This window comes from Petromyzon marinus, chromosome 25 (genome assembly GCF_048934315.1).
Source record: "Petromyzon marinus isolate PM22_M1 ecotype Great Lakes invasive population chromosome 25, UKy_Petmar_22M1.pri1.0, whole genome shotgun sequence".
NCBI classification, from domain to species: Eukaryota; Metazoa; Chordata; class Hyperoartia; order Petromyzontiformes; family Petromyzontidae; genus Petromyzon; species Petromyzon marinus.
Genome location: NC_133691.1, coordinates 20,159,078 through 20,231,166, shown reverse-complemented (window position 1 = coordinate 20,231,166; position 72,089 = coordinate 20,159,078). Strand labels below are relative to the sequence as shown.

At 41.8% G+C, this 72,089-nt stretch overlaps 1 protein-coding gene across 1 annotated transcript; it reads left to right on the top strand.

Annotated features, from left to right (window-relative positions):
• The first annotated feature begins 24,775 nt into the window (after window positions 1-24,775).
• Window positions 24,776-68,323, top strand: LOC142929097 (uncharacterized). Its single transcript, XM_076069549.1, has 3 exons — window positions 24,776-24,850; window positions 29,386-29,536; window positions 66,443-68,323. The coding sequence occupies exons 1-3, from the start codon at window positions 24,776-24,778 to the stop codon at window positions 68,215-68,217; spliced, it is 2,001 nt and encodes a 666-aa protein (XP_075925664.1). The 3' UTR covers window positions 68,218-68,323.
• The last annotated feature ends 3,766 nt before the right edge of the window (window positions 68,324-72,089 follow it).

Genomic DNA, 72,089 nt, shown 5'->3' with positions numbered 1-72,089 from the left:
TGGGACATATGTGAAACTATTGGGACATCTGTGAAACTATGGGGACATCTGTGAAACTAATGGGACATATGTGAAACTATTGGGACATCTGTAAAACTACTGGGACATATGTGAAGCTATTGGGAAATGTGTATAACTATTGGGACATCTGTGAAACTATTGGGACATCTGTTAAACTACTGGTACATCTGTGAAACTATGGGGACATCTGTTAACCTACTGGGATATCTGTAAAACTACTGGGACATCTGTTAAACTATTGGGACATCTGTGAAACTATGGGGACATCTGTTGAACTATTGGGACATCTGTGAATCTACTGGGACATCTGTAAAACTACTGGGACATATGTGAACCTATTGGGACATCTGTGAAACTATTTGGGACATCTGTTAAACTATTGGGACATCTGTGAAACTACTGGTACATCTGTTAAATTATTGGGACATCTGTGAAACTATGGGGACATCTGTGAAACTAATGGGACATATGTGAAACTATTGGGGCATCTGTGAAACGACTGGGTGATCTGTGAAGCTATTGGGACATCTGTGAAACTATTGGGACATCTGTGAAACTATGGGGACATCTGTGAAACTAAGGGGACATATGTGAAACTATTGGGGCATCTGTGAAACTACTGGGATCATCTGTGAAACTAGCGGGACATCTGTAAAACTACTGGGACATCTGTGAAACTATTGGGACATCTGTGAAACTATTGAGACATCTGTGAAACAACTGGGACATCTGTTGAACTATTGGGACATCTGTTAAACTCCTGGGACATCTGGGAAACTATTGGGACATCTGTGAAACTATTTGGGGCATCTGTTAAACTATTGGGACATCTGTGAAACTACTGGTACATCAGTGAAATTATTGGGACATCTGTGAAACTATGGGGACATCTGTGAAACTAATGGGACATATGTGAAACTATTGGGGCATCTGTGAAACTACGGGTGATCTGTGAATCTACTGGGACATATGTGAACCTATTGAGACATCTGTGAAACTATTGGGACATCTGTGAAACTATTGGGACATCTGTGAAACTATGGGGACATCTGTGAAACTATGGGGACATCTGTGAAACTAATGGGACATATGTGAAACTATTGGGACATCTGTGAAACTATGGGGACATCTGTGAAACTAATGGGACATATGTGAAACTATTGGGACATCTGTAAAACTACTGGGACATATGTGAAACTATTGGGAAATGTGTGAAACTATTGGGACATCTGTGAAACTATTGGGACATCTGTGAAACTACTGGTACATCTGTGAAACTATGGGGACATCTGTTAACCTACTGGGATATCTGTAAAACTACTGGGACATCTGTGAAACTATTGGGACATCTGTGAAACTATGGGGACATCCGTTAACCTACTGGGACATCTGTGAAACTACTGGGACATCTGTTAAACTACTGGGACATCTGTAAAACTATGGGGACATCTGTGAAACTAATGGGACATATGTGAAACTATTGGGGCATCTGTGAAACGACTGGGTGATCTGTGACACTAGTGGGACATGTGAACTTATTGGGACATCTGTGAAACTATTGGGACATCTGTGAAACTATTGGGACATCTGTGAAACTATGGGGACATCTGTGCAACTAATGGGACATATGTGAAACTATTGGGGCATCTGTGAAACTACTGGGATCATCTGTGAAACTACTGGGACATCTGTAAAACTACTGGGACATCTTTGAAACTATTGGGACATCTGTGAAACTATGGGGACATCTGTTAACCTACTGGAATATCTGTAATACTTCTGGGACATCTGTGAAACTATTGAGACATCTGTGAAACTATTGGGACATCTGTGAAACTACTGGTACATCTGTGAAATTATTGGGACATCTGTGAAACTATGGGGACATCTGTGAAACTAATGGGACATATGTGAAAATATTGGGGCATCTGTGAAACTACTGGGACATATGTGAACCTATTGGGACATCTGTGAAACTATTGGGACATCTGTGAAACTATGGGAATATCTGTTAACCTACTGGGACATCTGTGAAACTACTGGGACATCTGTTAAACTACTGGGACATCTGTTGAACTATTGGGACATCTGTGAATCTACTGGGACATCTGTAAAACTACTGGAACATATGTGAATCTATTGGGACATCTGTGAAACTATTGGGACATCTGTGAAACTATTGAGACATCTGTGAAACAACTGGGACATCTGTTAAACTATTGGGACATCTGTTAAACTCCTGGGACATCTGTGAAACTATTGAGACATCTGTGAAACTATTTGGGACATCTGTTAAACTATGGGGACATCTGTGAAACTATTGGGACATCTGTGAAACTATTTGGGACATCTGTGAAATTATTGGGACATCTGTGAAACTATGGGGACATCTGTGAAACTAATGGGACATATGTGAAACTATTGGGACATCTGTAAAACTACTGGGACATATGTGAAACTAATGGGACATATGTGAAACTATTGGGACATCTGTAAAACTACTGGGACATATGTGAAACTATTGGGAAATGTGTGAAACTATTGGGACATCTGTGAAACTATTGAGACATCTGTGAAACAACTGGGACATCTGTTGAACTATTGGGACATCTGTTAAACTCCTGGGACATCTGGGAAACTATTGGGACATCTGTGAAACTATTTGGGGCATCTGTTAAACTATTGGGACATCTGTGAAACTACTGGTACATCTGTGAAATTATTGGGACATCTGTGAAACTAATGGGACATATGTGAAACTATTGGGGCATCTGTGAAACTACGGGTGATCTGTGAATCTACTGGGACATATGTGAACCTATTGAGACATCTGTGAAACTATTGGGACATCTGTGAAACTATTGGGACATCTGTGAAACTATGGGGACATCTGTGAAACTATGGGGACATCTGTGAAACTAATGGGACATATGTGAAACTATTGGGACATCTGTGAAACTATGGGGACATCTGTGAAACTAATGGGACATATGTGAAACTATTGGGACATCTGTAAAACTACTGGGACATATGTGAAACTATTGGGAAATGTGTGAAACTATTGGGACATCTGTGAAACTATTGGGACATCTGTGAAACTACTGGTACATCTGTGAAACTATGGGGACATCTGTTAACCTACTGGGATATCTGTAAAACTACTGGGACATCTGTGAAACTATTGGGACATCTGTGAAACTATGGGGACATCCGTTAACCTACTGGGACATCTGTGAAACTACTGGGACATCTGTTAAACTACTGGGACATCTGTAAAACTATGGGGACATCTGTGAAACTAATGGGACATATGTGAAACTATTGGGGCATCTGTGAAACGACTGGGTGATCTGTGACACTAGTGGGACATGTGAACTTATTGGGACATCTGTGAAACTATTGGGACATCTGTGAAACTATTGGGACATCTGTGAAACTATGGGGACATCTGTGCAACTAATGGGACATATGTGAAACTATTGGGGCATCTGTGAAACTACTGGGATCATCTGTGAAACTACTGGGACATCTGTAAAACTACTGGGACATCTTTGAAACTATTGGGACATCTGTGAAACTATGGGGACATCTGTTAACCTACTGGAATATCTGTAAAACTTCTGGGACATCTGTGAAACTATTGGGACATCTGTGAAACTATTGGGACATCTGTGAAACTACTGGTACATCTGTGAAATTATTGGGACATCTGTGAAACCATGGGGACATCTGTGAAACTAATGGGACATATGTGAAAATATTGGGGCATCTGTGAAACTACTGGGACATATGTGAACCTATTGGGACATCTGTGAAACTATTGGGACATCTGTGAAACTATGGGAATATCTGTTAACCTACTGGGACATCTGTGAAACTACTGGGACATCTGTTAAACTACTGGGACATCTGTTGAACTATTGGGACATCTGTGAATCTACTGGGACATCTGTAAAACTACTAGAACATATGTGAATCTATCGGGACATCTGTGAAACTATTGGGACATCTGTGAAACTATTGAGACATCTGTGAAACAACTGGGACATCTGTTAAACTATTGGGACATCTGTTAAACTCCTGGGACATCTGTGAAACTATTGAGACATCTGTGAAACTATTTGGGACATCTGTTAAACTATGGGGACATCTGTGAAACTATTGGGACATCTGTGAAACTATTTGGGACATCTGTGAAATTATTGGGACATCTGTGAAACTATGGGGACATCTGTGAAACTAATGGGACATATGTGAAACTATTGGGGCATCTGTGAAACTACGGGTGATCTGTGAATCTACTGGGACATATGTGAACTTATTGAGACATCTGTGAAACTATTGGGACATCTGTGAAACTATTGGGACATCTGTGAAACTATGGGGACATCTGTGAAACTAATGGGACATATGTGAAACTATTGGGACATCTGTGAAACTATGGGGACATCTGTGAAACTAATGGGACATATGTGAAACTATTGGGACATCTGTAAAACTACTGGGACATATGTGAAACTATTGGGAAATGTGTGAAACTATTGGGACATCTGTGAAACTATTGGGACATCTGTTAAACTACTGGTACATCTGTGAAACTATGGGGACATCTGTTAACCTACTGGGATATCTGTAAAACTACTGGGACATCTGTTAAACTATTGGGACATCTGTGAAACTATGGGGACATCTGTTGAACTATTGGGACATCTGTGAATCTACTGGGACATCTGTAAAACTACTGGGACATATGTGAACCTATTGGGACATCTGTGAAACTATTTGGGACATCTGTTAAACTATTGGGACATCTGTGAAACTACTGGTACATCTGTGAAATTATTGGGACATCTGTGAAACTATGGGGACATCTGTGAAACTAATGGGACATATGTGAAACTATTGGGGCATCTGTGAAACGACTGGGTGATCTGTGAAACTATTGGGACATCTGTGAAACTATTGGGACATCTGTGAAACTATGGGGACATCTGTGAAACTAAGGGGACATATGTGAAACTATTGGGGCATCTGTGAAACTACTGGGATCATCTGTGAAACTAGCGGGACATCTGTAAAACTACTGGGACATCTGTGAAACTATTGGGACATCTGTGAAACTATTGAGACATCTGTGAAACAACTGGGACATCTGTTGAACTATTGGGACATCTGTTAAACTCCTGGGACATCTGGGAAACTATTGGGACATCTGTGAAACTATTTGGGGCATCTGTTAAACTATTGGGACATCTGTGAAACTACTGTAACATCTGTGAAATTATTGGGACATCTGTGAAACTATGGGGACATCTGTGAAACTAATGGGACATATGTGAAACTATTGGGGCATCTGTGAAACTACGGGTGATCTGTGAATCTACTGGGACATATGTGAACCTATTGAGACATCTGTGAAACTATTGGGACATCTGTGAAACTATTGGGACATCTGTGAAACTATGGGGATATCTGTGAAACTATGGGGACATCTGTGAAACTAATGGGACATATGTGAAACTATTGGGACATCTGTGAAACTATGGGGACATCTGTGAAACTAATGGGACATATGTGAAACTATTGGGACATCTGTAAAACTACTGGGACATATGTGAAACTATTGGGAAATGTGTGAAACTATTGGGACATCTGTGAAACTATTGGGACATCTGTGAAACTACTGGTACATCTGTGAAACTATGGGGACATCTGTTAACCTACTGGGATATCTGTAAAACTACTGGGACATCTGTGAAACTATTGGGACATCTGTGAAACTATGGGGACATCCGTTAACCTACTGGGACATCTGTGAAACTACTGGGACATCTGTTAAACTACTGGGACATCTGTAAAACTATGGGGACATCTGTGAAACTAATGGGACATATGTGAAACTATTGGGGCATCTGTGAAACGACTGGGTGATCTGTGACACTAGTGGGACATGTGAACTTATTGGGACATCTGTGAAACTATTGGGACATCTGTGAAACTATTGGGATATCTGTGAAACTATGGGGACATCTGTGCAACTAATGGGACATATGTGAAACTATTGGGGCATCTGTGAAACTACTGGGATCATCTGTGAAACTACTGGGACATCTGTAAAACTACTGGGACATCTTTGAAACTATTGGGACATCTGTGAAACTATGGGGACATCTGTTAACCTACTGGAATATCTGTAAAACTTCTGGGACATCTGTGAAACTATTGGGACATCTGTGAAACTATTGGGACATCTGTGAAACTACTGGTACATCTGTGAAATTATTGGGACATCTGTGAAACTATGGGGACATCTGTGAAACTAATGGGACATATGTGAAAATATTGGGGCATCTGTGAAACTACTGGGACATATGTGAACCTATTGGGACATCTGTGAAACTATTTGGACATCTGTGAAACTATGGGAATATCTGTTAACCTACTGGGACATCTGTGAAACTACTGGGACATCTGTTAAACTACTGCGACATCTGTTGAACTATTGGGACATCTGTGAATCTACTGGGACATCTGTAAAACTACTGGAACATATGTGAATCTATTGGGACATCTGTGAAACTATTGGGACATCTGTGAAACTATTGAGACATCTGTGAAACAACTGGGACATCTGTTAAACTATTGGGACATCTGTTAAACTCCTGGGACATCTGGAAAACTATTGAGACATCTGTGAAACTATTTGGGACATCTGTTAAACTATGGGGACATCTGTGAAACTATTGGGACATCTGTGAAACTATTTGGGACATCTGTGAAATTATTGGGACATCTGTGAAACTATGGGGACATCTGTGAAACTAATGGGACATAGGTGAAACTATTGGGGCATCTGTGAAACTACGGGTGATCTGTGAATCTACTGGGACATATGTGAACCTATTGAGACATCTGTGAAACTATTGGAACATCTGTGAAACTATTGGGACATCTGTGAAACTATGGGGACATCTGTGAAACTAATGGGACATATGTGAAACTATTGGGACATCTGTGAAACTATGGGGACATCTGTGAAACTAATGGGACATATGTGAAACTATTGGGACATCTGTAAAACTACTGGGACATATGTGAAACTATTGGGAAATGTGTGAAACTATTGGGACATCTGTGAAACTATTGGGACATCTGTTAAACTACTGGTACATCTGTGAAACTATGGGGACATCTGTTAACCTACTGGGATATCTGTAAAACTACTGGGACATCTGTTAAACTATTGGGACATTTGTGAAACTATGGGGACATCTGTTGAACTATTGGGATATCTGTGAATCTACTGGGACATCTGTAAAACTACTGGGACAAATGTGAACCTATTGGGACATCTGTGAAACTATTTGGGACATCTGTTAAACTATTGGGACATCTGTGAAACTACTGGTACATCTGTTAAATTATTGGGACATCTGTGAAACTATGGGGACATCTGTGAAACTAATGGGACATATGTGAAACTATTGGGGCATCTGTGAAACGACTGGGTGATCTGTGAAACTATTGGGACATCTGTGAAACTATTGGGACATCTGTGAAACTATGGGGACATCTGTGAAACTAAGGGGACATATGTGAAACTATTGGGGCATCTGTGAAACTACTGGGATCATCTGTGAAACTAGCGGGACATCTGTAAAACTACTGGGACATCTTTGAAACTATTGGGACATCTGTGAAACTATGGGGACATCTGTTAACCTACTGGGACATCTGTGAAACTACTGGGACATCTGTTAAACTACTGCGACATCTGTAAAACTATGGGGACATCTGTGAAACTAATGGGACATATGTGAAACTATTGGGGCATCTGTGAAACGACTGGGTGATCTGTGACACTAGTGGGACATGTGAACTTATTGGGACATCTGTGAAACTATTGGGACATCTGTGAAACTATTGGGACATCTGTGAAACTATGGGGACATCTGTGCAACTAATGGGACATATGTGAAACTATTGGGGCATCTGTGAAACTACTGGGATCATCAGTGAAACTACTGGGACATCTGTAAAACTACTGGGACATCTTTGAAACTATTGGGACATCTGTGAAACTATGGGGACATCTGTTAACCTACTGGAATATCTGTAAAACTTCTGGGACATCTGTGAAACTATTGGGACATCTGTGAAACTATTGGGACATCTGTGAAACTACTGGTACATCTGTGAAATTATTGGGACATCTGTGAAACTATGGGGACATCTGTGAAACTAATGGGACATATGTGAAAATATTGGGGCATCTGTGAAACTACTGGGACATATGTGAACCTATTGGGACATCTGTGAAACTATTGGGACATCTGTGAAACTATGGAAATATCTGTTAACCTACTGGGACATCTGTGAAACTACTGGGACATCTGTTAAACTACTGCGACATCTGTTGAACTATTGGGACATCTGTGAATCTACTGGGACATCTGTAAAACTACTGGAACATATGTGAATCTATTGGGACATCTGTGAAACTATTGGGACATCTGTGAAACTATTGAGACATCTGTGAAACAACTGGGACATCTGTTAAACTATTGGGACATCTGTTAAACTCCTGGGACATCTGTGAAACTATTGAGACATCTGTGAAACTATTTGGGACATCTGTTAAACTATGGGGACATCTGTGAAACTATTGGGACATCTGTGAAACTATTTGGGACATCTGTGAAATTATTGGGACATCTGTGAAACTATGGGGACATCTGTGAAACTAATGGGACATATGTGAAACTATTGGGGCATCTGTGAAACTACGGGTGATCTGTGAATCTACTGGGACATATGTGAACCTATTGAGACATCTGTGAAACTATTGGAACATCTGTGAAACTATTGGGACATCTGTGAAACTATGGGGACATCTGTGAAACTAATGGGACATATGTGAAACTATTGGGACATCTGTGAAACTATGGGGACATCTGTGAAACTAATGGGACATATGTGAAACTATTGGGACATCTGTAAAACTACTGGGACATATGTGAAACTATTGGGAAATGTGTGAAACTATTGGGACATCTGTGAAACTATTGGGACATCTGTTAAACTACTGGTACATCTGTGAAACTATGGGGACATCTGTTAACCTACTGGGATATCTGTAAAACTACTGGGACATCTGTTAAACTATTGGGACATTTGTGAAACTATGGGGACATCTGTTGAACTATTGGGACATCTGTGAATCTACTGGGACATCTGTAAAACTACTGGGACATATGTGAACCTATTGGGACATCTGTGAAACTATTTGGGACATCTGTTAAACTATTGGGACATCTGTGAAACTACTGGTACATCTGTTAAATTATTGGGACATCTGTGAAACTATAGGGACATCTGTGAAACTAATGGGACATATGTGAAACTATTGGGGCATCTGTGAAACGACTGGGTGATCTGTGAAACTATTGGGACATCTGTGAAACTATTGGGACATCTGTGAAACTATGGGGACATCTGTGAAACTAAGGGGACATATGTGAAACTATTGGGGCATCTGTGAAACTACTGGGATCATCTGTGAAAATAGCGGGACATCTGTAAAACTACTGGGACATCTTTGAAACTATTGGGACATCTGTGAAACTATGGGGACATCTGTTAACCTACTGGGACATCTGTGAAACTACTGGGACATCTGTTAAACTACTGCGACATCTGTTGAACTATTGGGACATCTGTGAATCTACTGGGACATCTGTAAAACTACTGGGACATATGTGAACCTATTGGGACATCTGTGAAACTATTGGGACATCTGTGAAGCTATTGGGACATCTGTGAAACTATGGGGACATCTGTGAAACTAATGGGACATATGTGAAACTATTGGGACATCTGTGAAACTATGGGGACATCTGTGAAACTAATGGGACATATGTGAAACTCTTGGGACATCTGTAAAACTACTGGGACATATGTGAAACTATTGGGAAATGTGTGAATCTATTGGGACATCTGTGAAACTACTGGTACATCTGGGTAACTATGGGGACATCTGTTAACCTACTGGGATATCTGTAAAACTACTGGTACATCTGTAAAACTATTGGGACATCTGTGAAACTATGGGGACATCTGTTAACCTACTGGGACATCTGTGAAACTACTGGGACATCTGTTAAACTACTGGGACATCTGTTGAACTACTGGGACATCTGTGAATCTACTGGGACATCTGTAAAACTACTGGGACATATGTGAACCTATTGGGACATCTGTGAAACTATTGGGACATCTGTGAAACTATTGAGACATCTATGAAACAACTGGGACATCTGTTAAACTATTGGGACATCTGTTAAACTTCTGGGACATCTGTGCAACTATTGGGACATCTGTGAAACTATTTGGGACATCTGTTAAAGTATTGGGACATCTGTGAAACTACTGGTACATCTGTTAAATTATTGGGACATCTGTGAAACTATGGGGACATCTGTGAAACTAATGGGACATATGTGAAACTATTGGGACATCTGTGAAACTATGGGGACATCTGTGAAACTAATGGGACATATGTGAAACTATTGGGACATCTGTAAAACTACTGGGACATATGTGAAACTATTGGGAAATGTGTGAAACTATTGGGACATCTGTGAAACTATTGGGACATCTGTTAAACTACTGGTACATCTGTGAAACTATGGGGACATCTGTTAAACTATTGGGACATTTGTGAAACTATGGGGACATCTGTTGAACTATTGGGACATCTGTGAATCTACTGGGACATCTGTAAAACTACTGGGACATATGTGAACCTATTGGGACATCTGTGAAACTATTTGGGACATCTGTTAAACTATTGGGACATCTGTGAAACTACTGGTACATCTGTTAAATTATTGGGACATCTGTGAAACTATGGGGACATCTGTGAAACTAATGGGACATATGTGAAACTATTGGGGCATCTGTGAAACGACTGGGTGATCTGTGAAACTATTGGGACATCTGTGAAACTATTGGGACATCTGTGAAACTATGGGGACATCTGTGAAACTAAGGGGACATATGTGAAACTATTGGGGCATCTGTGAAACTACTGGGATCATCTGTGAAACTAGCGGGACATCTGTAAAACTACTGGGACATCTTTGAAACTATTGGGACATCTGTGAAACTATGGGGACATCTGTTAACCTACTGGGACATCTGTGAAACTACTGGGACATCTGTTAAACTACTGCGACATCTGTTGAACTATTGGGACATCTGTGAATCTACTGGGACATCTGTAAAACTACTGGGACATATGTGAACCTATTGGGACATCTGTGAAACTATTGGGACATCTGTGAAGCTATTGGGACATCTGTGAAACTATGGGGACATCTGTGAAACTAATGGGACATATGTGAAACTATTGGGACATCTGTGAAACTATGGGGACATCTGTGAAACTAATGGGACATATGTGAAACTATTGGGACATCTGTAAAACTACTGGGACATATGTGAAACTATTGGGAAATGTGTGAAACTATTGGGACATCTGTGAAACTACTGGTACATCTGGGTAACTATGGGGACATCTGTTAACCTACTGGGATATCTGTAAAACTACTGGTACATCTGTAAAACTATTGGGACATCTTTGAAACTATGGGGACATCTGTTAACCTACTGGGACATCTGTGAAACTACTGGGACATCTGTTAAACTACTGGGACATCTGTTGAACTACTGGGACATCTGTGAATCTACTGGGACATCTGTAAAACTACTGGGACATATGTGAACCTATTGGGACATCTGTGAAACTATTGGGACATCTGTGAAACTATTGAGACATCTATGAAACAACTGGGACATCTGTTAAACTATTGGGACATCTGTTAAACTTCTGGGACATCTGTGCAACTATTGGGACATCTGTGAAACTATTTGGGACATCTGTTAAAGTATTGGGACATCTGTGAAACTACTGGTACATCTGTTAAATTATTGGGACATCTGTGAAACTATGGGGACATCTGTGAAACTAATGGGACATATGTGAAACTATTGGGGCATCTGTGAAACGACTGGGTGATCTGTGAAACTACTGGGACATATGTGAACTTATTGGGACATCTGTGAAACTATTGGGACATCTGTGAAACTATTGGGACATCTGTGAAACTATGGGGACATCTGTGAAACTAATGGGACATATGTGAAACTATTGGGGCATCTGTGAAACTACTGGGATCATCTGTGAAACTACCGGGACATCTGTAAAACTACTGGGACATCTTTGAAACTATTGGGACATCTGTGAAACTATGGGTACATCTGTTAACCTACTGGAATATCTGTAAAACTTCTGGGACATCTGTGAAACTATTGGGACATCTGTGAAACTATTGGGAAATCTGTGAAACTATTGGGACATCTGTGAATCTATTGGGACATCTGTGAAACTATTTGGGACATCTGTTAAACTATTGGGACATCTGTGAAACTACTGGTACATCTGTGAAATTATTGGGACATCTGTGAAACTATGGCGACATCTGTGAAACTAATGGGACATATGTGAAACTATTGGGGCATCTGTGAAACTACTGGGACATATGTGAACCTATTGGGACATCTGTGAAACTATTGGGACATCTGTGAAACTATGGGGACATCTGTTAACCTACTGGGACATCTGTGAAACTACTGGGACATCTGTTAAACTACTGGGACATCTGTTGAACTATTGGGACATCTGTGAATCTACTGGGACATCTGTAAAACTACTGGGACATATGTGAATCTATTGGGACATCTGTGAAACTATGGGGACATCTGTGAAACTAATGGGACATATGTGAAACTATTGGGACATCTGTAAAACTACTGGGACATATGTGAAACTATTGGGAAATGTGTGAAACTATTGGGACATCTGTGAAACTACTGGTACATCTGTGAAACTATGGGGACATCTGTTAACCTACTGGGATATCTGTAAAACGACTGGGACATCTGTGAAACTATTGGGACATCTGTGAAACTATGGGGACATCTGTTAACCTACTGGGACATCTGTGAAACTACTGGGACATCTGTTAAACTACTGGGACATCTGTTGAACTATTGGGACATCTGTGAATCTACTGGGACATCTGTAAAACTACTGGGACATATGTGAACCTATTGGGACATCTGTGAAACTATTGGGACATCTGCGAATCTACTGGGACATCTGTAAAACTACTGGGACATATGTGAATCTATTGGGACATCTGTGAAACTATGGGGACATCTGTGAAACTAATGGGACATATGTGAAACTATTGGGACATCTCTAAAACTACTGGGACATATGTGAAACTATTGGGAAATGTGTGAAACTATTGGGACATCTGTGAAACTACTGGTACATCTGTGAAACTATGGGGACATCTGTTAACCTACTGGGATATCTGTAAAACTACTGGGACATCTGTGAAACTATTGGGACATCTGTGAAACTATGGGGACATCTGTTAACCTACTGGGACATCTGTGAAACTACTGGGACATCTGTTAAATTACTGGGACATCTGTTGAACTATTGGGACATCTGTGAATCTACTGGGACATCTGTAAAACTACTGGGACATATGTGAACCTATTGGGACATCTGTGAAACTATTGGGACATCTGTAAAACTACTGGGACATATGTGAAACTATTGGGAAATGTGTGAAACTATTGGGACATCTGTGAAACTATTGGGACATCTGTGAAACTACTGGTACATCTGTGAAACTATGGGGACATCTGTTAACCTACTGGGATATCTGTAAAACTACTGGGACATCTGTGAAACTATTGGGACATCTGTGAAACTATGGGGACATCTGTTAACCTACTGGGACATCTGTGAAACTACTGGGACATCTGTAAAACTACTGGGACATCTGTTGAACTATTGGGACATCTGTGAATCTACTGGGACATCTGTAAAACTACTGGGACATATGTGAACCTATTGGGACATCTGTGAAACTATTGGGACATCTGTGAAACTATTGAGACATCTATTAAACAACTGGGACATCTGTTAAACTATTGGGACATCTGTTAAACTTCTGGGACATCTGTGAAACTATTGGGACATCTGTGAAACTATTTGGGACATCTGTTAAACTATTGGGACATCTGTGAAACTACTGGTACATCTGTTAAATTATTGGGACATCTGTGAAACTATGGGGACATCTGTGAAACTAATGGGACATATGTGAAACTATTGGGGCATCTGTGAAACGACTGGGTGATCTGTGAAACTACTGGGACATATGTGAACTTATTGTGACATCTGTGAAACTATTGGGACATCTGTGAAATTATTGGGACATCTGTGAAACTATGGGGACATCTGTGAAACTAATGGGACATATGTGAAACTATTGGGGCATCTGTGAAACTACTGGGATCATCTGTGAAACTAGCGGGACATCTGTAAAACTACTGGGACATCTTTGAAACTATTTGGACATCTGTGAAACTATGGGGACATCTGTTAACCTACTGGAATATCTGTAAAACTTCTGGGACATCTGTGAAACTATTGGGACATCTGTGAAACTATTGGGAAATCTGTGAAACTATTGGGACATCTGTGAATCTATTGGGACATCTGTGAAACTATTTGGGACATCTGTTAAACTATTGGGACATCTGTGAAACTACTGGTACATCTGTGAAATTATTGGGACATCTGTGAAACTATGGGGACATCTGTGAAACTAATGGGACATATGTGAAACTATTGGGGCATCTGTGAAACTACTGGGACATATGTGAACCTATTGGGACATCTGTAAAACTACTGGGACATATGTGAAACTATTGGGAAATGTGTGAAACTATTGGGACATCTGTGAAACTACTGGTACATCTGTGAAACTATGGGGACATCTGTTAACCTACTGGGATATCTGTAAAACTACTGGGACATCTGTGAAACTATTGGGACATCTGTGAAACTATGGGGACATCTGTTAACCTACTGGGACATCTGTGAAACTACTGGGACATCTGTTAAACTACTGGGACATCTGTTGAACTATTGGGACATCTGTGAATCTACTGGGACATCTGTAAAACTACTGGGACATATGTGAACCTATTGGGACATCTGTGAAACTATTGGGACATCTGTGAATCTACTGGGACATCTGTAAAACTACTGGGACATATGTGAATCTATTGGGACATCTGTGAAACTATGGGGACATCTGTGAAACTAATGGGACATATGTGAAACTATTGGGACATCTGTAAAACTACTGGGACATATGTGAAACTATTGGGAAATGTGTGAAACTATTGGGACATCTGTGAAACTACTGGTACATCTGTGAAACTATGGGGACATCTATTAACCTACTGGGATATCTGTAAAACTACTGGGACATCTGTGAAACTATTGGGACATCTGTGAAACTATGGGGACATCTGTTAACCTACTGGGACATCTGTGAAACTACTGGGACATCTGTTAAATTACTGGGACATCTGTTGAACTATTGGGACATCTGTGAATCTACTGGGACATCTGTAAAACTACTGGGACATATGTGAACCTATTGGGACATCTGTGAAACTATTGGGACATCTGTAAAACTACTGGGACATATGTGAAACTATTGGGAAATGTGTGAAACTATTGGGGCATCTGTGAAACTATTGGGACATCTGTGAAACTACTGGTACATCTGTGAAACTATGGGGACATCTGTTAACCTACTGGGATATCTGTAAAACTACTGGGACATCTGTGAAACTATTGGGACATCTGTGAAACTATGGGGACATCTGTTAACCTACTGGGACATCTGTGAAACTACTGGGACATCTGTAAAACTAATGGGACATCTGTTGAACTATTGGGACATCTGTGAATCTACTGGGACATCTGTAAAACTACTGGGACATATGTGAACCTATTGGGACATCTGTGAAACTATTGGGACATCTGTGAAACTATTGAGACATCTATGAAACAACTGGGACATCTGTTAAACTATTGGGACATCTGTTAAACTTCTGGGACATCTGTGAAACTATTGGGACATCTGTGAAACTATTTGGGACATCTGTTAAACTATTGGGACATCTGTGAAACTACTGGTACATCTGTTAAATTATTGGGACATCTGTGAAACTATGGGGACATCTGTGAAACTAATGGGACATATGTGAAACTATTGGGGCATCTGTGAAACGACTGGGTGATCTGTGAAACTACTGGGACATATGTGAACTTATTGGGACATCTGTGAAACTATTGGGACATCTGTGAAATTATTGGGACATCTGTGAAACTATGGGGACATCTGTGAAACTAATGGGACATATGTGAAACTATTGGGGCATCTGTGAAACTACTGGGATCATCTGTGAAACTATCGGGACATCTGTAAAACTACTGGGACATCTTTGAAACTATTGGGACATCTGTGAAACTATTGGGGACATCTGTTAACCTACTGGAATATCTGTAAAACTTCTGGGACATCTGTGAAACTATTAGGACATCTGTGAAACTATTGGGAAATCTGTGAAACTATTGGGACATCTGTGAATCTATTGGGACATCTGTGAAACTATTTGGGACATCTGTTAAACTATTGGGACATCTGTGAAACTACTGGTACATCTGTGAAATTATTGGGACATCTGTGAAACTATGGGGACATCTGTGAAACTAATGGGACATATGTGAAACTATTGGGGCATCTGTGAAACTACTGGGACATATGTGAACCTATTGGGACATCTGTGAAACTATTGGGACATCTGTGAAACTATGGGGACATCTGTTAACCTACTGGGACATCTGTGAAACTACTGGGACATCTGTTAAACTACTGGGACATCTGTTGAACTATTGGGACATCTGTGAATCTACTGGGACATCTGTAAAACTACTGGGACATATGTGAACCTATTGGGACATCTGTGAAACTATTGGGACATCTGTGAAACTATTGGGACATCTGTGAAACTATGGGGACATCTGTGAAACTAATGGGACATGTCTGAAACTATTGGGACATCTGTGAAACTATGGGGACATCTGTGAAACTAATGGGACATATGTGAAACTATTGGGACATCTGTAAAACTACTGGGACATATGTGAAACTATTGGGAAATGTGTGAAACTATTGGGACATCTGTGAAACTATTGGGACATCTGTGAAACTACTGGTACATCTGTGAAACTATGGGGACATCTGTTAACCTACTGGGATATCTGTAAAACTACTGGTACATCTGTAAAACTATTGGGACATCTGTGAAACTATGGGGACATCTGTTAACCTACTGGGACATCTGTGAAACTACTGGGACATCTGTTAAACTACTGGGACATCTGTTGAACTATTGGGACATCTGTGAATCTACTGGGACATCTGTAAAACTACTGGGACATATGTGAACCTATTGGGACATCTGTGAAACTATTGGGACATCTGTGAAACTATTGAGACATCTATGAAACAACTGGGACATCTGTTAAACTATTGGGACATCTGTTAAACTTCTGGGGCATCTGTGAAACGACTGGGTGATCTGTGAAACTACTGGGACATATGTGAACTTATTGGGACATCTGTGAAACTATTGGGACATCTGTGAAACTATTGGGACATCTGTGAAACTATGGGGACATCTGTGAAACTAATGGGACATATGTGAAACTATTGGGGCATCTGTGAATCTACTGGGATCATCTGTGAAACTACCGGGACATCTGTAAAACTACTGGGACATCTTTGAAACTATTGGGACATCTGTGAAACTATAGGGACATCTGTTAACCTACTGGAATATCTGTAAAACTTCTGGGACATCTGTGAAACTATTGGGACATCTGTGAAACTATTGGGAAATCTGTGAAACTATTGGGACATCTGTGAATCTATTGGGACATCTGTGAAACTATTTGGGACATCTGTTAAACTATTGGGACATCTGTGAAACTACTGGTACATCTGTGAAATTATTGGGACATCTGTGAAACTATGGCGACATCTGTGAAACTAATGGGACATATGTGAAACTATTGGGGCATCTGTGAAACTACTGGGACATATGTGAACCTATTGGGACATCTGTGAAACTATTGGGACATCTGTGAAACTATGGGGACATCTCTTCTTTGGTTCTTTCGGTAAAGTCACGTAGAATGAGAATACAATAATAAATTGATAAAATAAAATAACACAATAATATTCTCACGACGTTTCGGCCACAACACAAGCGGCCTTCATCAGGTGAAGGGAGCGAGACTGTCTGGTAGGACAGCGCTCGAGTGAGAGAGCCACGTTCAGATCACGGCTTTTTAAGCTGTGTGAGAGGAACAAAGAGCCTTGACGAAGGAATTAGCATAAAATTTAGCATTGAAATGGCTGAATGATTAGCTTGTGACTGGTCACAGAAATAGCTATGTTAAAAGTTAAAGCATACACATCCGCAGAGGCACCCATTGTTAAAAGGAATTAGCATAGAATTTAGCATTGAAATAGCTAAATTAAGGCATACACATCCGCAGAGGCACCCCTTGATAATGAGATTAGCATAGAATTTAGCATTGAAATGGCTGAGTGATTCGCTTGTAACTGCTACAGAAATAGTTACGTTGAAGTCAGAGCATACACATTCACCGAGGCACTTAGTACAAATCAAACAGGAGAATTTAGCATTGAAATAACTAGGCGAATTTAGCATTGAAATAACTGGGTGATTTGCTAGTGACTGGTCACAGAAATTACTACACATCTGAGCTATTCACAGTACTATATAGTGAACCAATAAAAACTAAAATATAAATTACCTTCATGTTATCAATAAACTCTATATTCTCCAATCAGCTAAGCTACCAACCATAAGTCGTTATATATCACAATGCTATATGGCGAAAAAATGGGTGGATTCTTACCCTCAAATTTCCGTACCACGGATAGCTACGGGCCCCGTTCAGACGGACGAGTTCGTCCATGGTCGGAACAGAGGAGGGGGAGAGAGACAGCTGCGAAGCCCTAGTATACTCCATGTTGTAAACCATACCATTAACCGTGGTGTGAGAGGTATTAAGAGGCAATGCTGGCGAAAGAGCTGTGGTCTGAAGGTCATCGTAAAATTACAATTAATTAAGAACAGAAATGATTTAACACATCTTTCCAGTGGTTACTAAGCCTGAATCCATCTTCTCGGTTGAAATTGTCTCTGTGCTTGTATATGTGAATGGCCTCATGAACGAATCTCTCATGGTAGCCAGTTGGTTTGCAAAGAACCTCCGTCTTGGAGAAGTCAATGTCATGTGAGCCCACTGAATTTTAACAGTGATCTGCCACGGCAGAGGAGTTCGTCTTACCGTGTTTCAAGTCTGCTTTATGTTCGCGGATGCGGTCCGAGATATGTCTTTTGGTTTCTCCAATGTAGCTACTACCACAGAGGCACTTTAGTTTGTAAACGCCCGGGTACTGTATGTCTGGAAGAGCATCTTTTACAGATGGAACTAAATCACGGATTTTGTGTACTGTGTTGAATCGGACCTGGATCTTGTGTTTATTCAGGATTTTGGAGATCTTTTTAGTGACCCCTGCAATGTAGGGTAAGGTGATGGTTTTGAGTGGCTCCACAAGAGGATCCTTCTTCATGACTGGAGTGATGGCTTTGCGGATTGTGTAGTCGGAGTAGCCATTAGCCCTGAGAGCCTGGTGTACGTGCTTGAGTTCACTGGTAATGTGTTCCTGGTCGGAAATGCATTGGGCTCTATGGTATAGAGTCTTGATGAGGCAGTTCTTCTGGGATGGATGGTGGTGGGAATCCGGTTTCAAGTAAGCATCTGTATGGGTAGCTTTCCTGTAGACAGAGTGGCTCATTGAACCATCATGTCTCCTTTTAATTAAGACATCCAGAAAGGGTAGTTTGCCATCTTTTTCGACCTCCATGGTAAATCTGATGGCTGGGTGTATGGAATTGATGTGGTCGCGGAATTGGTCTAGAGCAGGCTGGCCATGTGGCCAGATGACAAAGGTGTCATCAACGTACCTCTTCCATAAGGTCGGGCGTAGAGTGGCAGTCTGGATGGCGTCAGTTTCAAATTTTTCCATGAATACGTTGGCTACAACCGGAGATAAGGGGGAGCCCATTGGGGTGCCCTCAGTTTGTTTGTAGAAAGTTCCATTCCAGGTGAAGTATGTGTTGGTTAAGCAATGTCTCACCAGGGGGGGTACATCAGTATGCAGTCCTTGATGAACCAGGTCTTCAATGATAGCGATGGTGTCAGGTACCGGGACTTTGGTGAACAAGGACACCACATCAAAACTGACAAGCAGGTCGTTTGGGGACAGGGAAATGTCTTTGATTGTCGATACCAGGTGAGTAGAATTTAGTACCGCAGAGGTGGTTTTTCCAGTGAAAGGTCGCAGTATATCAGCCAGAAAACGTGCCAGTTTGTAGGTGGGGGAGCTGATAGTAGAGACGATGGGACGAAGGGGTGTATCTTCTTTGTGTATCTTTGGAAGGCCATATAATCTTGGTGGTCTGGCAGCAGAGGGTTTCAACAAGAACTGTTTGTTCTCATCAATTAATGCTGTTGAATCAGAGATAATTTTGTTCGTTTTGGTGACCAGGCTGTTGGTGGGGTCTCTTTTTATTTTTGTATAGCTGCCATCGTTGAGTAGTTCTTGAATTTTGTTGTTATATTCTGTTTTGTCCATGATGACAGTGGCATTGCCTTTGTCGGCTGAGAGAACGACAATATCATCCCTCTTTTTTAATTGAGATAATTCAAAACGTTCGTCTTTGCTGATGTTGCTAGGTGGCAACTTAGCGTTTTTGAGGGTTGCAGCGATTTCAGATCTTGCTACGTCTGCAGAGATGTGACTCAAGCCCTTGAGTGCAACGTCGACATTGGCAATGATATCATTAACCGGTAAGTGTCTCGGTGTGACAGCAAAGTTTAGACCTTTAGCTAAAACGGATTTCAGACCATCAGAAATGGAACTGTTACTGCGATTAATTACGACTTTGTTGACGTCTATCTTTTCGGTGTGTGGATCCGATTTTTTGCTGGAGAGGTGATTGAATTTGGAAATCAAATTGTCCCTACATTTGTTCGACATAGTGGCAGCCGAAGAGGTAGTCATATTGTCTACATGTTCCCAATCCGATGTAGACATTGTTGCTGTCAATTTTAAGTGTGATTTGTAGAGTGTCTTGTCTAACTGATCGAGTTCGGTGCGTGTAAGTCTGATTTTTTCCGAGATAAGAGCGAAGCTAGTTCTAGCTAGAATTCGTTTTGCATTGAGAGAAGTTGCAACAGCAGAGGTTAGTGTAAATGCGGTTGGTATTACCTTAGAGTCGCGGCATCTCTTCAGAAAGGTGAGAGACTCGATTAGTTGAGCCTTCTTATCCCGAAGTCTGTTGAATGATCTTAAGGATGTGTGGAATCCCTCCCCGTAGAGGCGGTTACATTTCGATTTAAAGCTTTCGTGACTGCAATGATTCATCTTCTTTGGTTCTTTCGGTAAAGTCACGTAGAATGAGAATAAAATAATAAATTGATAAAATAAAATAACACAATAATATTCTCACGACGTTTCGGCCACAACACAAGCGGCCTTCATCAGGTGAAGGGAGCGAGACTGTCTGGTAGGACAGCGCTGGAGTGAGAGAGCCACGTTCAGATCACGGCTTTTTAAGCTGTGTGAGAGGAACAAAGAGCCTTGACGAAGGAATTAGCATAAAATTTAGCATTGAAATGGCTGAATGATTAGCTTGTGACTGGTCACAGAAATAGCTATGTTAAAAGTTAAAGCATACACATCCGCAGAGGCACCCATTGTTAAAAGGAATTAGCATAGAATTTAGCATTGAAATAGCTAAATTAAGGCATACACATCCGCAGAGGCACCCCTTGATAATGGGATTAGCATAGAATTTAGCATTGAAATGGCTGAGTGATTTGCTTGTAACTGCTACAGAAATAGTTACGTTGAAGTCAGAGCATACACATTCACCGAGGCACTTAGTACAAATCAAACAGGAGAATTTAGCATTGAAATAACTAGGCGAATTTAGCATTGAAATAACTGGGTGATTTGCTAGTGACTGGTCACAGAAATGACTACACATCTGAGCTATTCACAGTACTATATAGTGAACCAATAAAAACTAAAATATAAATTACCTTCATGTTATCAATAAACTCTATATTCTCCAATCAGCTAAGCTACCAACCATAAGTCGTTATATATCACAATGCTATATGGCGAAAAAATGGGTGGATTCTTACCCTCAAATTTCCGTACCACGGATAGCTACGGGCCCCGTTCAGACGGACGAGTTCGTCCATGGTCGGAACAGAGGAGGGGGAGAGAGACAGCTGCGAAGCCCTAGTATACTCCATGTTGTAAACCATACCATTAACCGTGGTGTGAGAGGTATTAAGAGGCAATGCTGGCGAAAGAGCTGCGGTCTGAAGGTCATCGTAAAATTACAATTAATTAAGAACAGAAATGATTTAACACATCTTTCCAGTGGTTACTAAGCCTGAATCCATCTTCTCGGTTGAAATTGTCTCTGTGCTTGTATATGTGAATGGCCTCATGAACGAATCTCTCATGGTAGCCAGTTCTCCACCTCTCCAGCAAAAAATCGGATCCACACACCGAAAAGATAGACGTCAACAAAGTCGTAATTAATCGCAGTAACAGTTCCATTTCTGATGGTCTGAAATCCGTTTTAGCTAAAGGTCTAAACTTTGCTGTCACACCGAGACACTTACCGGTTAATGATATCATTGCCAATGTCGACGTTGCACTCAAGGGCTTGAGTCACATCTCTGCAGACGTAGCAAGATCTGAAATCGCTGCAACCCTCAAAAACGCTAAGTTGCCACCTAGCAACATCAGCAAAGACGAACGTTTTGAATTATCTCAATTAAAAAAGAGGGATGATATTGTCGTTCTCTCAGCCGACAAAGGCAATGCCACTGTCATCATGGACAAAACAGAATATAACAACAAAATTCAAGAACTACTCAACGATGGCAGCTATACAAAAATAAAAAGAGATCCCACCAACAGCCTGGTCACCAAAACGAACAAAATTATCTCTGATTCAACAGCATTAATTGATGAGAACAAACAGTTCTTGTTGAAACCCTCTGCTGCCAGACCACCAAGATTATATGGCCTTCCAAAGATACACAAAGAAGATACACCCCTTCGTCCCATCGTCTCTACTATCAGCTCCCCCACCTACAAACTGGCACGTTTTCTGGCTGATATACTGCGACCTTTCACTGGAAAAACCACCTCTGCGGTACTAAATTCGACTCACCTGGTATCGACAATCAAAGACATTTCCCTGTCCCCAAACGACCTGCTTGTCAGTTTTGATGTGGTGTCCTTGTTCACCAAAGTCCCGGTACCTGACACCATCGCTATCATTGAAGCATCAAGGACTGCATACTGATGTACCCCCCCTGGTGAGACATTGCTTAACCAACACATACTTCACCTGGAATGGAACTTTCTACAAACAAACCGAGGGCACCCCAATGGGCTCCCCCCTATCTCCGGTTGTAGCCAACGTATTCATGGAAAAATTTGAAACTGACGCCATCCAGACTGCCACTCTACGCCCGACCTTATGGAAGAGGTACGTTGATGACACCTTTGTCATCTGGCCACATGGCCAGCCTGCTCTAGACCAATTCCGCGACCACATCAATTCCATACACCCAGCCATCAGATTTACCATGGAGGTCGAAAAAGATGGCAAACTACCCTTTCTGGATGTCTTAATTAAAAGGAGACATGATGGTTCAATGAGCCACTCTGTCTACAGGAAAGCTACCCATATTGATAACATGAAGGTAATTTATATTTTAGTTTTTATTGGTTCACTATATAGTACTGTGAATAGCTCAGATTTGTAGTCATTTCTGTGACCAGTCACTAGCAAATCACCCAGTTATTTCAATGCTAAATTCGCCTAGTTATTTCAATGCTAAATTCTCCTGTTTTGATTTGTACTAAGTGCCTCGGTGAATGTGTATGCTCTGACTTCAACGTAACTATTTCTGTAGCAGTTACAAGCGAATGCCTTAATTTAGCTATTTCAATGCTAAATTCTATGCTAATTCCTTTTAACAATGGGTGCCTCTGCGGATGTGTATGCTTTAACTTTTAACATAGCTATTTCTGTGACCAGTCACAAGCTAATCATTCAGCCTTTTCAATGCTAAATTTTATGCTAATTCCTTCGTCAAGGCTCTTTGTTCCTCTCACACAGCTTAAAAGCCGTGATCTGAACGTGGCTCTCTCACTCCAGCGCTGTCCTACCAGACAGTCTCGCTCCCTTCACCTGATGAAGGCCGCTTGTGTTGTGGCCGAAACGTCGTGAGAATATTATTATTTTATTCTCATTCTACGTGACTTTACCGAAAGAACCAAAGAAGATTGTGGAGGCAGTCAGCCATGTTACGTGGGGAAGTGAACATTGTGGAGGCAGTCAGCCATGTTACGTGGGGAAGTGAACACTGTGGAGGTAGTCAGCCATGTTACGTGGGGAAGTGAACACTGGAGGCAGTCAGCCATGTTACGTGGGGAAGTCAACACTGTGGAGGCACAGTCAGCCATGTTACGTGGGGAAGCGAACACCGTGGAGACAGTCAGCCATGTTACGTGGGGAAGTAAACACCGTGGAGACAGAGTCAGCCATGTTATGTGGGGAAGTCAACGACGTGGATGAACATTCCGCCATGTTACGTCGGGAAGTGAACAACGTGGACACAGTCGGCGACGTTCCAAATACAGACTGTTGGGGCAAGTGCTGTTAGCGAGTGGCAGCACCGATTAAGATCGGCACTGTGGCACACGACGGGGTGGTTGGCCAACACCACGCCCGGCCGCCTTTGTCTCCCCCAGTGGCGATGTTTACTACACACCGCACACCAGGTACTCATTTGAGGCTGAGTCGACCTAGGGGGAAGGGGGGCCCAGGACCGGTTCAGATAATCGCCATCGCCGGTGTTTGTTGGCCGTGAGCGGGATTCGAACTCGTGTAGTCGGGGTTCGTAGGGCAGTGCGCTAACTGCTGCGCCACCGCTCCCCCCACCACACACGCGCACAGCAGCTCCAGAGAGCGACTTTTGGGTCAGAGGTAGCCACATTGCACTGGGGCCGTCCATAAATGACGTCACGCACCTAGGGGGGGGCGGGGGGGGTCAGACATTTGTGACGATGTGTGACGATGGGGGGGGGGGGGGGTTGAAAAATGTGACGTCACCTCAAAATGCGCAACTTTAAATAAATATAGACGACACGTTCTACTTAATTAAATAGACTTTTTAATAAATGTTTTCTCCTACAACATCAGAGTGCAGCGCCACATTAAATACGCACTACAATGACAATAGTTTAAAGCGATTTGAAGCATGTTTTATATGTTTGGGGAGGGGCGGGGCACAGCTCTGTGACGTCATATTTGATGGGGAGGGGTCTGACTTTTGTGACGCCGCGTGACGATGGGGGGGGGGGGTCAAAAATCGCGTGACGTCATTTATGGACGGCCCCTTTGGCACCGTGCGTCGCTGAATCATTGCTCATCGGAGTGTCAGCTGTATGACAACGCGACGTGGCACACAGTGCCAACTTACACCTGTCAACCCCTAACCATTGCCTCTCTTATTACAGACCAATTCAGACCTTATTGGTCACCCCGTGCCCCTTACAAATCTCAACGTTCATCCTACAAAGTCCCATCACAAGGGGAAAAACACAAAACATTGTTTGCCCGTTATAAAACGGCTGTAGTAAGCCGTATGGACCTGAAAAATCAATTTCCCTGTACACGAATACGGAAATTGAAAGGCATTTTATTACAAAAAACAAACATCATTAAAATTCACACAAACACTATAGTATTATAGTAGTTCGAAAATTAGACTGTGGAAAATAGTCATGTGTAATGATGAAAAATACTTGAAGATAACATTTATCATTATCTTATTGCAATATATGAACGTGTAATGGCAAATTAAAACGATGCGATACAATTTGACAATCCTTTACCGCGATACACTTAATCCAATGAAGTTGAATGTAAACGCTGAAACACGTAAATATTACTGAACATAGCGTGGATAGAAGAAACTGATTTAACTAAATAACCACACAATTAAAACATCAATGAAGCAGGTTGTTGGAATGGATGCTCCAGGCGCCACTCTACGCGTGAGTGGTGCCAGTGGACTGAGAGGCCGTGCCAGGAGTCGCTGTCGCTGGCTGCTCAATGACCACCACCCTCTCGGCCGCTGCAGGGAGGGCGCGGCGCTGAGCCTTGAACTTCAGCTTCCCGTCTTCAGTCAAGCAGCAGCTCACGCTCTGCGGGTCCACGTCCCTGGGCAGCTGCGTCTCCCTGTGGAACTCCTGGCAGCTGTGGCTGTAGCTGCCGCTGCTGACTTCTCCGCTCTTCACCTCGCGCCGTCCGGCCACCACCAGCTTGTCTCCAGACACCTTCACGGCCAGGTCCTGTGGGGAGAAGTCCTGCACGTCCAGGGACGCGACAAACCCGCCTCCTTGCTCCTGTGGATCTTCAATCTGGAACCCACTGCTCACGGCCGGCTGCTGCAGCAGTGCGTCTCCGAGGCTGCCCGGAGCCCGCGTGTGGCTGCTGAGCTGATCGACTCCACGGAAGATTCTCTCCATCCTCTCGATCTCGCTCCTCATGTCTCGCTGCAGCTGCTGGAAGAGACTTTCACCGCGGGGGTTCCAGACCGGCCAGCCTGGCCAGACGCTCCTCTCCATCACGTGCATCGCAGGGAAGTAAACACTCAGGGCCATGCTTGTTGATGTGCTTCACAGTGAGGCTCGCTTCAGCTGTGAGCGCTGCTCCCTCCTCCGCCGATGTTCTGCCAGTGCAGCTACAGGAGCTGTGTGGGGGCTACCGTCCCCCGCCATCACTGAATTGTCGGGGCCGCTGCTCACCGACTCCCCCATTCCACTCACACCGCTACCCCCCGGCTGCTCCTTCAGGTCCAGACTAACGACCCCTAACGTCTCGCCCCCCTGTACCTCTGCCTGGGATGTAGACCGCGTTTACATAGTTTAATTATCGGCTCGTACGCTCCGCGCTTGCGATGCGTTACACTGTGCAAAGGCGGGGTGGGGCTGTAAGCGCGCTCACCAGTAAATCTCCGTCCCGCCCGTAAACAAACAGGCGCGGCGCGTGTTTCCCTCCCACCCGCGCTCCACGTGTGCCGACAATAACAAACACGCCCCTACCCTCTGCCCCTAAACAGACCAATCGCACACGAAGGGGTTGGAGCCGGGGGACGGGCGGGCAGGGTTTCTGCCGTGCGCGCCGCTGATTGGGGACGCTCGCTTGGCTCTGAGTTAAAGGTCCCGCTCAAACAGTCGCGCGAATACGCGCACGCTCGGCGCTCTAACTCGCTATCTCGCGACCAGACCCGTGTGCGGGTGCGTGACCGCGGCACCGCCACCCAGGTACGCGATCGCTAAGCACTATGGTGGGCAATCGTGCGGGCACGTAAACACCACCCGCTTCGTCTCGAGGTGCACAGCCGCGCATACACGTAGACACCCAGCGCACACTGCCCTCCACTTCACGCTCCCAAAAGACCACGCAACACAGTTGTTTTTCCCCCCACTAGCGAATTTTATTTACCTGTGATGGTATGGTCAGTGGACGCTAACCTATCCCTCGGAGGTCTACGAGTCGATTTCCCCTACCGCTCGCCCCGCTCTCTATCCTGGATGTAAAACGGCTGAACTTACGCCTCTCTCACTCGTACTTACTTCTCCCCGATGTACTGACCGCTGTGAGGGAATGGGACCGCGATGATCTTGAACCAGAAGAACCCCCCTGCTACCCCGATCCCCTCCCTTTTTATCCTACCTACAACAAAGGAATTTTTGCTCTTTCCGACCCTTGGCCTCCCGTCCAATCAGGGGCTCGGATTCTCCCCCCCTTTCGATGTCCGGATCCCAGCTCAGATGACGTCGCCGCAGTGATCTCACCGACGTCCGCTCTCTGTTCTCCCGCTACCAGTCCACTGACCCGTGCATGTGTGAGGCTCCACTCGCGGTGGTTCGATGGCCCTTGCCGCGACCATGCAACTTTAATATCAGGTCGCGGCGCCGCAGTGCATGTCAGCTACAGGGGGGAGGATCGCCCAATTTCCCGGCCGCAGGAAACCATGAAGTTCGATCCCACTAGGGACTTCTGGACAAAAACCTATCAGCCGGGTGACCTCCCCTCCTGGCTCTACGTGGGGCGTGTGTACGTTCGTGTGTGGGGGGGGGGGGTGAGGGTGCGCAGCGTCGGCGTCGACATCCCCCGGTGGCGGCTTTGCAGCGGTGGCCACGACCTCGGCAGAGTGGCCCTGCTGCAGCGGCCTCACGACTGTGCAGGGGCCAAAACGCGGACGTCTGAGAAGGCACCGGCCCCGGGAGAGTGGCGGGAAATCCGCGGCATAGGTGATGGCGCCGCGGTAGCGGGCGCGGTTCCGCTGGAGCGGCTCCGCTGCGGCGGCACCACAGCTGCTTTTATAGCCCTGGCAGTAGCTACGAGCAGATGCCAGGGGCAGCCAGAAGCGTCCAGAATGACGCAGCTGCTCCCAGCGGCTTCCTCCATCCGCACAGAATCTAGAGCGTCACTCGTGTCTCAGATGTGAATAATTAGTATTGTATTACAATTCTATAAACAATACAGTGTTGTAGTGTATCACGTGGTGATGTTCCATTGCACAGCCACGTGCGGAATGCTATAATGACGAAAGAGCCGTGGAAAGCTCTGACATCACGGTGACGTCATGGCCCGGTGACGTCACGGCAGAGGCCAGAGTGGAGTTGGCTGCTGCAGAGGCAACCACCTCGCCCCACGCTGCTCCTCCACTTCGAGGTCTTCAGAGAACTTCGCCACCACCACCATGGCGATCTTCACGGCTGTCCTCACTGTGGTTCTGCTGCTCACGCAGCCGATGGTGGAACTCCTCGGAGGATCTCGGCGTGGGGGTTCGGACATCCACGGCTCCAACACCACCACCACCACGATCAACTACTCGGGACTCATGAAGAACGTCTCTGCACCAGCAGGGGTCGCCACCTGGGGACCGATGTTCACTAGCGGCCACGCAGATGGACAAGAGAGGGACGGCCCAGCCTGGCCCCACGGGATGTCCTGGCTCATGCACAGCGCGCCGACTCCTCTCCTGCACGCTGCGGGTCAGCTGTGCAGTAGCCACAGTGAGGACATTGTGGACAGCGTGCTCCCTGCCCTACTGCAGGCTATGGGTGAGCTGAGCAGCAGCTGCCAGGCCATAGTGGACAGCATGCTCCCTGCTCTGCTCCACGTTGTGGGTCAGCTGTACAGCGGCTGCAAGGAGGCCATCAGCTCCACCGTGCCGCTGAACACCCTGCACATCGCCGTGCATCTCTGGCGTTTCATACGTCGCCAAGTGAGTGAGCAACATCCATCATCATCACCACCATCAGCCATCAGCCATGGTCAATCCACTAGTGGGTAGAGACCTCCACGAGCCGTCGCCACCTCCCACGATGCCGCTGTGCAGTAATCCACCCAGCACCTGCACGTGGATCGATTTCATTGCTTCATCTCCCCACTGGGCACCCTCTCGGATGACCCCCTCGCAGCCCGTCGGCATCACTCGCCCCCTTCACACCTCCACCGATCCCCCTCAACTCCACTCACGGTGTCTTCAACAGCCTGGTTGGGCACTGGAACAGTATCCCGAACAGTGCCGGATTAAGCTCGTGCGGGTCCTGTAGCTTATATTATAAAGGTGCCCAAAATAATGAAAAAACACAATTATTGAAACACGAAGTTTTTAACTTGCATAGTAAAGTAATTGTAATTTTACTATAGTAATAGAGCAAGTACAGAATCACTGAACCGGGATTTATAGCGTGAGATCATTTACCACGGGGCCCTTGAAAGTGCGGGGCCCACAGCTAATGATTATTTTGTTCCGAGGATAATCCGGCACTGATCACGGATTGAGTATGAGGAGCAGTGATGAGATTTAAAGTATTTTTTTACATGTTATTAAAATGTTATGTTTAGTAGAAAATATAATGCTGTTTGTCTCTTAGCTGTGATTCTTAAAAACACTGTTGTTACTCAATGGTCTTTCGGTAAAGTCACGTAGAAAGAAAATAAAATAAATAATAGAATACGACGTTTCGATTGCAACCCAAGCAGTCGTCATCAGGTGAAACTAAATTTGAGAGAGAGACCAAACACAGACAGGGAGACACAAAGATCCCCCGTATAGCCTGAACAGACTGTAGGGGCAAGTGCTGTTAGCGAGCACCTATGAAGACCGGAACAGTACACGAGGGGGTGGGTGGCCAGCACCACGCCCGACCGCCTTTGTCTCCCTAGTGGCGATGTTTACACACCGCACCAGGTACTCATTTGAGGCTGAGTAGACCTAGGGGAGGCCCGGGACCGGTTCCTGGAAATCAATGTGACTTCTGCTGTTGCCTTTGAGAGATCAGTTCAGATATGCGTGGCTTCACCTTGGCAAGTGCCACTCTCATGTAATTTTCACAGCAAAGTCTGTTCCTTTTCTTCGTTTTTATGTCCAGCATCCTCGAAAAGGATTGCTCACAAAGATATGTTGTAACAAATGGTATAAAAAAATCCAGGGCTTTCTTAGCAATAACTGGATACTTGTTCATTTGTCGACACCAAAACGTTGAGAGCGTTGTTGTTCTGAAGAGTTGCTTTTGAACCTGGCTCTGCTGAATTTCAATTATTTCGTCGAGGAATTCATCATTGACATCTGCTGTTTCAACAGCAAACGTGAACGGCTGTCTCACCCATGCTGGATATGACTCTCTTGTAGGGAAATATCCGTCGAGAGACTTTGCAAGCTCATCTAAGTGCGTGGCAATTGTTTGCTTCAGTTCCGTGGATACAGAAATATCTCCGATTCCAGACACATCTTCGATCTTACTTGCACAGTCGTCCAGAAGCGGGAAGTTTGCGAAGTTATTGTTCTCTGTTCGTCGTTTCCATAACGGTAGCTTTTTTTGAAAAGCCTTCAGGTGTTCTTCCGCTTCCATGATATTGACTCCACCACCCTGCATCTGCTGATTGAGATGATTGAGAGCTGCGAATATATCAGCCATGTATGCTAAAATGAGAATGAACTCAGGATTTTTGAAGCAATCTGCATGGCAGTGTTGGTGCTCTTGCAAAAACAGGGCTAATTCCACACGCATGGCAAAAACACGATTCAGCACCTGTCCCCGGGATAACCACCGAATATTAGAATGGAGCAGAAGTACCTCAAATTCAGAGCCCATTTCTTTACACAGCTCACTGAAGATGCGGTGCCTCAGAGCACTTTTTCGCACATAGTTCACACATTCCACCACAGTTTTTAATACTTCTGCCATTTTTGGAGGTAAGGTTTTTGTTGCCAACGCATGCCTGTGCAGAATACAATGCGTCACAATGATGTGTGGTGCATCGGCCTTTACTAGCGCACCAAAACCAGACTTTCTTCCCAGCATGACTGGAGCTCCGTCCGTACAAACTGCAGAAACCATATCCCATGAAAGATTGTTGTCTCTGAAGAAGTCATCCACAAGCTTCTTCACATCGGCTGCCTTCGTTGTTGTTGTAAGAGGCTTACAAAATAAAAACTCTTCTTTTATCATGTCGTCTTTCACATAGCGTACAAAAACAGCAAGCTGGCTTAGATCAGAAACGTCTGTGGTTTCGTCGAGTTGAAGGCTGAATTTTGCCGGGCTTGAAATCAGATCCGCGACTACTTGAGCCAAGATGTCTTTACTCATGTCTTCTATTCTGTCACTGACGGTGTCATTTGAAAGGGGAATTTGGGATAATTTACCTTCGGCCGCTGTTCCGAGTATCAGATTCGCCATCTTTAATGCAGCTGGTTTCACAAGTGTTTCACCAATGGTGTGTGGCTTGCCCTGCTTTGCGATCAGGTAAGCAACTTCGTACGATGCTGTCAGGATCGGTTTGTTAACAGGTACAAATCCAAGAGCAGGCAGAGTGGCCCTTTCATCGAATCTGGCTCTCTTCACCCTGAATTCAGCAAGTGTTGTGTTCTTGTATTCCCCGTCTCCATGCAGCTTCAAGAAGTGTTCCTTTAGTTTTGCCGGTGCAAGACTAGAGTTGCTCAACTTGGCGTTGCAAATCATGCAGATAGGACGCTCACTCCCATCACGTTCCGTGATACATGAGAATCCATGTTGTACATATTCGTCCGACCACTTTCTTCTTTTGCCCGACATAGTTAGTATGGATAAAATATTAAAGAAATCACACGACGTACGACAACAACAGTCACACGTTGAGTACTGAGTACGCACTAAATTCCCCGCAGTGCTGATTGGCCAAGCAGTGTAGCATGATCATCTGCAGCCAGTGATGGCCAAGCGGGCCGTGTGTGTCATCACAAATTTACACAATAATTCAAGTGTGTCCGGACCTCCGTGGCGGGGTCTCTGCCGAACCCCTGAGATCGACTCACCGAACCCCTGGGGTTCGATCGAACCCAGGTTAAGAACCACTGCGTACAACTCAAAAACAGCGCACGATCAGAGTATTGAGGGCTCGGGGTGAGTATTAACATTATGAGACCTCCTTTGCCAGAAACAAGATATAGGAATAGGTTTTACCCTTTTAACTGGCACAAAAACTGACACCTTTATTCAAGGCATCATGTTTGCAATGACCACAACACAGGCAGTCAAAATGCAAACAAAAAAGACAACTCTGATAATAATATGCACTGTCCTTGAATTTGATTGGTCCACACCCGAAACAGCTTTTCTTAGATCCTAGTCTCCATTGGTGTTGGACCAGAAGACGCCAAAAGGCGTACAACTCAAAAACAGCGCACTATCAGAGTATTGAGGGCTTGGGGTGAGTATTAACATTATGAGACCTCCTTTGCCAGAAACAAGATATAGGAATAGGTTTTACCCTTTTTAACTGGCACAAAAACTGACACCTTTATTCAAGGCATCATGTTTGCAATGACCACAACACAAGCAGTCAAAATGCAAACAAAAAAGACAACTCTGATAATAATATGTACTGTCCTTGAATTTGATTGGTCCACACCCGAAACAGCTTTTTTTAGAGCTTAGTCTCCATTGGTGTTGGACCAGAAGACGCCAAAAGGCGTACAACTCAAAAACAGCGCACTATCAGAGTATTGAGGGCTCGGGGTGAGCATTAACATTATAAGCACTTTGCTCTGCCCTGATACGCCTCTCTTAATCATTTTCATTCCTCTTCCCATTCAACAACCGCCCTACGTGTCAATGCACTTCTGTGTTTTCAAGGCTGTGTCCCTGTTCTTTTTGCGTTCAGTTTGTCATTCCCCCGCACCTCCAATTAAAGCATGGTTGGCTGCGTACGGTGCGAAAGAAGTTCACCATGCAAACATACGCTGCGTTGAAAAATTATTCTACTGACTGCAGACCAATCCTGGACAGATTTCTCAATACTAGTGCAATATCGAGGGTACAGATCAATGCCACCTGAACACAGATGCTAATTCCCGGACGGGTGGCAACTCTAGCCATGCCCATGCAAACATACACAACATCTTGACCATGAATCGCCTATGCGGCAGATTAAATGTCAAGCATTTAACATTGAATTCCGATCTACTTTTGTTCGTTTTGATTTATTTTGGCGCAGTTTCAAGTAAGTATTTTTGATAAAATTATTGTATTGTCATTTACTGTATAATTATGATAATAGACCACGCACTGAGACATTGCCCAGGAATGGTCTACAATCGAAAAGGTGGCAACCCCATAGCACACCCTAACGTGTTCCAGTGTTAACACATCGTATATTTGTATTTTGAACTTCTTTCGCACCGTACGTAGCCCACCGTACGTAGCCCACCACGATGCCGCTGGGCAGTAATCCACCCAGCACCTGCACGTGGAGCGATTTCATTGCTTCATCTCCCCACTGGGCACCCTCTCGGATGACCCCCTCGCAGCCCGTCGGCATCACTCGCCCCCTTCACACCTCCACCGATCCCCCTCAACTCCACTCACGGTGTCTTCAACAGCCTGGTTGGGCACTGGAACAGTATCCCGGACAGTGCCGGATTAAGCTCGTGCGGGTCCTGTAGCTTATATTATAAAGGTGCCCAGAATAAATAAAAAAACACAATTATAAAACACGAAGTTTTTAACTTGCATAGTAAAGTAATTGTAATTTTACTATAGTAATAGAGAAAGTACAGAATCACTGAACCGGGATTTATAGCGTGAGATCATTTAGCACGGGGCCCTTGAAAGTGCGGGGCCCACAGCTAATGATTATTTTGTTCCGAGGATAATCCGGCACTGATCACGGATTGAGTATGAGGAGCAGTGATGAGATTTAAAGTAATTTTTTACATGTTATTAAAATGTTATGTTTAATAGAAAATATAATGTTGTTTGTCTCTTAGCTGTGATTCGTAAAAACACTGTTGTTACTCAATGGTCTTTCGGTAAAGTCACGTAGAAAGAAAATAAAAAAAATAGAATACGACGTTTCGATTGCAACCCAAGCAGTCGTCATCAGGTGAAACTAAATTTGAGAGAGAGAGACCAAACACAGACAGGGAGACACAAAGATCCCCCGTATAGCCTGAACAGACTGTAGGGGCAAGTGCTGTTAGCGAGCACCTGTGAAGGCCGGAACAGTACACGAGGGGGTGGGTGGCCAGCACCACGCCCGACCGCCTTTGTCTCCCTAGTGGCGATGTTTACACACCGCACCAGGTACTCATTTGAGGCTGAGTCGACCTAGGGGAGGCCCGGGACCGGTTCAGATAATCGTCACTGGTGTTGGCCGTGAGCGGGAATCGAACCCGGGTCGCCAGGTTCATAGCGCAGCGTAGCGCTAACAGCTGCACCACCGCTCCCCACACACAGGGAGACACAAGCAGAGAAGGACGGTGATCAACCAGGCAAAGTATTATTTGTTGTGTTGGCCGACTCAATGAGTTGCATTACATTTCTAAGTTTGCTGAGTTTGATCTTCTTTCTATCAGCTTGTACCCTCTGTAAATTTCACCCCCACTATCTCGCCCGTTACGGCAGCCCCTCCGCTCCCACTCCCCCTCGGAGTAGCCGAGGGATTAGTCGGGGTATGCTTGCCCTGCGATCTTACATTTACTTGCAAATCCCACCACAAACGTATATAGTGTAACCTTTGGTTGCAGTAGCTCTCTCGCTACATTTCTTCCTGTCTCAGCAGTCCGCCTGCTGTATTATTTCACCTGAAGACGATTGCTTGTGTTGTGACCACGTGTATACTGTTTACTATAGTACTATAGTGTTGTGACCACGTGTATACTGTTTACTATAGTACTATAGTGTTTTGACCACGTGTATACTGTTTACTATAGTACTATAGTGTTGGGACCACGTGTATACTGTTTACTACAGTACTATAGTGTTGTGACCACGTGTATACTGTTTACTATAGTACTATAGTGTTGGGACCACGTGTATACTGTTTACTACAGTACTATAGTGTTGTGACCACGTGTATACTGTTTACTATAGTACTATAGTGTTGGTACCACGTGTATACTGTTTACTACAGTACTATAGTGTTGTGACCACGTGTATACTGTTTACTATAGTACTATAGTGTTGTGACCATGTGTATACTGTTTACTATAGTACTACAGTGTTGTGACCACGTCTATACTGTTTACTACAGTACTATAGTGTTGTGACCACGTGCATACTGTTTACTATAGTACTGTAGTGTTGGTACCACGTGTATACTGTTTACTATAGTACTATAGTGTTGGGACCACGTGTATACTGTTTACTACAGTACTATAGTGTTGTGACCACGTTTTTACTGTTTGCTATAGTACTATAGTGTTGGGACCACGTGTATACTGTATACTACAGTACTATAGTGTTGTAACCACGTGTATACTGTTTACTATAGTACTATGGTGCTGGGACCACGTGTATACTGTTTACTACAGTACTATAGTGTTGTGACCACGTGTATACTGTTTACTATAGTACTATAGTGTTGTGACCACGTGTATACTGTTTACTATAGTACTATAGTGTTGTGACCACGTTTATACTGTTTACTATAGTACTATAGTGTTGGGATCACGTGTATACTGTTTACTACAGTACTATAGTGTTGTGACCACGTGTATACTGTTTCCTATAGTACTATAGTGTTGTGACCATGTGTATACTGTTTACTATGGTACTATAGTGTTGTGACCACGTGTATACTGTTTACTACAGTACTATAGTGTTGTGACCACGTGTATACTGTTTACTATAGTACTGTAGTGTTGTGACCACGTGTATACTGTTTACTATAGTACTATAGTGTTGTGACCACGTGTATACTGTTTACTATAGTACTATAGTGTTGTGACCACGTGTATACTGTTTACTATAGTACTATAGTGTTGTGACCACGTGTATACTGTTTACTACAGTACTTTAGTGGTGTGACCACGTGTGTACTGTTTACTATATTACTATAGTGTTGTGACCACGTGTACACTGTTTACTACAGTACTATAGTATTGTGACCACGTGTGTAATGTTTACTACAGTACTATAGTGTTGTGACCACGTGTGTAATGTTTACTACAGTACTATAGTGTTGTGACCACGTGTATACTGTTTACTACAGTACTATAGTGTTGTGACCACGTGTATACTGTTTACTATAGTACTATAGTGTGACCACGTGTATACTGTTTACTACAGTACTATAGTGTTGTCACCACGTGTATACTGTTTACTACAGTACTATAGTGTTGTGACCACGTCTATACTGTTTACTACAGTACTATAGTGTTGTGACCACGTGTATACTGTTAACTATAGTACTATAGTGTTGTGACCACGTGTATACTGTTTACTACAGTACTATAGTGTTGTGACCACGTGTATACTGTTTTCTATAGTACTATAGTGTTGTGACCACGTGTATATTGTTTACTACAGTACTATAGTGTTGTGACCACGTGTATACTGTTTACTATAGTACTATGGTGTTGTGACCACGTGTATACTGTTTACTATAGCACTATAGTGTTGTGACCACGTGTATACTGTTTACTACAGTACTATAGTGGTGTGACCACGTGTATACTGTTTACTATAGTACTATAGTGTTGTGACCACGTGTATACTGTTTACTACAGTTCTATAGTGTTGTGACCACGTGTATACTGTTTACTATAGGACTATAGTGTTGTGACCACGTGTATACTGTTTACTATAGTACTATAGTGTTGTGACCACGTGTATACTGTTTACTATAGTACTATAGTGTTGTGACCACGTGTGTAATGTTTGCTACAGTACTATAGTGTTGTGACAACGTTTGTAATGTTTACTACAGTACTATAGTGTTGTGACCACGTGTATACTGTTTACTATAGTACTGTAGTGTTGTGACCACGTGTATACTGTTTACTATAGTACTATAGTGTTGGGACCACGTGTATACTGTTTACTACAGTACTATAGTGTTGTGACCACGTGTATACTGTTTACTATAGTACTATAGTGTTGGGAAAAAGGTGTATACTGTTTACTACAGTACTATAGTGTTGTGACCACGTGTATACTGTTTACTATAGTACTATAGTGTTGTGACCACGTGTATACTGTTTACTATAGTACTATAGTGTTGTGACCACGTGTATACTGTTTACTATAGTACTATAGTGTTGCGACCACGTGTATACTGTTTACTACAGTACTTTAGTGGTGTGACCACGTGTATACTGTTTACTACAGTACTATAGTGTTGTGACCACGTGTACACTGTTTACTACAGTACTATAGTGTTGTGACCACGTGTGTAATGTTTTCTACAGTACTATAGTGTTGTGACCACGTGTATACTGTTTACTACAGTATAGTGTTGTGACCACGTGTGTACTATTTACTATAGTACTATAGTATTGTGACCACGTGTATACTGTTTACTATAGTACTATAGTGTTGTGACCACGTGTATACTGTTTACTATAGTACTATAGTGTGACCACGTGTATACTGTTTACTACAGTACTATAGTGTTGTGACCACGTGTATACTGTTTACTACAGTACTATAGTGTTGTGACCACGTCTATACTGTTTACTACAGTACTATAGTGTTGTGACCACGTGTATACTGTTAACTATAGTACTATAGTGTTGTGACCACGTGTATACTGTTTACTACAGTACTATAGTGTTGTGACCACGTGTATACTGTTTTCTATAGTACTATAGTGTTGTGACCACGTGTATATTGTTTACTATAGTACTATGGTGCTGGGACCACGTGTATACTGTTTACTACAGTACTATAGTGTTGTGACCACGTGTATACTGTTTACTATAGTACTATAGTGTTGTGACCACGTGTATACTGTTTACTATAGTACTATAGTGTTGTGACCACGTTTATACTGTTTACTATAGTACTATAGTGTTGGGATCACGTGTATACTGTTTACTACAGTACTATAGTGTTGTGACCACGTGTATACTGTTTCCTATAGTACTATAGTGTTGTGACCATGTGTATACTGTTTACTATGGTACTATAGTGTTGTGACCACGTGTATACTGTTTACTACAGTACTATAGTGTTGTGACCACGTGTATACTGTTTACTATAGTACTGTAGTGTTGTGACCACGTGTATACTGTTTACTATAGTACTATAGTGTTGGGACCACGTGTATACTGTTTACTACAGTACTATAGTGTTGTGACCACGTGTATACTGTTTACTATAGTACTATAGTGTTGGGAAAAAGGTGTATACTGTTTACTACAGTACTATAGTGTTGTGACCACGTGTATACTGTTTACTATAGTACTATAGTGTTGTGACCACGTGTATACTGTTTACTATAGTACTATAGTGTTGTGACCACGTGTATACTGTTTACTATAGTACTATAGTGTTGTGACCACGTGTATACTGTTTACTACAGTACTTTAGTGGTGTGACCACGTGTGTACTGCTTACTATATTACTATAGTGTTGTGACCACGTGTACACTGTTTACTACAGTACTATAGTATTGTGACCACGTGTGTAATGTTTACTACAGTACTATAGTGTTGTGACCACGTGTGTAATGTTTACTACAGTACTATAGTGTTGTGACCACGTGTATACTGTTTACTACAGTACTATAGTGTTGTGACCACGTGTATACTGTTTACTATAGTACTATAGTGTGACCACGTGTATACTGTTTACTACAGTACTATAGTGTTGTCACCACGTGTATACTGTTTACTACAGTACTATAGTGTTGTGACCACGTCTATACTGTTTACTACAGTACTATAGTGTTGTGACCACGTGTATACTGTTAACTATAGTACTATAGTGTTGTGACCACGTGTATACTGTTTACTACAGTACTATAGTGTTGTGACCACGTGTATACTGTTTTCTATAGTACTATAGTGTTGTGACCACGTGTATATTGTTTACTACAGTACTATAGTGTTGTGACCACGTGTATACTGTTTACTATAGTACTATGGTGTTGTGACCACGTGTATACTGTTTACTATAGCACTATAGTGTTGTGACCACGTGTATACTGTTTACTACAGTACTATAGTGGTGTGACCACGTGTATACTGTTTACTATAGTACTATAGTGTTGTGACCACGTGTATACTGTTTACTACAGTTCTATAGTGTTGTGACCACGTGTATACAGTTTACTATAGGACTATAGTGTTGTGACCACGTGTATACTGTTTACTATAGTACTATAGTGTTGTGACCACGTGTATACTGTTTACTATAGTACTATAGTGTTGTGACCACGTGTGTAATGTTTGCTACAGTACTATAGTGTTGTGACAACGTTTGTAATGTTTACTACAGTACTATAGTGTTGTGACCACGTGTATACTGTTTACTATAGTACTGTAGTGTTGTGACCACGTGTATACTGTTTACTATAGTACTATAGTGTTGGGACCACGTGTATACTGTTTACTACAGTACTATAGTGTTGTGACCACGTGTATACTGTTTACTATAGTACTATAGTGTTGGGAAAAAGGTGTATACTGTTTACTACAGTACTATAGTGTTGTGACCACGTGTATACTGTTTACTATAGTACTATAGTGTTGTGACCACGTGTATACTGTTTACTATAGTACTATAGTGTTGTGACCACGTGTATACTGTTTACTATAGTACTATAGTGTTGCGACCACTTGTATACTGTTTACTACAGTACTTTAGTGGTGTGACCACGTGTATACTGTTTACTACAGTACTATAGTGTTGTGACCACGTGTACACTGTTTACTACAGTACTATAGTATTGTGACCACGTGTGTAATGTTTACTACAGTACTATAGTGTTGTGACCACGTGTGTAATGTTTACTACAGTACTATAGTGTTGTGACCACGTGTATACTGTTTACTACAGTATAGTGTTGTGACCACGTGTGTACTATTTACTATAGTACTATAGTATTGTGACCACGTGTATACTGTTTACTATAGTACTATAGTGTTGTGACCACGTGTATACTGTTTACTATAGTACTATAGTGTGACCACGTGTATACTGTTTACTACAGTACTATAGTGTTGTGACCACGTGTATACTGTTTACTACAGTACTATAGTGTTGTGACCACGTCTATACTGTTTACTACAGTACTATAGTGTTGTGACCACGTGTATACTGTTAACTATAGTACTATAGTGTTGTGACCACGTGTATACTGTTTACTACAGTACTATAGTGTTGTGACCACGTGTATACTGTTTTCTATAGTACTATAGTGTTGTGACCACGTGTATATTGTTTACTACAGTACTATAGTGTTGTGACCACGTGTATACTGTTTACTATAGTACTATGGTGTTGTGACCACGTGTATACTGTTTACTATAGCACTATAGTGTTGTGACCACGTGTATACTGTTTACTACAGTACTATAGTGGTGTGACCACGTGTATACTGTTTACTATAGTACTATAGTGTTGTGACCACGTGTATACTGTTTACTACAGTACTATAGTGTTGTGACCACGTGTATACTGTTTACTATAGGACTATAGTGTTGTGACCACGTGTATACTGTTTACTATAGTACTATAGTGTTGTGACCACGTGTATACTGTTTACTATAGTACTATAGTGTTGTGACCACGTGTGTAATGTTTACTACAGTACTATAGTGTTGTGACAACGTTTGTAATGTTTACTACAGTACTATAGTGTTGTGACCAGGTGTATACTGTTTACTATATTACTATAGTGTGACCATGTGTATACTGTTTACTACAGTACTATAGTGTTGTGACCACGTGTATACTGTTTACTACAGTACTATAGTGTTGTGACCACGTGTATACTGTTTACTACAGTACTATAGTGTTGTGACCACGTGTACACTGTTTACTACAGTACTATAGTATTGTGACCACGTGTGTAATGTTTACTACAGTACTATAGTGTTGTGACCACGTGTGTAATGTTTACTACAGTACTATAGTGTTGTGACCACGTGTATACTGTTTACTACAGTATAGTGTTGTGACCACGTGTGTACTATTTACTATAGTACTATAGTATTGTGACCACGTGTATACTGTTTACTATAGTACTACAGTGTTGTGACCACGTGTATACTGTTTACTATAGTACTATAGTGTGACCACGTGTATACTGTTTACTACAGTACTATAGTGTTGTGACCACGTGTATACTGTTTACTACAGTACTATAGTGTTGTGACCACGTCTATACTGTTTACTACAGTACTATAGTGTTGTGACCACGTGTATACTGTTAACTATAGTACTATAGTGTTGTGACCACGTGTATACTGTTTACTACAGTACTATAGTGTTGTGACCACGTGTATACTGTTTTCTATAGTACTATAGTGTTGTGACCACGTGTATATTGTTTACTACAGTACTATAGTGTTGTGACCACGTGTATACTGTTTACTATAGTACTATGGTGTTGTGACCACGTGTATACTGTTTACTATAGCACTATAGTGTTGTGACCACGTGTATACTGTTTACTACAGTACTATAGTGGTGTGACCACGTGTATACTGTTTACTATAGTACTATAGTGTTGTGACCACGTGTATACTGTTTACTACAGTAGTATGGTGTTGTGACCACGTGTATACTGTTTACTATAGTACTATAGTGTTGTGACCACGTGTATACTGTTTACTATAGTACTATAGTGTGGTGACCACGTGTATACTGTTTACTATAGGACTATAGTGTTGTGACCACGTGTATACTGTTTACTATAGTACTATAGTGTTGTGACCACGTGTATACTGTTTACTATAGTACTATAGTGTTGTGACCACGTGTGTAATGTTTACTACAGTACTATAGTGTTGTGACAACGTTTGTAATGTTTACTACAGTACTATAGTGTTGTGACCACGTGTATACTGTTTACTACAGTACTATAGTGTTGTGACCAGGTGTATACTGTTTACTATATTACTATAGTGTGACCATGTGTATACTGTTTACTACAGTACTATAGTGTTGTGACCACGTGTATACTGTTTACTACAGTACTATAGTGTTGTGACCACGTGTATACTGTTTACTACAGTACTATAGTGTTGTGACCACGTGTACACTGTTTACTACAGTACTATAGTATTGTGACCACGTGTGTAATGTTTACTACAGTACTATAGTGTTGTGACCACGTGTGTAATGTTTACTACAGTACTATAGTGTTGTGACCACGTGTATACTGTTTACTACAGTATAGTGTTGTGACCACGTGTGTACTATTTACTATAGTACTATAGTATTGTGACCACGTGTATACTGTTTACTATAGTACTACAGTGTTGTGACCACGTGTATACTGTTTACTATAGTACTATAGTGTGACCACGTGTATACTGTTTACTACAGTACTATAGTGTTGTGACCACGTGTATACTGTTTACTACAGTACTATAGTGTTGTGACCACGTCTATACTGTTTACTACAGTACTATAGTGTTGTGACCACGTGTATACTGTTAACTATAGTACTATAGTGTTGTGACCACGTGTATACTGTTTACTACAGTACTATAGTGTTGTGACCACGTGTATACTGTTTTCTATAGTACTATAGTGTTGTGACCACGTGTATATTGTTTACTACAGTACTATAGTGTTGTGACCACGTGTATACTGTTTACTATAGTACTATGGTGTTGTGACCACGTGTATACTGTTTACTATAGCACTATAGTGTTGTGACCACGTGTATACTGTTTACTACAGTACTATAATGGTGTGACCACGTGTATACTGTTTACTATAGTACTATAGTGTTGTGACCACGTGTATACTGTTTGCTACAGTACTATGGTGTTGTGACCACGTGTATACTGTTTACTATAGTACTATAGTGTTGTGACCACGTGTATACTGTTTACTATAGTACTATAGTGTTGTGACCACGTGTATACTGTTTACTATAGTACTATAGTGTTGTGACCACGTGTGTAATGTTTACTACAGTACTATAGTGTTGTGACAACGTTTGTAATGTTTACTACAGTACTATAGTGTTGTGACCACGTGTATACTGTTTACTACAGTACTATAGTGTTGTGACCAGGTGTATACTGTTTACTATATTACTATAGTGTGACCATGTGTATACTGTTTACTACAGTACTATAGTGTTGTGACCACGTGTATACTGTTTACTACAGTACTATAGTGTTGTGACCACGTGTATACTGTTTACTACAGTACTATAGTGTTGTGACCACGTCTATACTGTTTACTACAGTACTATAGTGTTGTGACCACGTGTATACTGTTTACTATAGTACTATATTGTTGTGACCACGTGTATACAGTTTACTAGAGTACTATAGTGGTGTGACCACGTGTATACTGTTTACTACAGTACTATAGTGTTGTGACCACGTGTGTACTGTTTACTACAGTACTATAGTGTTGTGACCACGTGTGTACTGTTTACCACAGTACTATAGTGTTGTGACCACGTGTATACTGTTTACTATAGCACTATAGTGTTGTGACCACGTGTATACTGTTTACTACAGTACTATAATGGTGTGACCACGTGTATACTGTTTACTATAGTACTATAGTGTTGTGACCACGTGTATACTGTTTACTACAGTACTATGGTGTTGTGACCACGTGTATACTGTTTACTATAGTACTATAGTGTTGTGACCACGTGTATACTGTTTACTATAGTACTATAGTGTTGTGACCACGTGTATACTGTTTACTATAGTACTATAGTGTTGTGACCACGTGTGTAATGTTTACTACAGTACTATAGTGTTGTGACAACGTTTGTAATGTTTACTACAGTACTATAGTGTTGTGACCACGTGTATACTGTTTACTACAGTACTATAGTGTTGTGACCAGGTGTATACTGTTTACTATATTACTATAGTGTGACCATGTGTATACTGTTTACTACAGTACTATAGTGTTGTGACCACGTGTATACTGTTTACTACAGTACTATAGTGTTGTGACCACGTGTATACTGTTTACTACAGTACTATAGTGTTGTGACCACGTCTATACTGTTTACTACAGTACTATAGTGTTGTGACCACGTGTATACTGTTTACTATAGTACTATATTGTTGTGACCACGTGTATACAGTTTACTAGAGTACTATAGTGGTGTGACCACGTGTATACTGTTTACTACAGTACTATAGTGTTGTGACCACGTGTGTACTGTTTACTACAGTACTATAGTGTTGTGACCACGTGTGTACTGTTTACCACAGTACTATAGTGTTGTGACCACGTGTATACTGTTTACTACAGTATAGTGTTGTGACCACGTGTGTACTATTTACTATAGTACTATAGTATTGTGACCACGTGTATACTGTTTACTATAGTACTATAGTGTTGTGACCACGTGTATACTGTTTACTACAGTGCTATAGTGTTGTGACCACGTGTATACTGTTTACTACAGTGCTATAGTGTTGTGACCAGGTGTATACTGTTTACTATTTTACTATAGTGTGACCACGTGTATACTGTTTACTACAGTACTATAGTGTTGTGACCACGTGTATACTGTTTACTACAGTACTATAGTGTTGTGACCACGTGTATACTGTTTACTACAGTACTATAGTCTTGTGACCACGTCTATACTGTTTACTACAGTACTATAGTGTTGTGACCACGTGTATACTGTTTACTATAGTACTATAGTGTTGTGACCACGTGTATACTGTTTACTACAGTACTATAGTGTTGTGACCACGTGTATACTGTTTTCTATAGTACTATGGTGTTGTGACCACGTGTATACTGTTTACTATAGCACTATGGTGTTGTGACCACGTGTATACTGTTTACTACAGTACTATAGTGGTGTGACCACGTGTATACTGTTTACTACAGTACTATAGTGTTGTGACCACGTGTATACTGTTTACTATAGTACTATAGTGTTGTGACCACGTGTATACTGTTTACTACAGTACTATAGTGTTGTGACCACGTCTATACTGTTTACTACAGTACTATAGTGTTGTGACCACGTGTATACTGTTTACTATAGTACTATAGTGTTGTGACCACGTGTATACTGTTTACTACAGTACTATAGTAATGTGACCACGTGTATACTGTTTACTACAGTACTATAGTGTTGTGACCACGTGTATACTGTTTACTATAGTACTATAGTGTTGTGACCACGTGTATACTGTTTACTACAGTACTATAGTGTTGTGACCACGTGTATACTGTTTTCTATAGTACTATGGTGTTGTGACCACGTGTATACTGTTTACTATAGCACTATGGTGTTGTGACCACGTGTATACTGTTTACTACAGTACTATAGTGGTGTGACCACGTGTATACTGTTTACTACAGTATAGTGTTGTGACCACGTGTGTACTATTTACTATAGTACTATAGTATTGTGACCACGTGTATACTGTTTACTATAGTACTATAGTGTTGTGACCACGTGTATACTGTTTACTACAGTGCTATAGTGTTGTGACCACGTGTATACTGTTTACTACAGTGCTATAGTGTTGTGGCCAGGTTATACTGTTTACTATATTACTATAGTGTGACCACGTGTATACTGTTTACTACAGTACTATAGTGTTGTGACCACGTGTATACTGTTTACTACAGTACTATAGTGTTGTGACCACGTGTATACTGTTTACTACAGTACTATAGTGTTGTGACCAAGTCTATACTGTTTACTACAGTACTATACTGTTGTGACCACGTGTATACTGTTTACTATAGTACTATAGTGTTGTGACCACGTGTATACTGTTTACTACAGAACTATAGTGTTGTGACCACGTGTATACTGTTTTCTATAGTACTATGGTGTTGTGACCACGTGTATACTGTTTACTATAGCACTATGGTGTTGTGACCACGTGTATACTGTTTACTACAGTACTATAGTGGTGTGACCACGTGTATACTGTTTACTACAGTACTATAGTGTTGTGACCACGTGTATACTGTTTACTATAGTACTATAGTGTTGTGACCACGTGTATACTGTTTACTACAGTACTTTAGTGTTGTGACCACGTCTATACTGTTTACTACAGTACTATAGTGTTGTGACCACGTGTATACTGTTTACTATAGTACTATAGTGTTGTGACCACGTGTATACTGTTTACTACAGTACTATAGTGGTGTGACCACGTGTATACTGTTTACTACAGTACTATAGTGTTGTGACCACGTGTATACTGTTTACTATAGTACTATAGTGTTGTGACCACGTGTATACTGTTTACTACAGTACTATAGTGTTGTGACCACGTGTATACTGTTTTCTATAGTACTATGGTGTTGTGACCACGTGTATACTGTTTACTATAGCACTATGGTGTTGTGACCACGTGTATACTGTTTACTACAGTACTATAGTGGTGTGACCACGTGTATACTGTTTACTATAGTACTATAGTGTTGTGACCACGTATGTACTGTTTACTACAGTACTATAGTGTTGTGACCACGTGTGTACTGTTTACCACAGTACTATAGTGTTGTGACCACGTGTATACTGTTTACTATAGTATTGGGACCACGTGTCTACTGTTTACTACAGTACTATGGTTTTGTGACCACGTGTATACTGTTTACTATAGTACTATAGTGTTGTGACCACGTGTATACGGTTTACTTTAGTACTATAGTGTTGTGACCACGTGTATACTGTTTGCTACAGTACTATAGTGTTGTGACCTAGTGTGTACTGTTTACTATAGTACTATAGTGTTGTGACCACGTGTATACTGTTTACTACAGTACTATAGTGTTGTGACCACGTGTGTACTGTTTACTATAGTACTATAGTGTTGGGACCACGTGTATACTGTTTACTACAGTACTATAGTGTTGTCACCACGTGTGTAATGTTTACTACAGTACTATAGTGTTGTTACCACGTGTATACTGTTTACTACAGTACTATAGTGTTGTGACCACGTGTGTACTGTTTACTATAGTACTATATTGTTGTGACCACGTGTACACTGTTTACTACAGTACTCTAGTGTTGTGACCACGTGTGTAATGTTTACTACAGTACTATAGTGTTGTGACCACGTTTGTAATGTTTTTTACAGTACTATAGTGTTGTGACCACGTGTATACTGTTTACTACAGTACTATAGTGTTGTGACCAGGTGTATACTGTTTACTATATTACTATAGTGTGACCACGTGTATACTGTTTACTACAGTACTATAGTGTTGTGACCACGTGTATACTGTTTACTACAGTACTATAGTGTTGTGACCACGTGTGTACTGTTTACCACGGTACTATAGTGTTGTGACCACGTGTATACTGTTTACTACAGTATAGTGTTGTGACCACGTGTGTACTATTTACTATAGTACTATAGTGTTGTGACCACGTGTATACTGTTTACTACAGTACTATAGTATTGTGACCACGTGTATACTGTTTACTATAGTACTATAGTGTTGTGACCACGTGTATACTGTTTACTACAGTGCTATAGTGTTGTGTCCACGTGTATACTGTTTACTACAGTGCTATAGTGTTGTGACCACGTGTATACTCTTTACTACAGTGCTATAGTGGTGTGACCAAGTGTGTACTGTTTACTACAGTACTATAGTGTTGTGACCACGTGTATACTGTTTACTATAGTACTATAGTGTTGTGACCACGTGTATACTGTTTACTATAGTACTATAGTGTGACCACGTGTATACTGTTTACTACAGTACTATAGTGTTGTGACCATGTGTATACTGTTTACTACAGTACTATAGTGTTGTGACTACGTTTATACTGTTTACTATAGTACTATAGTGTTGGGATCACGTGTATACTGTTTACTACAGTACTATAGTGTTGTGACCACGTGTATACTGTTTCCTATAGTACTATAGTGTTGTGACCATGTGTATACTGTTTACTATGGTACTATAGTGTTGTGACCACGTGTATACTGTTTACTACAGTACTATAGTGTTGTGACCACGTGTATACTGTTTACTATAGTACTGTAGTGTTGTGACCACGTGTATACTGTTTACTATAGTACTATAGTGTTGAGACCACGTGTATACTGTTTACTACAGTACTATAGTGTTGTGACCACGTGTATACTGTTTACTATAGTACTATAGTGTTGGGAAAAAGGTGTATACTGTTTACTACAGTACTATAGTGTTGTGACCACGTGTATACTGTTTACTATAGTACTATAGTGTTGTGACCACGTGTATACTGTTTACTATAGTACTATAGTGTTGTGACCACGTGTATACTGTTTACTATAGTACTATAGTGTTGTGACCACGTGTATACTGTTTACTACAGTACTTTAGTGGTGTGACCACGTGTGTACTGTTTACTATATTACTATAGTGTTGTGACCACGTGTACACTGTTTACTACAGTACTATAGTATTGTGACCACGTGTGTAATGTTTACTACAGTACTATAGTGTTGTGACCACGTATGTAATGTTTACTACAGTACTATAGTGTTGTGACCACGTATATACTGTTTACTACAGTACTATAGTGTTGTGACCACGTGTATACTGTTTACTATAGTACTATAGTGTGACCACGTGTATACTGTTTACTACAGTACTATAGTGTTGTGACCACGTGTATACTGTTTACTACAGTACTATAGTGTTGTGACCACGTCTATACTGTTTACTACAGTACTATAGTGTTGTGACCACGTGTATACTGTTAACTATAGTACTATAGTGTTGTGACCACGTGTATACTGTTTACTACAGTACTATAGTGTTGTGACCACGTGTATACTGTTTTCTATAGTACTATAGTGTTGTGACCACGTGTATATTGTTTACTACAGTACTATAGTGTTGTGACCACGTGTATACTGTTTACTATAGTACTATGGTGTTGTGACCACGTGTATACTGTTTACTATAGCACTATAGTGTTGTGACCACGTGTATACTGTTTACTACAGTACTATAGTGGTGTGACCACGTGTATACTGTTTACTATAGTACTATAGTGTTGTGACCACGTGTATACTGTTTACTACAGTACTATAGTGTTGTGACCACGTGTATACTGTTTACTATAGTACTATAGTGTTGTGACCACGTGTATACTGTTTACTACAGTACTATAGTGTTGTGACCACGTGTATACTGTTTTCTATAGTACTATGGTGTTGTGACCACGTGTATACTGTTTACTATAGCACTATGGTGTTGTGACCACGTGTATACTGTTTACTACAGTACTATAGTGGTGTGACCACGTGTATACTGTTTACTACAGTACTATAGTGTTGTGACCACGTGTATACTGTTTACTATAGTACTATAGTGTTGTGACCACGTGTATACTGTTTACTACAGTACTATAGTGTTGTGACCACGTCTATACTGTTTACTACAGTACTATAGTGTTGTGACCACGTGTATACTGTTTACTATAGTACTATAGTGTTGTGACCACGTGTATACTGTTTACTACAGTACTATAGTAATGTGACCACGTGTATACTGTTTACTACAGTACTATAGTGTTGTGACCACGTGTATACTGTTTACTATAGTACTATAGTGTTGTGACCACGTGTATACTGTTTACTACAGTACTATAGTGTTGTGACCACGTGTATACTGTTTTCTATAGTACTATGGTGTTGTGACCACGTGTATACTGTTTACTATAGCACTATGGTGTTGTGACCACGTGTATACTGTTTACTACAGTACTATAGTGGTGTGACCACGTGTATACTGTTTACTACAGTATAGTGTTGTGACCACGTGTGTACTATTTACTATAGTACTATAGTATTGTGACCACGTGTATACTGTTTACTATAGTACTATAGTGTTGTGACCACGTGTATACTGTTTACTACAGTGCTATAGTGTTGTGACCACGTGTATACTGTTTACTACAGTGCTATAGTGTTGTGGCCAGGTTATACTGTTTACTATATTACTATAGTGTGACCACGTGTATACTGTTTACTACAGTACTATAGTGTTGTGACCACGTGTATACTGTTTACTACAGTACTATAGTGTTGTGACCACGTGTATACTGTTTACTACAGTACTATAGTGTTGTGACCAAGTCTATACTGTTTCCTACAGTACTATACTGTTGTGACCACGTGTATACTGTTTACTATAGTACTATAGTGTTGTGACCACGTGTATACTGTTTACTACAGAACTATAGTGTTGTGACCACGTGTATACTGTTTTCTATAGTACTATGGTGTTGTGACCACGTGTATACTGTTTACTATAGCACTATGGTGTTGTGACCACGTGTATACTGTTTACTACAGTACTATAGTGGTGTGACCACGTGTATACTGTTTACTACAGTACTATAGTGTTGTGACCACGTGTATACTGTTTACTATAGTACTATAGTGTTGTGACCACGTGTATACTGTTTACTACAGTACTTTAGTGTTGTGACCACGTCTATACTGTTTACTACAGTACTATAGTGTTGTGACCACGTGTATACTGTTTACTATAGTACTATAGTGTTGTGACCACGTGTATACTGTTTACTACAGTACTATAGTGGTGTGACCACGTGTATACTGTTTACTACAGTACTATAGTGTTGTGACCACGTGTATACTGTTTACTATAGTACTATAGTGTTGTGACCACGTGTATACTGTTTACTACAGTACTATAGTGTTGTGACCACGTGTATACTGTTTTCTATAGTACTATGGTGTTGTGACCACGTGTATACTGTTTACTATAGCACTATGGTGTTGTGACCACGTGTATACTGTTTACTACAGTACTATAGTGGTGTGACCACGTGTATACTGTTTACTATAGTACTATAGTGTTGTGACCACGTATGTACTGTTTACTACAGTACTATAGTGTTGTGACCACGTGTGTACTGTTTACCACAGTACTATAGTGTTGTGACCACGTGTATACTGTTTACTATAGTATTGGGACCACGTGTCTACTGTTTACTACAGTACTATGGTTTTGTGACCACGTGTATACTGTTTACTATAGTACTATAGTGTTGTGACCACGTGTATACGGTTTACTTTAGTACTATAGTGTTGTGACCACGTGTATACTGTTTGCTACAGTACTATAGTGTTGTGACCTAGTGTGTACTGTTTACTATAGTACTATAGTGTTGTGACCACGTGTATACTGTTTACTACAGTACTATAGTGTTGTGACCACGTGTGTACTGTTTACTATAGTACTATAGTGTTGGGACCACGTGTATACTGTTTACTACAGTACTATAGTGTTGTCACCACGTGTGTAATGTTTACTACAGTACTATAGTGTTGTTACCACGTGTATACTGTTTACTACAGTACTATAGTGTTGTGACCACGTGTGTACTGTTTACTATAGTACTATATTGTTGTGACCACGTGTACACTGTTTACTACAGTACTCTAGTGTTGTGACCACGTGTGTAATGTTTACTACAGTACTATAGTGTTGTGACCACGTTTGTAATGTTTTTTACAGTACTATAGTGTTGTGACCACGTGTATACTGTTTACTACAGTACTATAGTGTTGTGACCAGGTGTATACTGTTTACTATATTACTATAGTGTGACCACGTGTATACTGTTTACTACAGTACTATAGTGTTGTGACCACGTGTATACTGTTTACTACAGTACTATAGTGTTGTGACCACGTGTGTACTGTTTACCACGGTACTATAGTGTTGTGACCACGTGTATACTGTTTACTACAGTATAGTGTTGTGACCACGTGTGTACTATTTACTATAGTACTATAGTGTTGTGATCACGTGTATACTGTTTACTACAGTACTATAGTATTGTGACCACGTGTATACTGTTTACTATAGTACTATAGTGTTGTGACCACGTGTATACTGTTTACTACAGTGCTATAGTGTTGTGTCCACGTGTATACTGTTTACTACAGTGCTATAGTGTTGTGACCACGTGTATACTCTTTACTACAGTGCTATAGTGGTGTGACCAAGTGTGTACTGTTTACTACAGTACTATAGTGTTGTGACCACGTGTATACTGTTTACTATAGTACTATAGTGTTGTGACCACGTGTATACTGTTTACTATAGTACTATAGTGTGACCACGTGTATACTGTTTACTACAGTACTATAGTGTTGTGACCATGTGTATACTGTTTACTACAGTACTATAGTGTTGTGACCACGTTTATACTGTTTACTATAGTACTATAGTGTTGGGATCACGTGTATACTGTTTACTACAGTACTATAGTGTTGTGACCACGTGTATACTGTTTCCTATAGTACTATAGTGTTGTGACCATGTGTATACTGTTTACTATGGTACTATAGTGTTGTGACCACGTGTATACTGTTTACTACAGTACTATAGTGTTGTGACCACGTGTATACTGTTTACTATAGTACTGTAGTGTTGTGACCACGTGTATACTGTTTACTATAGTACTATAGTGTTGAGACCACGTGTATACTGTTTACTACAGTACTATAGTGTTGTGACCACGTGTATACTGTTTACTATAGTACTATAGTGTTGGGAAAAAGGTGTATACTGTTTACTACAGTACTATAGTGTTGTGACCACGTGTATACTGTTTACTATAGTACTATAGTGTTGTGACCACGTGTATACTGTTTACTATAGTACTATAGTGTTGTGACCACGTGTATACTGTTTACTATAGTACTATAGTGTTGTGACCACGTGTATACTGTTTACTACAGTACTTTAGTGGTGTGACCACGTGTGTACTGTTTACTATATTACTATAGTGTTGTGACCACGTGTACACTGTTTACTACAGTACTATAGTATTGTGACCACGTGTGTAATGTTTACTACAGTACTATAGTGTTGTGACCACGTATGTAATGTTTACTACAGTACTATAGTGTTGTGACCACGTATATACTGTTTACTACAGTACTATAGTGTTGTGACCACGTGTATACTGTTTACTATAGTACTATAGTGTGACCACGTGTATACTGTTTACTACAGTACTATAGTGTTGTGACCACGTGTATACTGTTTACTACAGTACTATAGTGTTGTGACCACGTCTATACTGTTTACTACAGTACTATAGTGTTGTGACCACGTGTATACTGTTAACTATAGTACTATAGTGTTGTGACCACGTGTATACTGTTTACTACAGTACTATAGTGTTGTGACCACGTGTATACTGTTTTCTATAGTACTATAGTGTTGTGACCACGTGTATATTGTTTACTACAGTACTATAGTGTTGTGACCACGTGTATACTGTTTACTATAGTACTATGGTGTTGTGACCACGTGTATACTGTTTACTATAGCACTATAGTGTTGTGACCACGTGTATACTGTTTACTACAGTACTATAGTGGTGTGACCACGTGTATACTGTTTACTATAGTACTATAGTGTTGTGACCACGTGTATACTGTTTACTACAGTACTATAGTGTTGTGACCACGTGTATACTGTTTACTATAGGACTATGGTGTTGTGACCACGTGTATACTGTTTACTATAGTACTATAGTGTTGTGACCACGTGTATACTGTTTACTATAGTACTATAGTGTTGTGACCACGTGTGTAATGTTTACTACAGTACTATAGTGTTGTGACAACGTTTGTAATGTTTACTACAGTACTATAGTGTTGTGACCACGTGTATACTGTTTACTATAGTACTGTAGTGTTGTGACCACGTGTATACTGTTTACTATAGTACTATAGTGTTGGGACCACGTGTATACTGTTTACTACAGTACTATAGTGTTGTGACCACGTGTATACTGTTTACTATAGTACTATAGTGTTGGGAAAAAGGTGTATACTGTTTACTACAGTACTATAGTGTTGTGACCACGTGTATACTGTTTACTATAGTACTATAGTGTTGTGACCACGTGTATACTGTTTACTATAGTACTATAGTGTTGTGACCACGTGTATACTGTTTACTATAGTACTATAGTGTTGTGACCACGTGTATACTGTTTACTACAGTACTTTAGTGGTGTGACCACGTGTATACTGTTTACTACAGTACTATAGTGTTGTGACCACGTGTACACTGTTTACTACAGTACTATAGTATTGTTACCACGTGTGTAATGTTTACTACAGTACTATAGTGTTGTGACCACGTGTGTAATGTTTACTACAGTACTATAGTGTTGTGACCACGTGTATACTGTTTACTACAGTATAGTGTTGTGACCACGTGTGTACTATTTACTATAGTACTATAGTATTGTGACCACGTGTATACTGTTTACTATAGTACTATAGTGTTGTGACCACGTGTATACTGTTTACTACAGTACTATAGTGTTGTGACCACGTGTATACTGTTTACTATAGGACTATGGTGTTGTGACCACGTGTATACTGTTTACTATAGTACTATAGTGTTGTGACCACGTGTATACTGTTTACTATAGTACTATAGTGTTGTGACCACGTGTGTAATGTTTACTACAGTACTATAGTGTTGTGACAACGTTTGTAATGTTTACTACAGTACTATAGTGTTGTGACCACGTGTATACTGTTTACTATAGTACTGTAGTGTTGTGACCACGTGTATACTGTTTACTATAGTACTATAGTGTTGGGACCACGTGTATACTGTTTACTACAGTACTATAGTGTTGTGACCACGTGTATACTGTTTACTATAGTACTATAGTGTTGGGAAAAAGGTGTATACTGTTTACTACAGTACTATAGTGTTGTGACCACGTGTATACTGTTTACTATAGTACTATAGTGTTGTGACCACGTGTATACTGTTTACTATAGTACTATAGTGTTGTGACCACGTGTATACTGTTTACTATAGTACTATAGTGTTGTGACCACGTGTATACTGTTTACTACAGTACTTTAGTGGTGTGACCACGTGTATACTGTTTACTACAGTACTATAGTGTTGTGACCACGTGTACACTGTTTACTACAGTACTATAGTATTGTTACCACGTGTGTAATGTTTACTACAGTACTATAGTGTTGTGACCACGTGTGTAATGTTTACTACAGTACTATAGTGTTGTGACCACGTGTATACTGTTTACTACAGTATAGTGTTGTGACCACGTGTGTACTATTTACTATAGTACTATAGTATTGTGACCACGTGTATACTGTTTACTATAGTACTATAGTGTTGTGACCACGTGTATACTGTTTACTATAGTACTATAGTGTGACCACGTGTATACTGTTTACTACAGTACTATAGTGTTGTGACCACGTGTATACTGTTTACTACAGTACTATAGTGTTGTGACCACGTCTATACTGTTTACTACAGTACTATAGTGTTGTGACCACGTGTATACTGTTAACTATAGTACTATAGTGTTGTGACCACGTGTATACTGTTTACTACAGTACTATAGTGTTGTGACCACGTGTATACTGTTTTCTATAGTACTATAGTGTTGTGACCACGTGTATATTGTTTACTACAGTACTATAGTGTTGTGACCACGTGTATACTGTTTACTATAGTACTATGGTGTTGTGACCACGTGTATACTGTTTACTATAGCACTATAGTGTTGTGACCACGTGTATACTGTTTACTACAGTACTATAGTGGTGTGACCACGTGTATACTGTTTACTATAGTACTATAGTGTTGTGACCACGTGTATACTGTTTACTACAGTACTATAGTGTTGTGACCACGTGTATACTGTTTACTATAGGACTATAGTGTTGTGACCACGTGTATACTGTTTACTATAGTACTATAGTGTTGTGACCACGTGTATACTGTTTACTATAGTACTATAGTGTTGTGACCACGTGTGTAATGTTTACTACAGTACTATAGTGTTGTGACAACGTTTGTAATGTTTACTACAGTACTATAGTCTTGTGACCACGTGTATACTGTTTACTACAGTACTATAGTGTTGTGACCAGGTGTATACTGTTTACTATATTACTATAGTGTGACCATGTGTATACTGTTTACTACAGTACTATAGTGTTGTGACCACGTGTATACTGTTTACTACAGTACTATAGTGTTGTGACCACGTGTATACTGTTTACTACAGTACTATAGTGTTGTGACCACGTCTATACTGTTTACTACAGTACTATAGTGTTGTGACCACGTGTATACTGTTTACTATAGTACTATAGTGTTGTGACCACGTGTATACTGTTTACTACAGTACTATAGTGGTGTGACCACGTGTATACTGTTTACTACAGTACTATAGTGTTGTGACCACGTGTGTACTGTTTACTACAGTACTATAGTGTTGTGACCACGTGTGTACTGTTTACCACAGTACTATAGTGTTGTGACCACGTGTATACTGTTTACTACAGTATAGTGTTGTGACCACGTGTGTACTATTTACTATAGTACTATAGTATTGTGACCACGTGTATACTGTTTACTATAGTACTATAGTGTTGTGACCACGTGTATACTGTTTACTACAGTGCTATAGTGTTGTGACCACGTGTATACTGTTTACTACAGTGCTATAGTGTTGTGACCAGGTGTATACTGTTTACTATATTACTATAGTGTGACCACGTGTATACTGTTTACTACAGTACTATAGTGTTGTGACCACGTGTATACTGTTTACTACAGTACTATAGTGTTGTGACCACGTGTATACTGTTTACTACAGTACTATAGTGTTGTGACCACGTCTATACTGTTTACTACAGTACTATAGTGTTGTGACCACGTGTATACTGTTTACTATAGTACTATAGTGTTGTGACCACGTGTATACTGTTTACTACAGTACTATAGTGTTGTGACCACGTGTATACTGTTTTCTATAGTACTATGGTGTTGTGACCACGTGTATACTGTTTACTATAGCACTATGGTGTTGTGACCACGTGTATACTGTTTACTACAGTACTATAGTGGTGTGACCACGTGTATACTGTTTACTATAGTACTATAGTGTTGTGACCACGTGTATACTGTTTACTATAGTACTATAGTGTTGTGACCACGTGTATACTGTTTACTACAGTACTATAGTGTTGTGACCACGTCTATACTGTTTACTACAGTACTATAGTGTTGTGACCACGTGTATACTGTTTACTATAGTACTATAGTGTTGTGACCACGTGTATACTGTTTACTACAGTACTATAGTAATGTGACCACGTGTATACTGTTTACTACAGTACCATAGTGTTGTGACCACGTGTATACTGTTTACTATAGTACTATAGTGTTGTGACCACGTGTATACTGTTTACTACAGTACTATAGTGTTGTGACCACGTGTATACTGTTTTCTATAGTACTATGGTGTTGTGACCACGTGTATACTGCTTACTATAGCACTATGGTGTTGTGACCACGTGTATACTGTTTACTACAGTACTATAGTGGTGTGACCACGTGTATACTGTTTACTACAGTATAGTGTTGTGACCACGTGTGTACTATTTACTATAGTACTATAGTATTGTGACCACGTGTATACTGTTTACTATAGTACTATAGTGTTGTGACCACGTGTATACTGTTTACTACAGTGCTATAGTGTTGTGACCACGTGTATACTGTTTACTACAGTGCTATAGTGTTGTGACCAGGTGTATACTGTTTACTATATTACTATAGTGTGACCACGTGTATACTGTTTACTACAGTACTATAGTGTTGTGACCACGTGTATACTGTTTACTACAGTACTATAGTGTTGTGACCACGTGTATACTGTTTACTACAGTACTATAGTGTTGTGACCACGTCTATACTGTTTACTACAGTACTATAGTGTTGTGACCACGTGTATACTGTTTACTATAGTACTATAGTGTTGTGACCACGTGTATACTGTTTACTACAGTACTATAGTGTTGTGACCACGTGTATACTGTTTTCTATAGTACTATGGTGTTGTGACCACGTGTATACTGTTTACTATAGCACTACGGTGTTGTGACCACGTGTGTAATGTTTACTACAGTACTATAGTGTTGTGACAACGTTTGTAATGTTTACTACAGTACTATAGTGTTGTGACCACGTGTATACTGTTTACTACAGTACTATAGTGTTGTGACCAGGTGTATACTGTTTACTATATTACTATAGTGTGATCATGTGTATACTGTTTACTACAGTACTATAGTGTTGTGACCACGTGTATACTGTTTACTACAGTACTATAGTGTTGTGACCACGTGTATACGGTTTACTATAGTACTATAGTGTTGTGACCACGTGTATACTGTTTGCTACAGTACTATAGTGTTGTGACCTAGTGTGTACTGTTTACTATAGTACTATAGTGTTGTGACCACGTGTATACTGTTTACTACAGTACTATAGTGTTGTCACCACGTGTGTAATGTTTACTACAGTACTATAGTGTTGTGACCACGTGTATACTGTTTATTACAGTACTATAGTGTTGTGACCACGTGTGTACTGTTTACTATAGTACTATATTGTTGTGACCACGTGTACACTGTTTACTACAGTACTCTAGTGTTGTGACCACGTGTGTAATGTTTACTACAGCACTATAGTGTTGTGACCACGTTTGTAATGTTTTCTACAGTACTATAGTGTTGTGACCACGTGTATACTGTTTACTACAGTACTATAGTGTTGTGACCAGGTGTATACTGTTTACTATATTACTATAGTGTGACCACGTGTATACTGTTTACTACAGTACTATAGTGTTGTGACCACGTGTATACTGTTTACTACAGTACTATAGTGTTGTGACCACGTCTATACTGTTTACTACAGTACTATAGTGTTGTGACCACGTGTATACTGTTAACTATAGTACTATAGTGTTGTGACCACGTGTATACTGTTTACTACAGTACTATAGTGTTGTGACCACGTGTATACTGTTTTCTATAGTACTATAGTGTTGTGACCACGTGTATATTGTTTACTACAGTACTATAGTGTTGTGACCACGTGTAAACTGTTTACTATAGTACTATGGTGTTGTGACCACGTGTATACTGTTTACTATAGCACTATAGTGTTGTGACCACGTGTATACTGTTTACTACAGTACTATAGTGGTGTGACCACGTGTATACTGTTTACTATAGTACTATAGTGTTGTGACCACGTGTATACTGTTTACTACAGTACTATAGTGTTGTGACCACGTGTATACTGTTTACTATAGGACTATAGTGTTGTGACCACGTGTATACTGTTTACTATAGTACTATAGTGTTGTGACCACGTGTATACTGTTTACTATAGTACTATAGTGTTGTGACCACGTGTGTAATGTTTACTACAGTACTATAGTGTTGTGACAACGTTTGTAATGTTTAATACAGTACTATAGTGTTGTGACCACGTGTATACTGTTTACTACAGTACTATAGTGTTGTGACCACGTGTATACTGTTTACTACAGTACTATAGTGTTGTGACCACGTCTATACTGTTTACTACAGTACTATAGTGTTGTGACCACGTGTATACTGTTTACTATAGTACTATAGTGTTGTGACCACGTGTATACTGTTAACTATAGTACTATAGTGTTGTGACCACGTGTATACTGTTTACTACAGTACTATAGTGTTGTGACCACGTGTATACTGTTTTCTATAGTACTATAGTGTTGTGACCACGTGTATATTGTTTACTACAGTACTATAGTGTTGTGACCACGTGTATACTGTTTACTATAGTACTATGGTGTTGTGACCACGTGTATACTGTTTACTATAGCACTATAGTGTTGTGACCACGTGTATACTGTTTACTACAGTACTATAGTGGTGTGACCACGTGTATACTGTTTACTATAGTACTATAGTGTTGTGACCACGTGTATACTGTTTACTACAGTACTATAGTGTTGTGACCACGTGTATACTGTTTACTATAGGACTATAGTGTTGTGACCACGTGTATACTGTTTACTATAGTACTATGGTGTTGTGACCACGTGTATACTGTTTACTACAGTACTATAGTGTTGTGACCAGGTGTATACTGTTTACTATATTACTATAGTGTGACCATGTGTATACTGTTTACTACAGTACTATAGTGTTGTGACCACGTGTATACTGTTTACTACAGTACTATAGTGTTGTGACCACGTGTATACGGTTTACTATAGTACTATAGTGTTGTGACCACGTGTATACTGTTTGCTACAGTACTATAGTGTTGTGACCTAGTGTGTACTGTTTACTATAGTACTATAGTGTTGTGACCACGTGTATACTGTTTACTACAGTACTATAGTGTTGTGACCACGTGTGTACTGTTTACTATAGTACTATAGTGTTGGGACCACGTGTATACTGTTTACTACAGTACTATAGTGTTGTCACCACGTGTGTAATGTTTACTACAGTACTATAGTGTTGTGACCACGTGTATACTGTTTACTACAGTACTATAGTGTTGTGACCACGTGTGTACTGTTTACTATAGTACTATATTGTTGTGACCACGTGTACACTGTTTACTACAGTACTCTAGTGTTGTGACCACGTGTGTAATGTTTACTACAGCACTATAGTGTTGTGACCACGTTTGTAATGTTTTCTACAGTACTATAGTGTTGTGACCACGTGTATACTGTTTACTACAGTACTATAGTGTTGTGACCAGGTGTATACTGTTTACTATATTACTATAGTGTGACCACGTGTATACTGTTTACTACAGTACTATAGTGTTGTGACCACGTGTATACTGTTTACTACAGTACTATAGTGTTGTGACCACGTGTGTACTGTTTACCACGGTACTATAGTGTTGTGACCACGTGTATACTGTTTACTACAGTATAGTGTTGTGACCACGTGTGTACTATTTACTATAGTACTATAGTGTTGTGACCACGTGTATACTGTTTACTACAGTACTATAGTATTGTGACCACGTGTATACTGTTTACTATAGTACTATAGTGTTGTGACCACGTGTATACTGTTTACTACAGTGCTATAGTGTTGTGTCCACGTGTATACTGTTTACTACAGTGCTATAGTGTTGTGACCACGTGTATACTCTTTACTACAGTGCTATAGTGGTGTGACCAAGTGTGTACTGTTTACTACAGTACTATAGTGTTGTGACCACGTGTATACTGTTTACTATAGTACTATAGTGTTGTGACCACGTGTATACTGTTTACTATAGTACTATAGTGTGACCACGTGTATACTGTTTACTACAGTACTATAGTGTTGTGACCATGTGTATACTGTTTACTACAGTACTATAGTGTTGTGACCACGTGTATACTGTTTACTACAGTACTATAGTGTTGTCACCACGTCTATACTGTTTACTACAGTACTATAGTGTTGTGACCACGTGTATACTGTTTACTACAGTGCTATAGTGTTGTGACCAGGTGTATACTGTTTACTATATTACTATAGTGTGACCACGTGTATACTGTTTACTACAGTACTATAGTGTTGTGACCACGTGTATACTGTTTACTACAGTACTATAGTGTTGTGACCACGTGTATACTGTTTACTACAGTACTATAGTGTTGTGACCACGTCTATACTGTTTACTACAGTACTATAGCGTTGTGACCACGTGTATACTGTTTACTACAGTACTATAGTGGTGTGACCACGTGTATACTGTTTACTACAGTATAGTGTTGTGACCACGTGTGTACTATTTACTATAGTACTATAGTATTGTGACCACGTGTATACTGTTTACTATAGTACTATAGTGTTGTGACCACGTGTATACTGTTTACTACAGTGCTATAGTGTTGTGACCACGTGTATACTGTTTACTACAGTGCTATAGTGTTGTGACCAGGTGTATACTGTTTACTATATTACTATAGTGTGACCACGTGTATACTGTTTACTACAGTACTATAGTGTTGTGACCACGTGTATACTGTTTACTACAGTACTATAGTGTTGTGACCACGTGTATACTGTTTGCTACAGTACTATAGTGTTGTGACCACGTCTATACTGTTTACTACAGTACTATAGTGTTGTGACCACGTGTATACTGTTTTCTATAGTACTATGGTGTTGTGACCACGTGTATACTGTTTACTATAGCACTATGGTGTTGTGACCACGTGTATACTGTTTACTACAGTACTATAGTGGTGTGACCACGTGTATACTGTTTACTACAGTACTGTAGTGTTGTGACCACGTGTATACTGTTTACTATAGTACTATAGTGTTGTGACCACGTGTATACTGTTTACTACAGTACTATAGTGGTGTGACCACGTGTATACTGTTTACTATAGTACTATAGTGTTGTGACCACGTGTATACTGTTTACTACAGTACTATAGTGTTGTGACCACGTGTATACTGTTTTCTATAGTACTATGGTGTTGTGACCACGTGTATACTGTTTACTATAGCACTATGGTGTTGTGACCACGTGTATACTGTTTACTACAGTACTATAGTGGTGTGACCACGTGTATACTGTTTACTATAGCACTATAGTGTTGTGACCACGTGTATACTGTTTACTACAGTACTATAGTGGTGTGACCACGTGTATACTGTTTACTATAGTACTATAGTGTTGTGACCACGTGTATACTGTTTACTACAGTACTATAGTGTTGTGACCACGTGTATACTGTTTACTATAGGACTATAGTGTTGTGACCACGTGTATACTGTTTACTATAGTACTATAGTGTTGTGACCACGTGTATACTGTTTACTATAGTACTATAGTGTTGTGACCACGTGTGTAATGTTTACTACAGTACTATAGTGTTGTGACAACGTTTGTAATGTTTACTACAGTACTATAGTGTTGTGACCACGTGTATACTGTTTACTACAGTACTATAGTGTTGTGACCAGGTGTATACTGTTTACTATATTACTATAGTGTGACCATGTGTATACTGTTTACTACAGTACTATAGTGTTGTGACCACGTGTATACTGTTTACTACAGTACTATAGTGTTGTGACCACGTGTATACGGTTTACTATAGTACTATAGTGTTGTGACCACGTGTATACTGTTTGCTACAGTACTATAGTGTTGTGACCTAGTGTGTACTGTTTACTATAGTACTATAGTGTTGTGACCACGTGTATACTGTTTACTACAGTACTATAGTGTTGTGACCACGTGTGTACTGTTTACTATAGTACTATAGTGTTGGGACCACGTGTATACTGTTTACTACAGTACTATAGTGTTGTCACCACGTGTGTAATGTTTACTACAGTACTATAGTGTTGTGACCACGTGTATACTGTTTACTACAGTACTATAGTGTTGTGACCACGTGTGTACTGTTTACTATAGTACTATATTGTTGTGACCACGTGTACACTGTTTACTACAGTACTCTAGTGTTGTGACCACGTGTGTAATGTTTACTACAGCACTATAGTGTTGTGACCACGTTTGTAATGTTTTCTACAGTACTATAGTGTTGTGACCACGTGTATACTGTTTACTACAGTACTATAGTGTTGTGACCAGGTGTATACTGTTTACTATATTACTATAGTGTGACCACGTGTATACTGTTTACTACAGTACTATAGTGTTGTGACCACGTGTATACTGTTTACTACAGTACTATAGTGTTGTGACCACGTGTGTACTGTTTACCACGGTACTATAGTGTTGTGACCACGTGTATACTGTTTACTACAGTATAGTGTTGTGACCACGTGTGTACTATTTACTATAGTACTATAGTGTTGTGACCACGTGTATACTGTTTACTACAGTACTATAGTATTGTGACCACGTGTATACTGTTTACTATAGTACTATAGTGTTGTGACCACGTGTATACTGTTTACTACAGTGCTATAGTGTTGTGTCCACGTGTATACTGTTTACTACAGTGCTATAGTGTTGTGACCACGTGTATACTCTTTACTACAGTGCTATAGTGGTGTGACCAAGTGTGTACTGTTTACTACAGTACTATAGTGTTGTGACCACGTGTATACTGTTTACTATAGTACTATAGTGTTGTGACCACGTGTATACTGTTTACTATAGTACTATAGTGTGACCACGTGTATACTGTTTACTACAGTACTATAGTGTTGTGACCATGTGTATACTGTTTACTACAGTACTATAGTGTTGTGACCACGTGTATACTGTTTACTACAGTACTATAGTGTTGTCACCACGTCTATACTGTTTACTACAGTACTATAGTGTTGTGACCACTTGTATACTGTTTACTATAGTACTATAGTGTTGTGACCACGTGTATACTGTTTACTACAGTACTATAGTGGTGTGACCACGTGTATACTGTTTACTACAGTACTATAGTGTTGTGACCACGTGTGTACTGTTTACCACAGTACTATAGTGTTGTGACCACGTGTATACTGTTTACTACAGTATAGTGTTGTGACCACGTGTGTACTATTTACTATAGTACTATAGTGTTGTGACCACGTGTATACTGTTTACTACAGTACTATAGTGTTGTGACCACGTGTATACTGTTTACTATAGTACTATAGTGTTGTGACCACGTGTATACTGTTTACTACAGTGCTTTAGTGTTGTGACCATGTGTATACTGTTTACTACAGTACTATAGTGTTGTGACCACGTGTATACTCTTTGCTACAGTACTATAGTGTTGTGACCAAGTGTGTACTGTTTATTACAGTACTATAGTGTTGTGACCACGTGTATACTGTTTACTATAGTACTGTAGTGTTGTGACCACGTGTATACTGTATTTGCTATAGTACTATAGTGTTGTGACCACGTGTATACTGTTTACTACAGTACTATAGTGTTGTGACCACGTGTGTACTGTTTACTACAGTACTATAGTGTTGTGACCACGTGTATACTGTTTACTATGGTACTATCGTGTTGTGACCACGTGTATACTGCGGGATTGTGGGTAATCGTCTCCCATGCTCGGTCTCAGTCGGTGTGCCTCACTCGTATAGTCAACATCCGTGCGAACCTATCTTGTTTACTATAGTACTATAGTGTTGTGGCCACGTGTATACTGTTTACTACAGTACAATAGTGTTGTGACTACGTGCATACTGTTTACTACAGTACTGTAGTGTTGTGAATACGTGTGTGTGCGTAAAGCATTTTTTTATTTTGTGTCCATGTGTAGTGACTGTTCTTTAGTAACTGTACTGCAAGTGAAAGTCGTCCTACAAAATAACCATCCTCTATCTCGTCTCCCTCACACCAGCCACGATTAAATGTAATTAATAAATTTGATTACTTTATATTAAATAATAAAAATATAAAAAGGTATTTTGTATTAATATTTTTATATGAATACGGTATTTTTGGTTTGTGGAACGAATCATCTGAGTTTCCATTATTTCTTATGGGGGAAATTCGCTTTGATATACGAGTGCTTTGGATTAAGAGCACGTTTCCAGAAGGAATTATGCTCGCAATCCAAGGTTTCACTTTATTAGTTATTTTTCTATTTTCGTGACTTTACCGAAAGAAACCAAAGAGTATGCTGTTGTTAGTTTAAATGTTTGGTAAGTAAGACTTAGTCTGTGCTGCTCTGCAGTTGCCTGGATGAAAAGTGGCCCAAGTTTTTCCCAATCCTGGCCTCCTGGCTCAAAAACGTAAAAAACAAACTCGCAAGTCTGTCCCCAGGGTCACAACGCACTCACAGACACGGAGCAGGGAGATTCAGCTAATGACGCCGTTGATGTTTTTCGTAACTTTTGCAGAGAGCGATGAGAATGAGGACCGGAAGGAGGAAGATTTCCCGGGCGCTGCAGAGAAAGAAAGGTGGAGGTCTCGGCCGAGTACCGAGTCCCCGGGCTCGTATGGCCGCGGCGCGGAGACGAAAGCGGCGGGCGCAGGGGAGGGGAAACAGCCCCGGCACCAAGCAGAGCTGTGCTCCTCACCTGAAGAATCCAGCTCCACTCAGGCCATCGCTCCCACTGGGGCCATCGCCTCCACCTCCACTCGGGCCATTGCCTCCATCTCTACTCGGGCCATCGCCTCCACCGCTGCCATCGCCTCCACCGCTGCCATCGCCTCCACCTCCACTCAGGCCATCGCCTCCATCTCTACTCAGGCCATCGCCTCCCCCACTGATATCAACTCCACCTCCAATGCTTCCATCGCCTCCACCTCCACTCGGGCCATCGCCTCCACCTCCACTCGGGCCATTGCCTCCACCTCCACTCGGGCCATCGCCTCCACCTCCACTCGGGCCATCCCCTCCACCTCTACTCAGGCCATCGCCTCCACCTCTACTCAGGCCATCGCCTCCACCTCCACTCGGGCCATCGCCTCCACCTCCACTCAGGCCATCGCCTCCACCTCCACTCGGGCCATCGCCTCCACCTCCACTCGGGCCATCGCCTCCACCTCTACTCAGGCCATCGCCTCCACCTCTACTCAGGCCATCGCCTCCACCTCCACTCAGGCCATCGTCTCCATCTCTACTCAGGCCATCGCCTCCCCCACTGATATCAACTCCACCTCCACTGCTTCCATCGCCTCCACCTCCAATCGGGCCATCGCCTCCACCTCCACTCGGGCCATCTTCTCCACCTCCACTCGGGCCATCGCCTCCACCTCTACTCAGGCCATTGCCTTCACCTCCACTCAGGCCATCGCCTCCACCTCTACTCAGGCCATCACCTCCACTCAGGCAATCGCCTCTACCTCTACTCAGGCCATCGCCTCCACCTCTACTCAGGCCATCGCCTCCATCTCTACTCAGGCCATCGCCTCCACCTCTACTCAGGCCATCGCCTCCATCTCCACTCAGGCAATCGCCTCCACCTCCACTCGGGCCATCGCCTCCACCTCTACTCAGGCCATCGTCTCCACCTCTACTCAGGCCATCGTCTCCACCTCAACTCAGGCCATCGCCTCCACCTCTACTCAGGCCATTGCCTCTACCTCTACTCAGGCCATCGCCTCCATCTCTACTCAGGCCATCGCCTCCACCTCTACTCAGGCCATTGCCTCTACCTCTACTCAGGCCATCGTCTCCACCTCAACTCAGGCCATCGCCTCCACCTCTACTCAGGCCATTGCCTCTACCTCTACTCAGGCCATCGCCTCCACCTCTACTCAGGCCATCGCTTCCACATCTACTCAGGCCATCGCCTCCACCTCTACTCAGGCCATCGCCTCCATCTCTACTCAGGCCATCGCCTCCACCTCTACTCAGGCCATCGTCTCCACCTCTACTCAGGCCATCGCCTCTACCTCTACTCAGGCCATCGCCTCCATCTCTACTCAGGACATCGCCCCCACTGCTGCCATCGCCTACACCTCCAATCGGGCCATCGGCTCCACTGCTGCCATCGCCTCCATCTCTACTCAGGCCATTGCCTCCACCACTGATATCAACTCTACCCCCACTGCTGACATCGACTCCACCTTCACTCCTGCCATTGCCTCAACCTTCACTTCTGCCATCGCCTCCACTGCCACTATCGCCACCACTGCCACTCGCACCATCACCTCCACCCATGAGTAATCAAGCTAACCCCCAGGATTGGGAGCTCCCTGCTTTCCACCTGCCTCCACCTCCACCAGAGCCCTGGGCTCCTCCACCCCACCGTGATACCAGACCGGGCCCGGCACACGAGTCTTTTGCTCCCTGTTCTTCACGGCAGCGTTACCGCAAGTCCCGCAACAGCCGCCTTCCTCCCCGCCTCCGCAAACCTCCTCTCGAATCCTCAACTCCATCCGCATTGATTCGTCCCAACCACTCAGACCGAGAGCACCTTCCCCCCCGCCTCGCTCCACCTGCAGGGCAGTGGATCCCCCCCCAGCCCAGGTGCAACGGCCGGGGTCCCGCGTACGGAGTCCCAGGTGCCCCTTCTGCCTGGCACCACTCCCACGAGTTGCGCTTCATGCGGCGTCCCGCCCTCCTCCCCACGCCTCCACCGGATCAGTGGATTCCTCCCCACCTTCGTCCCAGCCGAGCGGCTCCTGCTCCACACTGGGCCACCCGTCCCACTTTTGTTCCGTGCCGCTCCACAGATTTCCACGACAGACATCATCATCCGCCCCTTGTCCAACCCACACCACTGCATCACCATAGCCCGGCGACATTCACGGACTGCTCACACACGTGACTCCTGCTGGTCGGGTGACCGTGATGAACTATATGTGTCGCGTTGATGGCCATGTGATGGACATTGCTTTGAGTGGCAGAGCAGGTGGTTGTCATGATTAATACATTTGTGTTGTTATTGGACACTGCAGTGTGCGTGTGAGTTGCTGTGCGGTGCAACAGAGCACGTATTTGGTGTCGATCTTCGCGTGTGTGTGATTGTGTGGAGCGGTAGTGTCATGGTTAACGCTACACCGCGCTTCGAAACCCAGGTTTGACCCGAGTTAGCTTTCCGCACACGGCCACAGCCGGTGCAAGCAGTTGCGCAACTCGGTTGCACACAACTGAAGTCACTCTACACGTGGAAGTCTCTGCAACCAATTTGCTTGGCGATTGGTGGCCAGAACCACGAGCGATCCACACAGCACAGGGTGCTGGTCAGTCTGACCAACCACCCATTTCACCTGACTTTCCACAAAATCACCATTAATGTTCCTTTCCCGGGCAGTGACACCAACTCTGCCAAAGTGTTTTAGGAACTAATGCTGTGTATGTTCGGCAGAAACTCTGCACGATTCTGCTGATAAGACACTTAATTTCGAAACCATTTGAGAATGTCGTATTTATAATAAACGTGCACCATTTTTTAGCTGCTTGCCGCCCCTGTACATAGTACCTCTGTATTGATTACAAGTCCTGTGTGCTCACCATTGTACCATGGCATGTGCCTAGGTGGCACTACCGGATGGCTCCCATCCATAGCTGCCAGGCCATCGGCCAGCGCGATAAATATTCGACGCCAACCAACAAATATTTATTCCCACGAGGGGTGACGGGAACCGAACCAGGGATGTCCAGAGCAATCAACTCGTTAATGCGGGAGACCTGAATAGTTCCCGGCGCGTGACACAGTAACGCTGTTCGGCTGGCGACAGCACTCTGCTGCCGTATGCAACAACACACTCCACCCCGTTGACAACCTGGGACAGAACCGCGCCAATGCTGGTGTTGGTTGCGTCAGTATCAAGGACGCACGGCATGGCAAAATCAGAGTAGCGGAGGGGAATTGCGAAGCGCAACAAATGCGGCTTCCTCCTCCCCCCAATGAAACCTCTGACCCATAACCGTCAAGGCGTAGAGAGGTTTTGCGAAGGTAGCGAACCCAGTGACAAACCGGCGATAATAAGACGCAAAACCAATAAAACTCTGCACCTGCATCATCAACGTGGGGGTCGGCCACGTCCGAACACACGTGGTTTTGTCGGGATCTATCGCAATGCCCGATTTACTGACAATATGACCGAGATACCGCACGGATTTCTGAAGGGGGTAACACTTCTGCGGCTTGAATTTGAGATGGGCCGCTCGCATTTTAAGAAAGACAGCGCGTAACCAATCAAGATGTTCTTTGAACGTACGGCTGAAGACGATGACATCGTCGAGGTATTGTAAGCATGAGTCCCATTGAAGTCCAGCCAGCACCAGCTGCATCAGTCATTGGAACGTAGCCGGTGCTGCGTGGAGTCCCATGGGAAGCTGATTTAATTCAAACAGGCCTTGAGGTGTTCGAAAAGCCGTTTGGGTTTAGAGGCCTCATTTAGTGGCAAATGCCAAAATCTGGACAGGAGATCAAGGGTGGAGAAGTTCTGTGCTCCCGCCAGAGCGTCCAGGGAATCGTCCATCCGAGGGAGAGGATACGCGTCAGCCACCGATATCTTATGAAGCTTCCTAAAGTCGACACACAACTGCAAGCTACCATCGTGCTTCTTAATGTGGTGGGTAATTGTCAGGCGTAATACGCCGCCACCACTACTTGAAAATATGTAGCTGCAGTCAGGGCCCAACAGGGGGCAATAGCGGGTCCGGCCTGTACCAAGTAGGACTCGTGGGTCAGGCAATTTGTAGGGCGGTTTGGAACCGGAGGTGGACACCCCCAGGCGCCCAGTGGGGGCTGGGGGATTGCGCCGACATCCCCGGGGCTGGTGGGTCGTCGTCCTCTTCATCTGGAGACCTGGTACGTATTTTTCGTCTAGTCTCCATAATCTATAGTTAATTAACTAACGTTTGGCCACTTCCAACACCAGTTGTAGTGGGCTCAAATGGAGACTCAGGCTTCAACACGTTTATTTAACATTAACACGCTAAAACTAGATTCAAAGTTTTCGTGATTGCAGGAATTACTCTTTGGTTCTTTCGGTAAAGTCACGTTGACAGAAAATAAATTAAATAATAGAATACGCCGTTTTTCCAGTGTCGCTCCTCCTATAATTGTGTTGACGGACAAATGGACAAAGGGCACAATAGCTTAGTGTTTGTGTATGTATATGTTATGTTTTTAAGAGAAGACAAGTTTTTAAATATATTTTTCCCCCGGGCAAGGCCGATTACTTTCCGCTGGTACTCATATGAAAAAATATATTTTAAACTGTGCCAAAATCAATCAAAACGAACAACAGTAGATCATAATTAAATCTCCAATGCTTGATATTTTATCATCCGCATAGGCGAGTGATGGTCAGGATGTTGTGTATGTGTAGTCACATAGAATTGGTCACTACGTAGCATAGCGCTGGCTGCTGGCAGGGAAGGGGATCTGCAGAGTGAAGCAGCCCTGATTGACAGCAGACCACGTGATAGACCTGAGAAGGATCTCGGGTAGGACACGTCGAGAGCCTGCTAGTAGATTCTAGAAGGGGAGCGTGGCCGGCGTGGAGCGAGGCCACGCTAACAGGATAAAAGGGGACCCCGAGCAGGGGATGAGGGCCATCGTTTGGAGTGGGATCGCCGTCGTCGTCGTCATTGCTGTTGAAGATCGTCGCCTTCGTCACTGTCCTCATCCACTTGATAATTGTACTGCTAGCAGTAGTTGCCTGTCTTAGTTCAGCGCCGTCAGTGTCAGATGGCGAGCGTTGTGTTGTAGGGTAGCCACCAGTGCAGAGTTGCGTTTAAGCGAGGGACAGAGCGTTGTATTACAGCAGAGAGTGTGTAACAGTATGCTCGGTGTGTAATTAAAAAAATGCCTCGAAGAAGTTACGTCTCCAAGTCAGTCACTATATATTTTTTCATGGGCATGGCTAGAGTTGTCACCTGTCCAGGAATTACCATTTGTGTTAAGGTGGTAGGTATTAATTCGTACGAGATATAGCACCCGTATTGTTTCGTTTACTGTGTATTTCTAAAAAATTTAGACTGACTGATGATTGAGAAATCTGTCCAGGTTTGGTCTACAGTCAAAAATGTGGCAATCTCATAGCAACACCCTCCTGCGTCTCCAGTGTGAATATGCTGTA

Coding starts and splice junctions, on each gene's coding strand:
- LOC142929097 (XM_076069549.1), top strand. CDS start 24,776: ATGTTATGTGGGGAAGTCAACGACGTGGATGAACATTCCGCCATGTTA. Junction 24,851..29,385: donor AAGTGAACAACGTGGACACA/GTCGGCGACGTT, acceptor TGAGCTGAGCAG/CAGCTGCCAGGCCATAGTGG. Junction 29,537..66,442: donor GGCGTTTCATACGTCGCCAA/GTGAGTGAGCAA, acceptor TAACTTTTGCAG/AGAGCGATGAGAATGAGGAC.